The sequence below is a fragment of the Dufourea novaeangliae genome, unplaced genomic scaffold (assembly GCF_001272555.1).
Source record: "Dufourea novaeangliae isolate 0120121106 unplaced genomic scaffold, ASM127255v1 scaffold57, whole genome shotgun sequence".
In the NCBI taxonomy this organism is placed as follows: Eukaryota; Metazoa; Arthropoda; class Insecta; order Hymenoptera; family Halictidae; genus Dufourea; species Dufourea novaeangliae.
In genome coordinates this window covers 1,862,591-1,926,994 of record NW_015373937.1, presented here as the reverse complement: position 1 = coordinate 1,926,994, position 64,404 = coordinate 1,862,591, and the positions used below count along the sequence as shown (strand labels likewise).

The window sequence follows — 64,404 nt, the reverse complement described above, 5'->3', positions numbered from 1 at the left end:
GAGGATCGTCACATAACTGTTCGAGAGATTGCAGAGAGGTTAAATGTATCGCATACAACAATTGAAAATCACTTAAAATGTCTTGGACTCGCTAAGAAGCTCGATATTTGGGTTCTGCATATATTGAAAGAGATTCATTTAACACAACGAATCAATATTTGCGATATGCATCTCAAGCGCAATGAAGCCGATCCTTTCTTGAAACGTATCATCACTGGTAATGAAAAATGGGTCATGTACAGTAACATTATTCGAAAACGATCATGGTCCAAGCGTGATGAACCAGCACAATCCACATCTAAAGCTGAATTGCATCAAAAAAAGGTCATGTTGTCAATTTGGTGGGACTACAAAGGTGTTGTGTATTTTGAGTTGCTTCCAAGAAACCAGACGATCAATTCAGATGTTTACTGTCAACAACTATTGAAATTGGATGAAGCAATAAAAGAAAAACGGCCAGAATTGGCAAATCGCAAAGGAATTGTGTTCCACCATGATAATGCAAGGCCTCACACATCTTTAGTAACTCGTGGGAAATTATTGGAGCTTGGTTGGGAAGTGATGTCGCATCCCCCATACAGCCCTGATATGGCACCATCTGATTACCATTTATTTCGAAGTTTGCAAAACTCTTTGAATGGTAAAACTTTTACAAATGATGATGACCTTAAGTCGCACTTGGTTCAGTTTTTTGCTGATAAGGACCAGAAATTCTATGAGCGCGGAATCATGAAGCTGCAAGAAAGATGGCAAAAGGTCATTGAACAAAATGGGAAATATATGATTGATTAAAGTTTATTCTTTGTATAAAAAAAATGAGTTTTATTTCACATTACAAAACCGAAATTTCTTTCTTACCAACCCAATGACATGATTTCCAAGATTCGATCGTGTTTGACTTCTCTTACGATTTCGTCAAGTTATAGTTTAACAATCCTTGTGTATGTACCTGATTTCCAGGTGGAAATATTGCAATAAGAATTCTTAATATTACATTCGCCCGTAAGGCGTTACATTATTGTCAAATATCGGTCATATTGTACGTGATTGTTCAGACAGGAGTAAAGTCATTGTGATGATGACTATTATTATTAACACGTCGACTGCCACAGTGAAAAAGGCCGTACGTAACCAGGCACATTTTATTTTGGCTTTTAATTCTTTTACATTACGTTTAATTAATAGAGGCTGTTCGTCTTGTTTTAAATTAAAATACATATGATAATAGCGATTGCATTTAAAAATGCTGGATGTCAGAAGACTGGACAACTTAAATTTCAAATCTTTCTGTCAAACAAGCGATTCCAGTCTTACAAGATCTCGTACATACACAGAGTTACTCAAAGATTTTTTCGTACCAAGTTTATCAAACGGAGAAACATCCAAAGAATTACTAGATTATCCGAAGTGAATGCGAGCAAACGTGATTCGCGTTATTCTTCATCAAAATGCGAAAGGAACAATAACCGTGGAACACAGATTAGCATACACGTCGTTGAATTCTTTTCGTTCCTCCTCCGTGGCGGCGTAATTAACCAGTGGCAGGGGGGGAAAGGGAAGAGTTACAGAAAAGAAAATGGTATTCAAGCAGCAAGCGCGTAGGTAGACCGACAGAAACAGGATTAAGTACACGGAATTCGAGAGTCCGGAATCCAAGGTAATTCTCGCTTAATCCCTCGGACACGGTCCTGTTCGTTCGTTCCGTTCGACTGCGAGCTCCCGATTATTTTCATCGTGATATCGCCTGTCCGAAGATAATCCTATACCCGATATTGCTTCCATCTTTAATGCACTCGGAATCCATCCCACTCGAGCGTATGTCTGGTTCCTCCGTTCGACAGAAATAAGATCGCGGAACGTCCCGTAACAGACGGGCTTACATCGAGGAAACTTTTCCTCGAAGAGATTGATCATCCCGTCGCGTCGGTTCTCTGGATCTCCCTCGATTACATTCATCCCGATCGTGTGAAAACAATTTCGTGTGCACCATTTTAACGGATGCAATTAAAATACACCGAGGTCTGACGCGTCCCTGGACTCACAATCTGTCAGGCAGTCGCTGAATTCGGAACGGTACTTGTTGCGAATCGATAACTTTAAACATAATGGCCATGGGTAAAAAATTGTCTTAGCGGTTTAACAATCAATGAACAGTCATTTTACATATGAAGGTAATCGCTTTCAAATGGTATTGATTTTTTTGTTTAGAAAATTTTATTCACCCCATGTAACATTACAAAGTAGAACAGAATTTAAAAAAATTTTCCAAATTTGCCAATAAGCAACGCAGCTGAAATCTTGAAAAGTTAGCTGAAAGTAAAGATTCCACAATTTGAAACGCTTTTTAAACGATACCCACTTGGCCCGATTTAGTCGAGTTCATAGAGGTGATCCCTTAATTTTCTTGCGGAGTTTACGTGTTTCGTAACGAGTCCAAGATGTTCAGGTGGAACAGATTCACGTTGGCATTCTCGTTACAACCGATTACGCTTCTCCCCCAGCGCGATCGTAGATACTCCAGCAATTAAGTTTTCGTTTCACGATCCTCTGACGGGTGTTTTTATTTCCAGGTGGTACGGAAAGAAGCAACACGAGCCCCGTTGATGAGCGAAATCGTCGGCCCATTAGAGCCCACCTTTCTCTCGTAAACCGCCCGGAAGAGTAAAACAAAATACTTGGAGGGGACCATAAAAAGGATAATAGAACACGACCACCGCCATGGGTGAGGCCAGAAGATAATAAAGCAAATAGGGATATCTTGGAGCAATCGTCCTCTACCAAGTGATCGACGACTGATATACGATCAATCAGGAACATTGCTAAAAAAAACCATCATTATCCATCGATCGAAAGTCGAAGAATCTTTCGATTTCATGATCCAAGCGATATGTGTTAACCCATGACACGTTTTTGGAAGAAGGCGTTCTACAGCCAATAATCGTCAGATAGTATCGTGCTGTGTGCTCCTTCCTTGATAATTCGATCCCGAAACGTTTATGTCCGAGTCGAAAAAACCGTCGACGAGGCTGTAAGAAGAGACTTGTGAATATTTAGCCCCTGGAACTACCTCCATTCGGATATCTTCGCTCGCTTTCTTTTTATCTCGGCTCGATTCTCATTTCGGCCGACGAACTTCCCATCCCCTCCACCGTTTCGCATTTTCCCACGTCGTGCGCATAAAAATATAACGACTCGCCGCGCGGCAGCGTCGGTTTATGGAGTACGCGGACAAGGGGAACTGAGCGAGGCGGAAGGGAACGGAGCAGGGCCACCGCGATACCGCAGGATCGGCCGGTATAATCTCATAAAACCCGGTGAAGAGTCCATCTACGCGAGCGGTAAAGCCGCTCGACGACGTTTTTCCTGCGAGACGCTTTCGATGGTTCCTCTTGCCCTTCAACGCTCTTTCCTCAACGGCGACCGAACTGGCTGAGGAATTGCATTTGGAAGAGTTTCACGGAACCACCAAAGGAAAACAGTTTTCACGAAGCTTACTGCGACTGTAGGTTAGGCTCGGTGGCCTAATGATCGATCGAAACGGTGGAAGAGAGAAATTCGTGTGATGGACGGTTGCGAAAAGTTTGTGACAGTGTGACGTCGTTTGCGGGTGGTTTCGACTATAAAAGACTCACCTGGATAATATATCCAGTTTAGTTTCTTATGTCTTCGTGATTCGTTTTGAATTGTTTCGTATGTAACGGTTGAGGATAAGGGAAGATCGCGATGGATCACGTGCATGTGAAGTCGAGATCTGCGTCGAAGAGCAACCCCACGAAGATGGCGTGCGAGAAGGCTACCAGGAAGCTCAGGACCATTCTCGTGAAGGCATCCAGGATTGGTGTACCGACGACGGAGGTTGCCAGGTTGCCCACCGCGAAGAAACTGATTCCGCAGCGGGATCACGGATGGAAACTGGCGGTGTTCCTTTTGCTGATGCTCGGAGGAGGGATGATCGTCGCGCTCGCCTGCACCGCGAGGAAAGGCTGCACGAAGCTGGAGGAGATCGTAAGTAGATATATACTGGGTATTTCACGTAACTCGACCACCTTAAACATATCGCTTATTTTGTATGATAGAAAAAATATCAGGGGAGAAAAATATTCTGTTCGAAGTCGCCAATACGGTGATGGGCCGAATGTTTTTCTCAAGGTCATTTTTTTTTTTTTCGAGATTTCAAGGTCATCGAATTTTTTTTTAATGGGACTACATATTTTCACCACAATACTCTTATAGCATATAAAAAAACAAATCCAACGAGGTGCAATACAGTAAAACCTGTTTTTATGCGGTAGATAGGGACCGCATAAAAGAAACCGCACAAAAAAATATTCGGAAATTTCATAAATACTACATATAATAAACAACTTTGTACGACATACTACAGAAATTTTTTTTTATGCGGCGGAGAGGGACCGCATAAAAAAAGTCGCACTTAGAAAATACGTCAATTATTTACGAAATACATGAGAAAGTGCTTCCAAACAAAATAAATAATTAAATTACACATTATAAAAACATTTAATTTTTCATTGTAAAAAGGAGAAGTTTTCAAAATGCACATTACATAATTCACTGCTAGTCGTCGTAATCCTTAACGCGCATCTTCTTGTGATGAATTGGTTCACCATCTGCTAGTCTATTTAATATTAGATTTTTTGTTTCTAATGGAATTGTCTTTCTTTTCACTTTTTTTTGGCTACAATTATTCATTTTAAGGGAGTACATATGTTTAAAAATAAAATGAAAATCATAAAAACTATATACAAATAGAAACAAAAGTAATTAATTTGTTTACCTTTAATCTCACTATAAAATGAATCCTTAATCACGTGAGTCGTGGATAAAACTCGGAATACAAACCGTATGCTGCTAGCGCGTCGAGCGAAAATAATTGAATGTACATTGTCGAGAAACTGTTTAAACCAACTGAAGAGAGCGTCTTGAAGTGTATATTTATATGTACACTGATAGAAAACATTACAGTAATGCCAACGCCGTTGAAATTCATATACCGCATAAAAAAAAATCGCACAAAAATAAAATCGCACAAAACAAATCGCATAAAAATAAAATCGTATAAAAAAGGACCGCACAAAAACAGGTTTTACTGTATGTTGACCTTCGCGTGACCTTTAGCGAAAAAATCATGAAATGTTTGTCGGTAAGCTCAGTACGCGCTTCGAGGACGGTAAATGAAGGAATTTCAATTTCATTGGAACAGTCTTTAGTTAAATCTTTATTTTAGAAGGTGTTCAAAATGTGCACCATGAATCTGGATACATTTTTCGAGGCGGTAAATAAATTCTTGCTGTACATTTTTAAGTTGCTCTGCAGTAATTGATCTACATTCGGGTAGAACCCTTTGTCGAATGTTTTCTGCCGATGAAAGGAGAATACGAATGTCTGTTTACAAGCACCAGGGACAATTACACGGTACACTGTTCCAATGAAATTGAAATTCCTTCATTTACCGTCCCCGAACGCGTACCGAGCTTACTTACAAACATTTCATGATTTTTTCGCTAAAGCTCACGCGAAGGTCAACATATTGCACCTCGTTGGATTTGTTTTTTTATATGCTATAATTAGCATCACACATGTTTGTCTACTTGAGACTAGACAGACGACATCCCTGGACTGTTGACTGATTCCACGAGGCCCCTCTAGCTGTGGGGATGACGTCTAAATGAAGACTCAGTGTTGAAAAGTTTTCGACCAGTAATCGATAATTTACAATATCCTCCAAGAAGAATTTTCTCAAACATAGTTCCTCCATCGATGGGAAGAATCGTAGATCCAGTAAACATCTTTCAAACGATTATCGAAACCATTATCGCCATCGATAGTTTCCCCACGTTTATCAGAGCATCTTTAACTCATTCTTCACGAACTAAAAGTTCATAAGACAGTTTCTTTACTCTGTTCACGAAGTATATTGACGCAATTTTCTCATGAAATCTCGATGGACCGCGGTACAAAGGATCACTTCCTCGAAAGGACACAATTCGTTAAAAAGATTTCCGGCTCCCTCCAGCCCCGAGGCGGTTCTAAAACTTACGCATACAAAACGAAACTCTCTGGATTACAGATAGAAAAACAAGACTCTCGAGGTGGAGTCGAAGTTAGTAGAAACCGTGCGGAGACGTTGGTAGTTCGTATTCGTCGAGACCCCGCGGCGAGGACCCTGGCAAAACATGTCTGACTCTCCCCATTTCCATCCCCTTGATCCATCTGGGGCAACTGGTGCTCTAACGAGTCTGGCACAATTAAGCGAGTAGCCTTTCGGCGGAACGATTCATTGGTTTTTTCCCAGACGTTGCGTACACTTCTCCCTTCCTATTATTGTTCCGCGTGCATTCTGCAGAAGACAGTACGCGTGTGCGCGAGTTATCGACTAGGCAGTCGTGTGGAACAGATAGAAACGGTAAATTTCACAAAAGAAAGTAAGACGGAGTAGGAGAAATCGTGTAAAGGGGCCAAGGTAGAGGATGAATGATGACAGAGGAGAAGGCGAATAGAGTCAGAGACGAGGAGAGAAGGATGAAAGCGTGTTAACAATGTTTCGCGCGGAGAGTAGGGCGAGCTGGGCGCTGAAATTACAGATCAAGGGGTTTCTAAACAATTACGCTGTCGGCGGGAGGTCAGGCCGAACAGCGTGAGGTTAGAGGTTACGGCTCGCAGGAGCCAACGCTTGCGGCCTGCGGCTGGTTGCGGACGGAGGGTCGAGGCTAACAGGAAGTGCTCTCTCACCGCCGACTCTGCTGATATTCTCCCCCGGGGAAACGGTGTTCCATTGTCCCTTCGGGCGGAGAAAGGGATTGGGATACGTTCGAGGAGAGTTTGATTCGTGGGTGCCCCAAGGATAAGAGTGGGAAGTAAAAGGGGCGATCTGTAGTGTTGCAGCTTACTCCTCTTCATAAGCTATACAGTTACCGGTCGGGGTCGATCGATCGGTCGCAATAACCACAACTTGGAAAGTTTCTTTGCCCTCCTCCCTACATCCTGGCCTACCCTTATCCTACCTTCCTTTCGTCTCCCTTTGATTCGTCGACAGGATTGGTAGCGATTTTCACCGACGTGGCACGAATCCGTGACCATCGGCCAACCGACTGATTGGCGGTCAGAAACATTACCCAGGATGAAACCTCTCGACCGCGTTACCGATCTCTTTCCACCTCTTTGATATTGGTCGTTCGACCCCTTGAACCCACACGGGTTACCATCGTTCGAGCCCGTGGGGCACGTGTGCTCGAGTTCGAAACGGCAACGTCCCCGACTCGACGACGCGCCGTCGCCTCGGTGCAGGAAACACGACGGGTACCTCTTTGATGTCTCTGGGTCGTCGCTTATATACAGCTTGTTAACGCTATCTCTCTGTACGCTTGATGGACGCGCATGCATATTCGGTTAGACGAGCCCCGGGATACAGGGAACACACCGGTGCCGGCACAGAAAATCTAACGTCGCACGATAATGGCAACGGGAGGCTCCGTGACCGACAGATTCGACCTGTTCAGAGACGGGGATGCGAAACGACGATGGCCTTAGAGACGCGAAAGCGTATTATAATAGACTGCTTTCTTAATAGTGATTCAGCGGTTTCTTTTCTTGTTTCGAGATTTTGTAGTTAGGTGTGGAAGTTGGGGAAAATGTGGAATGAGTAGCAGAGATGGTAGGATAAATTTTTAGTGCCTAATTCCTTATGTAGGGTTCAGTGAACAGGCAGTGGAATATCCTTTTGAAGTTTGAAGGACGGAAGTGCTTTTTATAAGAAGAGAAATAAGAAGTACATACTTTTCTTGACAGATGACGAAACGGTTCCATCGGAAACGTCTTCCCAACAATTGAATTTTTCATGGAAAGAGTATAAATAAACGATAACAACCTTTTTTTTTTAGAGACCCTGTCAGGCAAACCAAAAAAAGTTCTCCCGTTTTCGTTTCTCGTTTTGTTCGTTCCGATGAGTGCACACCCATTGAATAAAAACAACGAAATACCATTACCAAATCGATAGATTGCTTACCAATTTACACAATTCGGTCAACGAAATGCAAACTATCGTGGCTACGTTGTTCCAATTGTTTCTCAGTACAGTAATTGTATTTTATAGTATTGTGGGGAATAAGGGTCAGCCATAAGTGAGTGCTATGTAAACGGTAACAAAGTTTATTAAAAATACGTAATGAAGTAGATATACCTACTGTATACTAGCTTTACACGTGTTCGCTGATCTCTAATACGTTCTTTTTCACAATTCCTCGTTCTCTGCCGCCCTTCATTCACGCCGCTTTTTTAAAGACCTCACACCCGCATCATACATTCTTATGTGCCCAAAAACTCTACAAGCATTCTTAGAACCTCGCAAACTATAGCCGAAACTAAACATCCACTCGAGCCAGTTTTGTACTGTTCCAAACACTCTGTCGATCGCAATTTCTCTCCCACAGTTCATTCGACCTTTCATTCGCCGAATCTCATGATATTACAGTATATTCCTCACAAAGGCAAAAATAGTCACGAACATACATTCATCCTAGTTAAAAAACGGAAATTAAACTGTAAAACTGGTATGATACCAGGCATTTTCGAATTCACGAAAAGCAATTAAACAGCCATGTACATTCCTCTATCAAACCTGTTATATCAGCGTATGACTAAAGTGAAATCGCTATTGATCTCCGATGAAAATACTTCGTCCGATGTACTATAAATTTTCGTCTACGCAACGAATGCCCAAAATCCGTAATCGAATAATTATTAACCCAATCGAAAATCCTCGTACAGAGATCACACATTTCCCTATATAATTTACATATCCACGAAATGATAACAGAACATCCACACCAGTCCCAGTAACACCTACAATAATTCGCTGCCTCTGTTTTTTTTCTTCCCTGGTGGCGAAAGATCCGCGAAAATTCGCTTGGTCTCCCAAGCAAAAAGGGGAAGACATTATTTTTCCACGAAAGACACAGGCTCCGGGAATTACATACCGTTGGGAAGCAACGAGAGACAATGGTACTAGGTGAAGGTTCTCTCTCCCCTCCCCCCATTCCTCCCTCGCTCTCTCTACGACCGGGTGCATTTCCGGTGTGGCGATTCAACGCTGAAAATCCACGTCTACACCGTCAAATCCCATCACGGGAAGGACATAAATTTCTCCGAGGCTGGCCCTCCGTTTTCAACCAGAGAGTGAATGCACATGTGTGCACACACCTATACAGATACCTTCCGCGCAGTGTCACGACGCGGTTGCGTGCCCGCAACCGTGTCACCGGGACCCAGAGATCGGACATTTATGATTCCGTTCGTTCCTCATCATGGACGGCAAACGCTCTGTTTCTGACCGACGCACACACACACATACGAAACACACGATCCATCGACGTACTCTGGCTGCTTTGCGAAACGCTGGCCACGCTGGCTCGATGATAGTGTCGACGCTCTGTTTATACCGGGGATATCGTTTCGGAAGAATATTTTCTAGTATCGTGAGGTATATTGAAATATTGGATTGAACGGCGAATTTGTACATTTTCTACTTACTGTCACTGTAACAACGTATTACATAATTAACTGGTAGTTAATCTTTTGTTTTCGCAATCTCATCTGGTATTCTATCGCGTATTTTTTGTGCAGTCGGATTTTGTGATTTTCGGTTGTGAAAAGGATTGACAAAATGTCAGTTAATAATCTGATCGAATAATTAAAGAAAGACTGTCAAAACTGTCCGTTTAATTCAATACTATTTACCTGTGCAACGTAGAATTATCTCTTTTCAGGCAACCCCCGTATAACACAATTAAAGAATTCTGTAGTTTTGTTAGTTTTCGGAATTTAACGCTATTCTTCACATGTATATATATTAAACCATTTGGATCGTTTAAAAAAACGACAAGTAATCCCTTAACAGGAAACTTTTGTATTAAATGTGAAAATATGAAAATCCAAATAGCTTCTAAATTCTCCACTGTGTTGAAACCCATGGATCATATCGGCGCGAAAGTAATAATTTCGATATCGACTGAAATAAAATTCAGTTACCCATGGGACACGAATGTACATGGAGTCACCGAATATATACATATATATTTTTTAATTGGATCTTCTCGAGCGAAAAATTTGCAACGGGAGATCCGCTTCCCTGGCAATTCAGTGAACTCGAAATATTTTTCACTGTCGGCCGGACTTTTCGAATTTGTTAAGGAATTGTCAGTTTGGTCGATCAACGACGGGGAGGAAGGCGCCGTGGTTCGAATGGAGTGTAGATTTGTGCTCAGTCGTTGAACGACACTTGGTCACGAAGGATATTCACCCCGGAGAGAGAGTGCTCGAATTAACCCCTTAAGAGGGAGAGAGCCGTTTTATCCGCGGCGAGCTTTTCACGCTGGAGGGTGTATCCATCATTCATACGTGTTTGCGTTTTTGAGGGACCGGATACTCTTTGATTACGAACCGTTTATATATATATTCGACAAAAAATAACGTTGGGGCGAGGGTACTTGGGGTGAGAGAATCAAGGAAATATTAGTGATACTTCTTGCGCGAATAGAGAATCGTAATTGTGTAACTGGTCTTAGAAAATAGAAAAAGATACATGCATGTGAGAATATAACTGGAAAATACAGAATAATTCAACGTTAACGAACCATGACCAAAAACATTGATAAGATATAGAGGGTTGAAGAAAGTGTCAAAAATCTTGTTTATATTTTTTTTTATTTTAGTAATTTAACGAGTATTAACCCAGTATACATGTATAACAATTAATGACAATAAGATTAGAAACAGTTACATCGATATATTATACAGTATGGAATTAGTCACAAAAGGAAATTTTTAATGAAATATTGACAAGATTAAACAGTTCTTAGTACTCAACGATCCCGATAATTGACCAACGAAAAGTCACATCACGGTTTAAGGGGTTAACGATCAATTATACAGAGGGATTCGTGCTCGTTCTCGCACGTGGACGTGTGCTCGCGACTCGTTACGAAAGACAGGTAGCATCCGCGCTGTCGGTCGTTGCACGGGAATCAACTGGAAATCATCCGATTCGCGGACCGATTCACACAGGCCAGCAGAATTTCGTGGGTTAACCTCGGGACAGCTGTGCGGGATGTCCGTCAGCCGTGTCAGGAATATGATCCCGAGCCGCTCGTCGCGTCGGATTTGTCCCGACCGCCTTCTAATTAATTAATGCATTAATTTAACCCTCCGCCCCTTTCCCTTCCTATGCCCCCTCTCCACCCACACCATCCACCCGTTTGTACCGTTCGACCAGGCCGCTTTGGGGTTAATCAACGGAAATACAAAGAACGGCGAACGAACGAACGAGTCCAATTTCGCTAATGTACTCATTTTGTTAGGATTTCCCTGAGCTTTCGGTTTATTATACGAACGCCTCCCGGTTACCTAGTTTTGTGTGTGTACGTGTGTGCGTTTCTAGGGATGGGAACTGAAAGAACCGCGGCCTCGAAACGGTTCCATTTGGGTGGCTGGATACGAGTCAAGGTTAGACCGCGGAATTTTAAGAACATGATACCATTGAACTTTCTTAGAAAATATTTTCTGCATTTTCACAATTAGAAAAGAAATTCGGTGGGTTTGGGGGGCGGCACAGTTAAATAAGACACCCTGTATACGACACTATAGCGATAGTATTGTAAGCATACGGAGAGAATACTTTAGAATATACACAATACCTTATATTGTAATATACAAAAAGTATTGTGAGTATAGAAAAAGAATACTGTGAACTAGATATATTGGGTCGAATCATTAATAATTTCCGTTGTGAACCGCGAAAATTCACTAAATGATAATTAAATATCGATGATAAATAAGAAAAATTACATTGAATTACATTTATTTGGTTTAATAATGCTCGAGAACATGCGATAGATTAATGTTAAACGAAAAGCATCGTGGACTGCATTTATTTCGAAAACGGAAACGGAAGTTATTTATGACTGAACCTATTATAATATATGAGACTGCAGCGATAACAGTGCCACTATAGGAAAAGAATAACCGTAAACGATTACGGTCACACAAATTCTACACAGATTGTACACCAAAACAGTCCCGGAAATGTTCACCCCGTTCAACCATTGAGCAGCATTTCAGTCAAATCGGTATCGATTGAAGCGTGCCGAGCCATCGAAAGGTAATCACGAAGGTAACTCCTATTCGAGTAGAGGTGAAGAGGGAGGACACGCAATTAAGGCTACCCTGAAATAATCGGGGCCAGAGAGAGATAGATAGATAGAATGAAGTTGAAACTGGGTCGTACAGTTCGAGTAGCGAAAAGAATCACGTTCATCCGTGGTAAAGGAAGAAGAGCCGGATCCAGGCGACCTTGTTTCGTTTCCTGTAGGGTGGCAGATAGTGTTGGTGATGGAATAGGGGCGTCAGGGAAAGAATGAGATGGCCAACGAAACGCCGTTCGACACCGAGGAAGAAACGAATAGAAATGAAGAAGCGGGAGGAACGTTTTCGAACGAGTCCCCGTGTGTGAATCCGATTACCGGCGGGTCGACCCGTGGACGGGTGTCGCCGGCCATTAGCGGGAACTTGAATTTCAAATCCTGTTTCCGTGATTACCGCGTGGGACGGAAACGAGCCGGCGAAAGAGAAGGAAACGGGGTGAAGTCGAACGGGAAAAAGGGTTGAGCACCGGGGTTAAAGCACGGATCATTCGTGGCAGACCCCGACTGAGGATCATCCCTCGAGATACCCAAAGGATGCTTCGAGTCCTTTGAGATCGACCCAGCAGCGACACTAAACGCCACGTGGGCTACGGCTGCGGTACGCGATTATCAATCAGAAAGTTCGCCGCTTTATCAAAATTGCCTGGCGGCAATAACTCCGCGAGATATCAAAGAAGGCCAATTCCGAAGTTGAACGACTACGACGACTGGAAACTATCCTCTGGTCCTGTGAATTTTCATTTCAGAACCTTGGTACCTTGGTATAATGAGGTCGACGTCATGCGTTCCGAAGTATCTTCCTCTATATTCAGAAGCTGATCTACAAGTGAAAACAGAAAACTGTTAAAAATCTGTCTGAATATTCGGGAGTTATATGGGGAGGTGGGGGTTGCGAGAAGTTTTCGGATGGAAATATTTGGAATCTTTATGAAACTGGAGTAAAAGGTCCGCTCCCTTTCGCGACCGGTCGTTTACGGTGAACTTCTGTTAGACAGCTGTCCGTTACACGAAAATATCGTGGCGAGGGAGAGGGGGGAGGGCGGTGGCTAGCCTCCCGGTTAACTTCAAAGACGATTGTAGTCGCTATCGATTCAATCTTTCTGGTTTTCTCGGAGATGATGATCAAAGTTGACATCTTTTCTTCGGGCACTGAATCTATCGGGCCTGGTGTACCTACTCTCGGGACGAGATATTCAAATTGAATGGTAATAAGCGAATAAAACGGATGATAGAAGTCTGTAAGGAAATTAACATATTACTCGAAGTAGATTTGTGTAGTGAAGGTAGTGGTAAATTGAAGTGTGTGTATCTTACAATGTCCCCTTCGCTTTTGAAGCAAACGAAATATTGTTAAAAAGATTTTTAACTAACTTAATTACAGTTCTTATCGTCAATAATAATACCAACGTGATCGACTGTAGATCTAGTACCCTACGAAATTAATTACAAACCATTTCGTATGCAGCAAGCATCGTTTTATTTCCACATAACACACAAGAAACGGATGTAGTAAGGTTTATCGACAGAAGAAATATTTTTTTCAGTGACCAAAATTATTATAGCCCGGCGTAATCACAGTCATATAGTGCCATCACGAATCATTCGATCGAAGGCCCACGCATTGTCGAACCATCAAGTTCACTCTCGAACCACGATCCTTTCCTGAGCTATATTCGCGATATCAATTTCGTGTCGCTGATCTCACAAACATTACTAGGTAGAACACGGGCGGTGAGAGAGTGAGCGTAGAAGGGTGGAAGGGGTTGGATAGGCGGCGGATGGGCGCTAGAGCGTAACCTGATATAGCTGCCAGCAAGCTGCTGTAGACCGGTATCGTATCCTCCCCCGCATCCTCCCTGGTTCTCTCACCGTTCCCCATCCCTTGGATCCTCCAACCCTGCATCTGACTGCACACGCTTCCTAGAGATGCACGGTTACCCAAGAATATTCTCTACGTAAATGCAGCGTCGATGTTTTCTCAGCGTGTCGAGGCCTCTCTCTCTCTGGACTGTTCTGTTTCTTCCCTCCAGGTATTCTCTCCTCCATTCTTTCCACCAAGTTTCTTCTCTCCCCTTCGTCTCTGTTTTCCTTCATCCACCACCTTCGTCCATTTTCGTCCGTACCCCCTATCGACCCACCCTACGGTCGTCTTTTTATTCGCTGATCCAGAATACAGCAGCTGTTACACGGTGGGACGACCCCGATTGGGCAACTGTTCGATATTCCACGAGACAATCGTGGATCCGAGGCCCTAAGCCCTCGCTCCCGCCCGTCACCGTAGGCGTAAGCTGAACGCGCGGACGGAATTGAATATCGTTTTGTAACACGGCCAATTCCGGTGAAATCGCGTTTTATATCCCGGTCAATTTTCCACCCCTTATGAAATTTTGATTTTATTCAAAGAACGAGACACACTCGGGCACTATCCTGGCGTGCTGTTCCGGAAACTTCACGACTATCTAAATTATTTATTTGCTTATTATTATTTTATATTATTTACTTCATAATTTGTTCATTTTTTGGCACAGTTTGAGTATGAGAGATTACAGGTAGAAACGTAAGTTGACAGATTTATGAATCATTGTTCGGGACTTCCTCTCGGAAACCAAGTAAGTTAACACGTTCCGTGCCACAGTGAAAAAGGCCGTACGTAGCCAGACAAGCTTTATATCGTCCTTCAAGTCATAAATTACCGAAAATGTGTGTCTTTTGTTAATAGAGGCTGTCGGTCTTGTTTTAAACTACAGTTCGACATTAAATTTCCCATTCAGGCTGCGTGTACCACCGGTGGTACATGTGGCACGGAACGTGTTAACGATCAACCGTATTTAATATAATTAGGGTGAGCGTTAACATACTTTCCCAATCCGACTATACATCTCAAAATGCCGTGATGATCTCGATATGAAGTTACACTGTGCACCATATATTTACATATATTCGAATACCAATCTGTCACAAAAAAATTGAAAATCAGCTGATATAATCTGGCATTTTCTATCGTATTCGATTCTTACTTTATTCGCCTTGCGGCAGGAAGCCTTTCGGAACGAAACAATTTCCCAACTTTCATCGAGAAGTTACGCCCGCAGGCTCTTAACGCGGGCATCCGGAATCCACAAAAGAACCAGATGAAAGTGGGGAAAGGCGGAGGGGTGGGGGGAGTGAGGGTGGAGAGAGAGAGGGAGAGAACAGGAACGGAAGAGATCGCGAACCCATTCAAGAAGCGGCCGGGCCGAGATTAAAATTGATTACACGGCTTCCTGCGGTGCGAACTCGTGTAATTTGATAATATTACGGGGGAGGCTGCTCGAATAAATAGTAAAATAGTAGGATTGTACGAAGCCATTACTGCAATTCACCGACGCTAGTTATGAAATATTCTTTAGTGGTTGAAGCTGCGCTCGCGACGTTGGAATACGCGCGCATCTCGCGAGAGAGCTGATGAAAGCGCGGCTCCTTTTGTTCCCACGGTTGTTCCGCGAAATTCCCCCGGAATTCAACGTCGACGCGGGGGCCAAGACAAATGCGGCAAATAGAATTACTATACCGTATCACAGAGGCGGAGGGGAATTATTAAACCTGCGTTTCGCGCTTTGGCCCTTGTGTTCATGGGAAGACGCGTCTGGGAAATGAGAACTCACCGCGCATGACGGTTTTATAAATACTGTTTTTATTAAGCGTGTTGTTTGTACAGAGTAACAGATTAAGAGAACACTTCCGACATCTAAACGATTAACGAGACCTTATTCTACGTGTTCCGTTTAAGGAATGATTAATTATTTACTACCAATGTGATGGGAAATTCATGGAAAAAGCAGATTCAGTTGTTGACTTTTCGTACAACTGAACTCCTACGTCTGCCCTTTACAGGTTAATACTACTGATATTACAGTCCATCTTACAGCATACGCGTACCACTAGGTACGCGTGTCTGACTATTACTGGTTAATTCTACTGATATTACCGTCTCTACGGTATCGTTTCTGTTCCATAGCAATTTAATATAAAGCAATAGTCGGACCATATTAAAAAGATACGATACAAGTAGTAACAGCGGATAGTGGTCGGGCTCATTAGCCAGTCGTGTTCAATGTATTAGGTCGTTAACTAACAATAAGTTCCATAATCCGCTCGTAATTGGTGCTAGCTGTAACTGAGTTTATATTTCACATCGATTTTCATTTGTTTCGTAAAATCTACTTGCTATTCTGTAAAAACATTATAAAACATTACTAGGATCATTATAATCTCTAAATACATCTGGTTTTAGTTATCCATCGCCCAACGACAAACACACCATCGAAAATTGCGCAGAAAATCCTACATTCAACAGTCATTCATAAATCGTTTAATTTTCCATCAACGTTCCCCGAGTGCTTGCGTAACGCTTCCGGTAAATTTCGTGTATACACCATTAAAAATTATTTTCAAAACTCTTTCACGATCCAGCAAAAAGGGTTACCGCTTCTTCGTAAACGACAGGTAATTAAAACAGCGGTATTCGTCGCAAGCATCGCGTTTACTCTCGACCGTGACGTTGGTCCTGTCGCTCCCCTCCTCTTACCACGAGGTGGGTTAATTAGTCCAGTAGCCTCGTTCGATACTCGTTATAAACGGTTCTTATCGATACCCTGGTCCCTTTAAAACGACGCCGTTGCGCCCCCCGGAACTTTCCCCCGTTACGGTTTTCCCCCCCCCCCCCCCCACCGTTTACGGGAACTTGAGAACTCCATTATCCTCGCGCGCCTCGCTGCAGGCATTCCCCCGAAAACCCATAGTCGTCGCATCCGTTGACCGAGATATTCCCTTGGAGACCGGAATGCCCCGGGTAAATGGCCTTGAACTCGATTAGATCCTGAAATCCTCAGCATTAGAATCTCTTTTTACACGTCCACTTTCAACGTTCTCCATTAAAACACACATCTTCTACTCCCTTTCGGTCGTCCTAAATGTGACCGACATTAAGGTTTCGCGGCTCGGTAATTAGATCGCCTTTGGTACCCGTTAAGCGTAATCTTGGGGATAATTTTTGCTTATTACAGTGTCTGGGGTCGTAATAGGCCACTCCAGAGGAGGGAATTAGCCGAGGAAATCCGAGCAGAGGGGTGAGGATAATTAATAGTGATCGTATTAAGTCTAGGGATCTCGAATCGACTGTCTTTATCCCGTCATGCGATCCACCTAACGAGATCCCGTTCGTTGTCGGGAAGAAAGTTAACGCGACAGGATTGGACAGCACGTAATAATTCACGATGTTTCATAAGTCGGGTTCACTTTCCAAGTTCCCCATTTTACAGCCACAGGCGTAGGAATGATTTTACTCGAACAAACACAACAGCCTTCGAACACTCATCGATGATTTTCCGTATCGCGAAATCGAAAGTGATTCACGATCGATAAGTTGTTTCTGAATACGACCATCAAACCGTCATCATAACGTAGCTGATACTCCTTGAAGAGCCATCGAGTGCGCGACCGATATTCCTGTAAAACTGTGCGGTCCCGTCTATAGGCGTCGCGATAAAACATCGGGGGACGAGCATGGAACGGACAATTTCGTTCTAACCGTGACGAGAGTACGAAACGAGCCTGGCAACACAGCATCGGTGCCAGGCGTATCGAACCGATCTACGTAGGATCTGGCGGCAGCTGCAACGGCGACGCCCGTGACTGCATCGAGGTCGACCGTATGCAGCGGAAAGGGATGAGAAAGGGTTGCAGGAGGGAGGCGTAGGGGGTAGGAAGGGTTCTTGCATCTGGCGGACCGCTACTGCTGACGTGGAAGCACCGTGCACGTATTGCAAAATAGAGGCAGAGAACGGCTGATGCGGGAGGAGGTGGGGAAGGGCCAGGGCAACGATGGGAAAAGAGAGGAAGTCGGACAGGACGGATACGCCAGGCCGCCAACGAAGCCGCGCGTACCTGCCACGTGGACTGCTGGCCGCTTTAAAGTGGCTCGTTTGAGATTCGCTCGTTTTTTTTCCATCCCCCAACCCACCCACCCCTCCTCGACGAAAATGCTCAGGATACTTGAAACTATCTCCGAAGGGAATTTGTTACTTCGCACTGGCGATTTTTAATCCGGTGCTTTTTTTTTTCAACCCCTAGTCGGAACGGGCTTCGCGTTCGGTACGGTGGGGTTTCTGCGTACGATCCAGGGAGCCGTTTCGAGCTGGGAATTAGATGAATCGAAAAGTGGATCGTGTAAGATTTTTGGTTGATTGTGATTTTGTGTTGGCGGGGAGGGGGTGTTTCGTTGGGATTGTGGTGAATATGCGGATGATTGGTGTCCTAGGTTCTACATTCTCGGTCTCGTTCCTTTATCAAAATCGATATTGCAGGGTATAGCTAGAATTATTTGGTATGATTTGATATGATTTGGTATGATTTGGTATAATTTGGTATAATTTCAATGATTTGGTATGATTTGAGATAATATGGTACCCTGTGAAAACAGACAGACTTGCTTGCGCCATGGTGACAATAGAAAATGGGAACTTTGGAATGCATAATCCTAATTATACGCTACGATTGGGTTTCCGTGTACTGGAACGATGCGGGAAGTTTCTGAGAACCTAGATCAAAATAAACCCAGACACTATGGTCCAAGGGTTAACACGTTCCGTGCCACATGTACCACCGGTGGTACACGCAGCCTGAATGGGAAATTTAACGTGTACCATCGGTGGTACATATGGCACGGATCGTCTTAATGTTGAACTGTTGTTTAAAACAAGACCAACAGCCTCTATTAACAAAAGTTCTACAATTATTTTAATAATTGTATAAATAAGTAAACAATTAACAAATTCTATATAAATATTTCTATTTTGTTTCATTTATATATTTATTTATATTTTGTAACTAAAATGCTGTTTCAAAAATATATTTATATCACCAATATAAGTATATTCCGAATAAAATGTATTACTTTTACATATTAATCCATATAGCGACTAATTAAATCCGTCCCATGGGCATAAAAATCTTCATATAATTTAGTACTCAAAGGGTTAATACGTTCCGTGCCACATGTACCACCGGTGGTACACGCAGCCTGAATTTAACGTGTACCATATGGCACGAAACGTCTTAATGTTGAACTGTAATTTAAAACAAGACCAACAGCCTCTATTAACAAAAGACACACATTTTCGGTAATTTGTGACTCGAAGAACGACATAAAGATTGTCTGGCTACGTACGGCCTTTTTCACTGTGGCACGGAACGTGTTAAAGGAGAAATCCACAAAAAATTTAGAATACTGTATTCTACACTACGATCACAGTACAATTAAAAACTGTCCAGCTGTCGTGCCATGTTCTCCTTGCGTAAACGAGTGGCAGAATGTTTATCCTGTTATTTCAAACAACCACTGGCCAATTCACACCATGGACCGTCTGAAGAATAATCACGCGAGGCATTGTCCATTTACAGGATCGTTTCATCAACACTTTATTTATTCGTTACCAGGGCTACGCAAAATGATCGATCACTTTCAGTGGGAATGTGTTCACGGGACGAGGGAAGGGGGTTTAAATTCTTGATAAAGCAACGGAACGATGTAATAAGAAACTCTCGCGAGAGAAAAAGAACCGGGGCCACTTTTCCGGTGCTTCTTGCATAATTCGCAATTTCGGAGTTTTCGCGGTGCTGGCGGAGGAAGGAGGGCGGGAGAAGCTGAATGGAGGAACGAAAAGGGGGAGCGTTAATTAAGCCGGCAATCTGTTCCCTCGTTACTCGTCTCGAAGCAACACAGCTGACGCCGCGACACCGCTCAACTTTCTGTCTAACATTAAATACATCGTATCTCGCGGACTTAACGGGGATAGAGAAAGAGAGGCCTCTGGTCGGAATGAATTTAAAACGAGCCACGCGGCTCTGAGCCATCCATCGGCAAGCTAAAAGACTGCCAGATCGAATGGATCAACCGTTGCCAAAAATGACACCCTCGAATCAATTGAATTTTGTATATACAATATATTATTCCGAAATTTCTTTTACCGCGCCAGTTCCGAAAATGACGTGTCACGAGACTTCCCGCGAGATTAAATACCGAAAAACTCTCGCGAAAGTCCCGAATCCGACGTTTTTTTTTTTTTTATTTTATTTTTTTTATTCCCCCAGAAATACTTGAATCCCCCGAGGGAGGAGGCAGTGGGTGGAAAAAAAAAGTTTTAATGCACGTTCGAGCGAACCGCGTCGCAATTGGGAACGAATTTCACGCGTATTCGAGCCTCTCGCGACGCGCATCGAGCGGAACCATTGCTCTCCCCGTCTCGCGACGCTAGGCCGATCGACGCGATTGCCGCGCGAAACTAGTTGAACGAACTGTAATTACGCGCGCGACAGTGCGTCCTCTCGTCATTCGATTCGAGTCACGCCGTCCAGTCGACGGGAGGTGTGGCGGTAAGGGTGGAATGAGTTCGTTTCGGCCACGAATTCACGACGCATCATCATCCCCCTTTCCACCCCCAATTCGACACGCGCCGCTGATCCTGGCGGAGAACGCGCTTCGCGTTATGAGCGGGATAATTAATTAACTCTCGTCGCACGGACGAAAGTTGAGGAACGGGGAATCCGCGGGAACAATGGACGGGGGTAGAAGTTTCATTGGGAAGTTTGATTCGAGGCGCGGTGGTAATCATCGGCGAATTCTCAACGGAACTACGAGACGCGCGGAGCAATCGTATAATTACCGCGGAGAACACAGACAGGATTGAACCGAGGCTGATTTATATTCATAATATGTTTCCGGTTCGGTCCGATGAGGATAACGAGATGGGATAAGGAGATCCGGTGAAACGAAGAATGGCGTTTCGATGTCGACGATATTACTGTTGCTTAAGATTCTTTGTGAGATTAATGGTCATTATATAATTGCCATAGTTTGATCGTTTCATAGTGTTGGGGCCACGTTCTTGGGTCTACGGCGCGTCCAAGAAGGGGACAATAGAACGCTTTCTTGGGAAAGTTTTTTAACCCCTTCCCGGGTTTTAACGAGTCTGACTCGTGATGAAGATTTTGGCCCAAACATGAATATGACGAGCCAGGCTCGTGAACATAAACATCGTAATATAGCGGTCGTAATTGAATGTTAGTTCCTATCAGTATGCCACGAGAGTTAGTCATGATTCTCATAATTGCTGTTACAAAGCAGTTTAGTTATTGAAATTTAATAAACCCTTAAAAAATGCAAAATACAAAAGTTTTATTGAAAAGTTTCATATCTATTGAAGTGTTGTTTATTCATGAAATATAATATTAAAACTGTCATCTATTACAAAATATAATATATTTATAATATCTACAAAAGGAAAAAGGATTAGAGTTTACTTCCACAACAGCAGTGTCCCGCAAAACTGACTATATCACAGGCATTTACATTTCGGCTCTTATCGTGACTTTTCTCGAGCATCAGTCTGGCCTGTTTACCACGCGTTGACGCCTAACACTTGGGCCCAAGTTTCGTCGAGCTAAATGGCACGGGAAGGGATTAAGGAGCGTGCATCCGGTCACCCTTAAAGGTTTTGGGGATATGATTGAAAATGCAATCGAGGGCATCTGGAGTGTGTTACGGCGGTACCGTTTTTAACGGCACTCGACGCGCAGTGGGTCCGAGAGAAGGCATATTTATGGGCCTTCGAGGGTGGTTTCCTGGGAAAGCGAGGTTTGCGCATCAGTGTTGTATATATTGGGTTGGCAAGAAACTAATTTCGGTTTTGTAGTGTGAAATAAAACTCATTTTTTTTATACAAAGAATAAACTTTAATCAATCATATATTTTCCATTTTGTTCAATGACCTTTTGCCATCTTTCTTGCAGCTTCGTGATTCCGCGCTCATAGAATTTCTGGTCCTTATCAGCAAAAAACTGAAGCAAGTGCGACTTAAGGTCATCATCATTTGTAAAAGTTTTACCATTCAAAGAGTTTTGCAAACTTCGAAATAAATGGTAATCAGATGGTGCCATATCAGGGCTGTATGGGGGATGCGACATCACTTCCCAACCAAGCTCCAATAATTTCCCACGAGTTACTAAAGATGTGTGAGGCCTTGCATTATCATGGTGGAACACAATTCCTTTGCGATTTGCCAATTCTGGCCGTTTTTCTTTTATTGCTTCATCCAGTTTCAATAGTTGTTGACAGTAAACATCTGAATTGATCGTCTGGTTTCTTGGAAGCAACTCAAAATACACAACACCTTTGTAGTCCCACCAAATTGACAACATGACCTTTTTTTGATGCAATTCAGCTTTAGATGTGGATTGTGCTGGTTCATCACGCTTGGACCATGATCGTTTTCGAATAATGTTACTGTACATGACCCATTTTTCATCACCAGTGATGATACGTTTCAAAAAAGGATCGGCTTCATTGCGCTTGAGATGCATATCGCAAATATTGATTCGTTGTGTTAAGTGAATCTCTTTCAATATATGCGGAACCCAAATATCGAGCTTCTTAGCGAGTCCAAGACATTTTAAGTGATTTTCAATTGTTGTATGCGATACATTTAACCTCTCTGCAATCTCTCGAACAGTTATGTGACGATCCTCTTCAATTATGGCTTTGATTTGGTCATCATCAACTTCAGTAGGTCGACCAGAACGTTGGTCACCTTTGAGTGAAAAATCTCCAGAACGGAATTTTTTAAACCAATTCTGACACGTGCGATCTGTTATGCAATCAACACCATAAACTTCACATATCTCTTTGTGGGCCTCAGCAGCTTTCTTTCCTTTACGAAAATAAAAGAGTAAAATATGCCGAAAATGTTCGTTTTCGCACTCCATGTTAAAATTGACCCTGAACTAACAGCTACAAACAAAAATTTGCACAACTTGCTTCTGAAGTAACCTAAATGTGACTGATATCAAATGTCAAAAGGAAAAAACCATAACGCAGACAGGAGTCCTTCAAAACGCTTACAACGCTATCTATGTGTCACAACCGAAAATACTTTCTTGCCAACCCAATATTTGCATCGTGCGAGTTGCGCTACGATGCGTGGTACGGTAGGAAAACCGCCCTGGATAGTCATTGGCTCTGGCATATTCCCACTCCGTCTCTTGGTATGGAGAAGGGGCAGTTGGAGGGGTCGTTCTGGGCCTCCTCGGCTTTTTAGCTGTTAAGAAACAGTCAGAAACAAATTGAAAGTCAAAGGAAAAGAGTCCGGAAACATTATAGAGCCGTTTTTTTCGCTTATTTAGAACCTATTCGTTTCTTAGTTTTATAATCAGAATAAAGTGTAATAGTTTTGTAACACTAACCACTACTCATGTACATGCCGACGTGAGCGCTACAGGTCGCGGATATGTGCGGAAGGAAACGATTCGGCAGTTGGCGATAGATGGTAATTGAGAGAAAACGTACAGATAGCCATTGTACATCATTAACATATTAATAATTTATTAAATTCATATTATTACATTTACGTGCCGAATCTTCCATTTCAACCACCTAAGATTGTAACAAAAGTATTAATCAGTTTGTCAGCAATAAAATTTGTTATTTATTGCCAAATACAAAAAACCTCAAGACTCTCTTCAGTCTGGCCTCTCTATAATCGTGTCTCTCTATACTCGCATCTCTCTGGACCGACACCATGATCTCGAGAGCAGTGCCTACAATTCTACAATCATTTCACTCACCCTTTCATCATAATACATTCATTGTCGCGTGAACTCGTTATCGAATATACGCCAACAAGATTAAAAGAGAATCATCTCACAACGATTACACAAAAACCATGGAGAACCAGAAATGTATCCAGCCGTTCCCTCGTAACGAGAACACAGAGCCAATGTAACAACTCGTAACAATCCCCCTGAACAGAACCCGAAGCGGGGGGACAATAAAAAAAGAACCAAAAGCAACCCAAGGGATCGTAACCAACATACGCACGCAAATACGCGTTTCTGTCTCCGGACGTATATATACGTATATATCCCGAAGCTCAGAAATCGCAACGTCAGTGGTTCGCCGAGTGGTTGACAACGCGTGACAGAAGGACCTGGTACGAGGAACCAGAGAGAGAAAGGAGGACTGTGCTACAGCAATAAACCGGGGGAGGATATAAAGGGACGACCCAAGAGGAAAGGGATAGAACGCGGTCAGAATGAGGGACGACACGGATGGTAGTAGGAACGGGAATAGGTGGGAGTAGAAATCAGCCGGTGGAAATATTTTAGCGCCGCGGGGTGAATCCCTTGATGACAATTCCAGCACAACCAATCCCGATGGCCCTTTTGCCGGGCGAGGCGCGCTGCAGCCAACGGGTTCTTCTTTTTGTCCCGGTGTCGCGGACGCGTTCCACGCACGCCTTTGGCCGGAAGCGAAATTTCCGTATTACGCTTCGTACCCCGATATCGTTCTCCGTCTCTAGTACCCCCTACCCCCCCCCACCCTCACCCCTGCTTTGATCAGCGTTACCTGCCTGGAAGGGCAGGGAGAGGGGGTGGTATGAGGAAAGGACATCGTGTTGCGGGCCTTTGTGCGGTCCCGAACGTGCTTCGTGTAGGTACGACGCTCGAAAGATTACGGTAACTGTGTTCTCTATCGAGGACACATCGGTTTACAAGACAGACGCGACGACCGGAAGGCAGACGGTTAAATTAATACTTGGAATGTGTAGAGAAGCTGGCTTTCTCTGTGTGTAAGTAGCAGTCGTGGATTTTAAGCGTGTGCGTGTGTGTGCTAACTGCTCAGTAGTTGGTAATGGGATATGAAGGAGACGCGTTTAACGAGAACGGGTTGCTGGTGAAAGTCACGAGATCTGTGGTAGGCTGTTTTACACTACATCTTTTATTATTCTCGTTTTAAAATGTTTCTTTATTTCTCTGCAAACGTATAATACTTATATATTATTTTATGTTATATAAGTGTGGGATCGGGAACTTCACACCCAATAAAGGAGCAAATAATATCTTTGGAAAATAGGAGGGTTCCGTGGAGCAGTGGGTATATTTATATTTGGTCATAATTATTATTCCTTATTAGATAAATATGAATAATGAAAAATACTAATTCAAAATAATACCTCTTTTTTTCATCTGTGTGCCAGCTTTGATCAGATCCGAGTCCACCTTACCAAATACGACCCTAAAAACCACCTTACCATTCGAGGATTAATCTAGATCGCATTAATAACAAAATATATACAGTTTTTCGAAATTTTATTCTTCGTGCATTTGATTTATAACATAATGCAGTCTACTTTAATAGAACCGGTAAGTCAACAATTTTAATGCACGCAACAAAAGACGCTAATTACCCCTGTACCGGAACAATATTGTAACGATTATCGAGACAAGTGGATAATCCAAGGATTAATTTATCCTCGCCCGTACGAAGTGTCGTCGCCGTGCTTTGATCAGTGTTACCCGTGAAAAGGACATCGTGTGTGCGGTCCTTTGTGCGGTCTCGGCGTGGTGTGTACAACCCTTCGATCGCAAGATTACGACCACCGAACCCTCTCTATCGACGACAAAGGAACGGAGGGGAACGGCCGGCGGGCAACCAGTTAAATTAATATTAAAATATGCGCGAAGCTCGCGCGTATTATCGACACAGAATTCATTAACGTGTTTCTTAGCCCGAACTAAGTCTTGCCAACATCCGTAGCGGAAGCAATATTCCCCGTGTTACGTTCTTAGCCTCTCAATAGATTGACCGGTTTCGATCGGCCTTACCTCGATCAAAAGACACGTTGCAAACCTTTGCTCTGCGGTCCCTTTAAGGGTGCAGCATATAAATTGCTCCGTTCTGTTCTACGCCGAATATTACGAGACGTTGAACAGTGTCGTCTCGAACATGGAGAATTACAGGTCGGTTAGTAACATTATTATGGATTCGGATTCAGTGAAAATACGACACTCTAAGGTAAACAATAGATGTAAATTAATCTTTTGTGAGTGATGGGGGTAATGGATAAAGAATATCTCGAAAGTTTTGCATATTCATGGTTTTCTTATGTTTTACATTTTATATCATTCATTTAGGTAAAGGTCATACTGTCGTGACAACTTTTAAAATCACTCATTATCGTCCTATATTATGTCGACGTTGTTCACGCTTATCGGTTCCAATTCACGATCCCAACACACAAGAAAAAAAAAAATCCTCTCAATTCGTATTCATTTCTAGCCCCCGTGCATTTCGTTTACTCGAGAATTTCTGCCGGTGAATCCGGCACGTGGCCAAGACGCAGGCCATCGTTATCGTCGTCGTTCGGGCATATGCCCGAGGAAAGAAGTCGCGTACCCGGAATATCGATATTTTCAGAGCAACTTTTTTTCACCAGCAGCCAATACATTCGTCGCGTCGTGTTCCGCCATCGATCTTCGGAAGCAAAACGGTCCTCGTATCCCAGGAAATTTTGCTTCCATGTTGTTGCGACCTAACGCTGGTAGGCAACGGTCGCAACGATCATTGCCCTTTGGATTGTCGATACGATTGTTGTTGGCACGCTATTCGCGAGATTATTAATTATTAACCCATGGAAGGCTGATGGTCTGGGACGAACGCAGCAGAAGAATCCAGGGTCATTTAGACCCCTAGGAAAATTCCTATAGTATGTAGGTTTCAATAAAGAATTATGTTTAAAATTTCATATACATTTCTAAATTCATATATTACGTTCACATATAACATTTGCATATTATATTTACAGATAAAAAGAATAGGGCAATAGCTACAAATGGGTCAAAATGATCTTGAATTCGATGTACGGGGGTTAATCGACACGATGGATAATTGTACGAAAATTCGTTTCTTAGATAGAAGAACTAATTTTCTCACACATACACACATCTGGTAAAATACATCCGCGTCTAGCGAGCACACTCGTCTTTCAACGGAAAATACAATTCCCAGGGACGAACGGGGGATGAAGAATGTTCCACGGAGTTAAAGGGTGTGTTCAGCAAAGTTTCCGTGACGCGCGGCCGCGTAACGAAGTTACAAAACAGACCTGGAGGGAATGACGAAGGGAGGGGAAGTTGGATAAAAATTGATTATCGAACTCTCGTCGGGTCTCATCCGCGCGGAACACCTTCGCCGGTCTTTTCTTTCTTTTTTTTTTTTTACGCGCCACGGCTGGAACGGAAACGGGACGATCCCCCCCGTTGTCGTATCGATCGGAAAGCGGACCGGAGGAGTTACTTTCAAACTTGAAATTGCATATTATTGGATTCTATCGGCATCCCCGTATATTTCACGTCCGACTGCAATGACTGCCCACGTCCAAATGTATCAATTTCTGTTGTTACGCGGCCACCCCCTTTTCATGGAATTTTATTTCCTCGTTGTTTGAAATATACAGGGAGTCTCCGAAAGTTACGCACAAATGGGCATGAGGTAATTCCTGATCAAAAATATGAAAAGAAATTTTTCATTTGTGGCTTGATTATCGAGGACATCAAATTTGAAAATCTGCTGGATAGGCGTGCAATTGAATAGAACTTCGCTAACGAGTCTATCGATTACATCCCTTGTCTACTACCATGACAAATAAACGCGTTTAAAATTAATGTTAAATATTTTCGACTTCTTTGTCGCATTAGAATCACTTCATTCTCCCTTGCACATAACTTTCAGAGGCATTTGAAACACGCCACTATACATATATTACTAGATACTATTTTTTTTTTCGTTCTGTTCCAGAGATATTCCATTTCTTTTTTTTTTTCTATTTTGTTGGTTTAGAGGGTGATCGTTGAGTGTGGTTCCGAAGCTCTGCAGTTGTATCGTTTCGTGTGCGTGGGTAAAACCAACCGAGCGACAGTTTGTTTTTAATTATTGCGCACGCGGCGACCGTAGTCCCTGTGACTGTAATTGTGCAATCGTTAGTCAGTCACGGCGAGGAATTGCGGGCGAGCACGCAATCGTTGAATCGGCTTCCGTTTCGAGCCGCGTATACTCAGACGATCGGTCTGGACGTTGATGGATGCGGAATCAGACCTTCAAGAATCCCGAAAGAAAATTGCTCATTCCGTTCGCTGCACGGAATAATGTTGCAATCAGCGAACCGTGATTGCCTTCTTAACCGACTCTTTAATCGCTCTATATTGGGATGGGGTATGGGAGGTCACCTAGGTCGAAGGAAATGGATTATCTAAATCGAAAATTTATTCGGTAAAACCGTGAATGTGTGATCCTTCAGAAATGAAAAATTATTAATGAATTAAGCAATTTAGACGTATCGGTGCGTTAGTACGAAGAGGAATGAGAGGAAAGTTTCGCGGTGAACAAAGGGAGATCTCTAATATGATTTATTAGAGTTTCAAATAGTCCGCAGATTTTATTTCACGTGTTGCACATGCAAATTGTGTAATGCCCGGTGAAACGGAAGACTTTAACAAAGATTGATAGCGTTTTATTTGTAACTTCTTACAGGGTGAAGCTCGTAATTGGCGGAATATGCTATTTCCCTTCCGTCTTCCTTTCTCAATTCATCTAACGTAAGGTGAAATAATTGCAGCGTTCTACCCCGTACAATGAGTGTTATTACCGTCAACAGATTCGTGCGTATTTTTTGGACATTTTGGAACACTGAAAATGAAACGCGAATCACTTCTCTAATTAATAATATATTTTTGACAATTACCAACAATTTCTTGCAATCTTAATGGCACTTTTTTTAATTCCATTTCTGTGGAAGGTTCTGTAAATTGTGCGAACACGTTTCCACGTATGACAGTCTGGAAAATCATCTTCAAATTCTCCTGTTATTCATTTCATTTTAAACTCTTTCGGCCCACTCTTCCCACATAATCAGCCAGCGCGTGGAAAAACAGACACGTCGCCGTAACCCAGACGTCCCCATGGGCGGCTCGGGGACGTTCTCGAATACCCAGACTCTGGCCGTTCGCGCGACGATATTTGCGGACGCGGGTCGAGGTTTCATTTGCTCCTGGGTTGTCTACGACGGCATGCAGGATATGAGATTGTACTAGCAACTGTGCTCACCTCTAACAAGGTTCCTCGAGGCTCGTAGATACCGCGGGTGGCTGTCGCGACTGCGTGTTTCCCCTCCGACCCTTGTCGTTTCGACGACCTGCTACGAGGGGTAGGAACTGTCGCAGAGCAGGGCGAAGGGGGATCGTTCTGGTAACAGATATAATCGCGTGGATAACGCGTTCACCCACAATAAACGGGCTGCGTGTAATTGACGAAATTTACAGTGGGTGTAAAAAGTATTCGTACACACTTTAAAACGGAACTCTTTTATAATTGGTCCAAATGACTTGAGGTTTTTTGTGAAGTTAGAGACATTAATTTACTAAATGATGTGAAAAAAAAAATTTGAAATAGTTGCAATTGGTCCGAATCGCGAAGAAAATATTAAAGGTCGTGTTTTACAACTTTTTAATCTGGGGCTATAATGAAAATTTAATAAATAGACATCAAAAGATATGAGAATTGTTAGATTTAGTACAGTTCTAGATCGAAAGTCGGGAAAAACTGCGATTTTCAACATTTTTAATCGTTTGTATCTCGTAGCAACGTGAACCGATTTTGATGAAATTTTCAACGTGTATAGCCTCAGATTAAAAAGTTGTAAAACACGACCTTTTTTTTCAAATTTATGTTCCACATCATTTAGTAAATTAATGTCTCTAACTTCACAACCAAAAAAACTCCAGTCATTAGGACCAATTTTAAAAGAGTTCCGTTTTAAAGGGTGTACGAATACTTTTTCCACTCACTGTATATCGCAAACATATACCGTGCCTTCTTGATCTTCAATACAAGGTACCCTCTAAGTGTTCTTACGATAATATTCGTTGAATGCTCGCGTTGCCCTCGTGTACGAATATTGTTTCTTGGATTTACTGTATCGAGTCAGAGTCCGAACGGATTCGATGGAAGGAAAACTCGCAGGAACGCGGTCGCGGAATGCGGCGTAATCGCGCGGAATACTGAAAGTTTGTTTATTCTGTGGCCCCCTGGATAGGAGGGGGCTCGACCGCAGGCGTGTTCCGTAACTTTGGTCGGAAAAAAGAATAATTGCCAGCCGGAACAAAGAACCGACGCGTGTCAGAATGGTTCCTGGTTAATTTCGCGGATAATCGTCCAGGCAATTTGGCCGAGCGGTTTTCCCCCGTTCCTCACGCGGAAAGTAACCCCGGAGACTCGGCAGGAATTCCGCGTGAATCGTGGGAAAGAAGACGAAGCAGAGGTTGAGGGAGGAGGGAATGGAGGTGGATGGAAGTTGTTTAAATCGCGTCCAACGGAACCCCCGCAATTACCGACTAACCAAACCCCTGAAGTTTAAGCCTCCTCTAACGAATCCGAACGAAATTTTAACTAGGTGTCCGGCAGAAGAGAGTTAGCGGGGGGGGGGGGATGAGATCGGAATCGGAATGGAAACTGTTTTTCATTCGAGGGGACACTTTACTTGCCGGCGCGACGCCACTTTCGGGAAAGACGAACTTTCGAGAATAGAATGTCGCGGGCGAGAAAAGTGCTTAAAAAGAGATAAGATTAAAATAGATTCCGGTCTAAGCGGGGTTTTTTGACGAACTTTTAGGAAATGTGTGACAGGGAGGGAGCAGTTTTTCCTGGGATCAGGATAATGCAAGTTTGTTGTATTCTCTGGTACGGTATACCTAATGGCAGAGATGAGTAAATTCATTATTTAGACGAAAATATAAGTCACTCATTTATGTTTGAATGAATATGAATATTTTCACTTTAAGAATTCAGTTATTGTACCAAGAAGTATCTATTATTTCCTTTACATGTCCTTTTGAATTAGTACACGGATATGCGAAGGATACTTATCTACTCTCGCCTACTCTCTTCTATTACCCTCTACTGTGATCTACTCTGGTCTACTCTTACATGAATGAAATTGTGGTTAACTGTGATTGTTGCCCATTCAAGACCTAAAATAGCAATGTAACAACTGGCCCCGTGCGATACGACGGAACATGTTTGTAAAAACCTCGGCATGAAGATGACGAATCGACGGGTATAAATTACAGAAAAGTGGCTGGAAGCTGTACACGTTTCGAGAATAGAATTTCGCGAGCGAGAAAAGTGCTTAAAAAGAGATAAGATTAAAATAGATTCCGGTCTAAGCGGGGTTTTTTGACGAACTTTTAGGAAATGTGTGACAGGGAGGGAGCAGTTTTTCCTGGGATCAGGATAATGCAAGTTTGTTGTATTCTCTGGTACGGTATACCTAATGGCAGAGATGAGTAAATTCATTATTTAGACGAAAATATAAGTCACTCATTTATGTTTGAATGAATATGAATATTTTCACTTTAAGAATTCAGTTATTGTACCAAGAAGTATCTATTATTTCCTTTACATGTCCTTTTGAATTAGTACACGGATATGCGAAGGATACTTATCTACTCTGGCCTACTCTCTTCTATTACCCTCTACTGTGATCTATTTTGGTCTATTGGAAATTATGGTTAACTGTGATTGTTGCCCATTCAAGACCTAAAATATCAATGTAACAACTGGCCCCGTGCGATACAACGGAACGACGTGATCCAACAAACAACATGTTTGTAAAAACCTCGGCATGAAGATGACGAATCGACGGGTATCAGTTACAGAAAAGTGGCTGGAAGCTGTACACGCTACCGTCCAGACGCAATTTCGTTAAGCTTCAGACTTTTTGAACTGCGATTCCGGTATAATTCGCCCCGACTCCGTAGAAGTACACGAATCATCCTGCAAGATTTACCGTATACCATTTTTATTCGTCCGATGGGAGGAGGGAGTCGTGGAAAACACGCGAGACCCCGGGCTTCGAGAGACAAAAGAAGCTCGCTTCTCCGTGGCTAAAATGATTGCGGCACGGTGATTCATAGCCGAACGCGGGGCAGAAACCTGTGTCAAATTTAACGCCGCAATATCTTAGAGTGGCCGATGTATTTTAATGGAATCCTCGAAACTCGAAAACCACCGTATGTATCGCTCCGAGAGCGATTTCATCATTTTTTCAGGTGACCCCGCGGACTCTGAGCGACGCGTACGTACCATTTTCTCGACGCCAATCCAATGAAATCGATGACAGACCGAAAGAATTTGCCGAGAGGCAATCTGTAAGATTGTGATTTGCTTCTGTTCCGACATACAAGAAACGAACAGATCACAAGGATTCTCTGATCGTCGTGGATATACGATGCCTCAGATTACATTGTTACTAAAGAAAAAGCTGTTCCAATTTACCCCCCGAGTGCCCCATTTCCGGGTCGGAGGACATTTTTGGGACACCCTGTATACACGTTGATGAAGAGTGCAATTAATTCGGAACAGGATTAAAAGAAAAAAACTTGAAACGAAGTTTCACCGCGAGGCAAATAGGTGAAAATTAGGAACGAAAAGGGGTTGATAGCGAAGAACGTGAAAAGGGGTGCGTATAATCGCGCCGCCTGTCGTTTCTCTGTAATAACCGCACGCTATTAAGGGGGTGGTCGGTTCACAGGACGACGACACAAGGGGGTTGGGGATGGGGACGACGGGGGTGCTCGGGAGCTTGGAGCAAGTCGGCCGCAATTAGTTTTACAGGCCTCTCCTTTCCATCCGGAGAACCGGCAGACGATGATCAGCCCTATCGCTCTCTCGCCTCGAGGGTGCACTCTCATCCATCAGCTCGAAAAAGGGTTGATCTTTGAGATTTTTTTCCCGGGGAACAGTACATGTTATTTCAACAGGATAATTTATATTCTTACCGATGTCTTTTTTCTAAAGAAAGTAGAGGATTTTTCTTGTATTGGATGGGTTATAATTTATGGTAGAATCAAAGACACAAATTACAAATATGTAATAGAATGAATCTTGATTTAATCGTACGTAGTTGTGAAAATGCTTATAAATATCGATAACGCCGTGGTATTATTCATTATTAGACTACGGATTTTATGCATTCCACGCCTTCTAAAAAACACTTAGACTTCATGAAACAGTAAAATTATTCATGAACAATCTACTTCCACACCTATTGAAATCAATTTAAATAAAATTAGTCGACATTCTGTAGGAAATCCTAAGAAGAAAAAGGTTCACAGGAGACACTACACACGCAATACTGCGACTAACTTAAACGAACCGCCTTTCACGTAATTACCGCGCGTAGCAAGACTTTTCTCGTGAAACTGGAACGATTTAAAATAATAAACGGAGCAGAATACCTAGGGCGTGCCGTTCCCGGTTTCCAGTTGAAATTCAAACACGCGTAACGAAGGTGAACGTCGTGTCTGCACGGAAAAGGCTTATTCTACTTCGCCCTCCTGCTGCCCCGGAATCTGTTTGAACGTGGGGCGGGCGGCGGCCCTCGTTACGAATTCATGAGCGGAATATGTGTTTCGTCAAGAGGGAGTGGGATGTCTGAAATTTTTACCAACGCCGCGGGGGATCTTTAAACGATTTCGGAGCCTGGCGACGTCCCGATATATCGGTTGCTCTCCCAAGGGGGAAGAAAAAACTAGGTTCACCTCTCTCCAATTTCATTTTGATTAGCGGCCTCATAAAACATTTATCCGCCGAAAAGGAAAAAGAAAACCTGTTGGAAAGAGAGAGAAAGGGTGGATATTTCGCGACGGTAAATATTTATGCCGATTAGGTATTCCAAGCCGGGGGCCCTTTGGTCGTCGACGGTCAAAGGAATTTCTTTAATTCCTCGCCTCTGATCTCTCATGAAATTACACCAGCCCCTGGACGAGTAGGGGAAGAGGGAAACTTCCCCCTGAACGCGGAGGGAACGTAAAGGATCGAGATGAAGGGCAGGCGGTTGACGAAGTGGGAAATTTTGAAAGCTGCCACACTCGCTCGCTGATGGTGAAAAGGTTCAGGAAGGGTTGAATAATTTTTGTCAGGCCCTATTCCTTCAGATCAACTCATATTAAGATCGAATATTCATATATCATTAGTGAAAATAGACATACAAAATTTATGCACAAGATAGAATCAAGTTGCGGATACATTCCTACGATATTAATGAAAATTCATCGAGAATTGACTTGTATCATTAATACTTTCAAGGGTTATATCATGTAATGTTCTATCAATATATTATATTTTCATTTTTACCATCTAAATGAATAGATTTCTTTAATTTTCGCCAATAACAATCAATGCTAAAATGATTTTCAAAAATTACTTTGTTTCAAAAAGTAGGATCGTATGTCGAATGATACAAGGTGAAAAAATATATAAATTCCTAACTAAACGATCTGTTTAGTATTACTGGGTTATATCATGTAACGTTCTATCAATATATTATATTTTTCATTTTTACCATCTAAATGAATAGATTTCTTTAATTTTCCCCAATAACAATCAATACTAAAATGATTTTCAAAAATTAGTTTGTTCCAAAAAGATCGTATGTCGAATGATACAAGGTGAAAAAATATATAAATTCCTAACTAAACGATCTGTTTAGTATTACTGGGTTATATCATGTAACGTTCTATCAATATATTATATTTTCATTTTTGCCATGTAAATGACTAGATTTCTTTACTTATTGCCAATAACAATGAATACTAAAATGATTTTCAAAAATTAGTTTGTTCCAAAAAGATCGTATGTCGAATGATATAAGGTGAAAAAACATATATAAATCCCTAACTAAACGATCTGTTTAGAATTACTTTGTTATATCATGTAACTTTCTATCAATATATAACAGTTTGCATTTTTACCATCTAAATGAATAGATTTCTTTAATTTTTGCCAATAACAATGCTAAAATGATTTTCAAAAATTATTTTGTTCCAAAAAGTAGGATCGTATGTCGAATGATACAAGGTGAAAAAATATATAAATTCCTAACTAAACGATCTGTTTAGTATTACTGGGTTATATCATGTAACGTTCTATCAATATATTATATTTTTCATTTTTACCATCTAAATGAATAGATTTCTTTACTTTTTGCCAATAACAATCAATGCTAAAATGATTTTCAAAAATTACTTTGTTCCAAAAAGTAGGATCGTATGTCGAATGATACAAGGTGAAAAAATATATAAATTCCTAACTAAACGATCTGTTTAGTATTACTGGGTTATATCATGTAACGTTCTATCAATATATTATATTTTCATTTTTGCCATGTAAATGAGTAGATTTCTTTACTTATTCCCAATAACAATCAATACTAAAATGATTTTCAAAAATTAGTTTGTTCCAAAAAGATCGTATGTCGAATGATATAAGGTGAAAAAATATATATAAATTCCTAACTAAACGATATTTATTACAAATCTGTAGATATCCCTGGTCTTCAATGACCCAGCGTCTGTGGGCCAAGGGTTAATGGGAGGTTGCATCCGTTATAACCAAGATTATACGAACAGAGGTGGATCGAAATGAACTCAGTCGAGCGAGTTATTAAATATTCGAGCCGACCCCCTCTCTCTCTGGTATCAATGGGCTAGGTTCTATGTCGGAGCAGCTCGTTCGTGGCTGGTCGTCGGTCCATTGCGGCGGACAGGTACGACCCGTATGCGTGTACAGTTTCAGCATTTATGGGAGCATTTATAGCGTGGGGGGAAAGGGGTGGAGGGCCACGGGTTATTCGGCGGTCGGTGGGATAGTTAGAGGCACCGATGGCTATCGGCCGGAGGTGGCTCCAATCATTTCCCAATTAGCAGCTGATTGCGTACAGTCCACGGTAGAACTTTGACCCACCGCAGATCGGTTTGCTACGGTTAATTCGGGAACACCGTAGAGACGGACCCGATACACCGTGTGCAAACGGGAAGGGTGGACGTCGAACCGTGAGCTAGGAGGTGGGACGATATTGGGTAGGAGAAAAGAGGGAGGGGAAACGGTGGAGGTCGGCTCCAGCGGCGTTAATATCTCACGACGCGAATCGAGCCGGCAGCAATATCGGAGATCGCGCAAATTGCGATCGGCTAACGGAGATCTTCGTATCCGGACGCACGCGACCATGCAGGATTTATAGGATGTCCGTTTTTCATTTGCACCACACCGGCGCCGCTGTAAAATTAGTCGACGGGCCAGACGTATCCCTTCGTTGGATCGGCTTTTCGCCGACAGGGAATTTTTATCCATTCCCGCTGCGTTTACTTCGATGATCGCAATGCGAGGAAGAGAACCGGAGAATTTTCGGGATGGTTGAAGGAGAAGTTTGTTTAATTTCAAGCTTTTAAACGGTACACAGCAAATTTATTTATACTTAGCTACTCAATTGTTACATGTCTGTATCCAAAATTGTGAGTCTGCAAGAAACTTCTGCAGTCCAATAAGAATGATTTTTCCATTGAGAATCTTTATTAACATTGAATAATTGTGTTACAACAGCCGTTACTAGAAATTATTTCACCTCTTGCATAAATATTAGGTCGAATCATTAATAACTTCCGTTCTCGTTTTTTAAAATGTCGATTTGTGGTATTTTAATAATAAATGTCAATTTATGTAACATCCCCCATTACCTCTAAACATAATTATTGATGGTCAGTTTGACTCTAATCCTATGACCGTTACTTAATAATTGTATAATATTTACTAATTGTTTCAGTGTTCATGACGGAAGGTACTTGTGAATCGACCTAATATATTCCTTGGCGTAGCGATATTGATCTCGATTATAGGATTCAAACGATACTTATTTTTTTCACTTTAACTTTAGCGAAAACAAGTCGTTAATAATTTAAAAAATATCCCGAACTTCGATTCATTGTTCAGCTCCCATCGTATCATCAGCATCCAGCATATAAACTTTAAAATTTAAGCACACGATCGTGTATGTGTTTCGATTAGCGTGCAAACAACAACGATTACAGCCGCTTTGCATTCCGCTGTGTCTGGTGTTTGATGGATTCAACGTTATATATTTTTCGAAGGCAAATATTAGCGTTTACATCGTGTTTAACGCATCGTCTGTGACTGACTGTTTCGTACGAAGTACAGTATAATTTTCTGTATATCATTGCAGATTTATACGATCATACCACCTCTCTTCAAGCTCAACATATTTTTTCATGCTTTTCGTCTGCCTTCGTAGGACAAACAGGCTTAGACTCTTATATTTGTTTCTCCATACTAACACTGACGATGGTAAGGAGAGTTTAGAGCTCACGGCTATAAAGAGTAAATAAGTCCACACTAACGCAATCTTTAATGGGAGGGGTGAAAAGAGACCTTGAGTGGTCAATAATAGTCCGTAACAATTATTTCCCCTCTGCTTCCATCAGCACCGCGTCGAGAATTTCGCGCAATCAAGTTCACAAGCTCTCGCACGTTTAATCCCCGGATGTCCCCTTTTTGTACCCTCGTTACTCAACGGTACTCGTGTCCCCGTTCCGTCAATCCCGATGGCCACCTTTCGCAGAAGCGACGCGCCCAGCAGTTCCCCTGCCAATGAATTTCCACTCAGCAACGGGACGGAAAATTAGTGAGTTCGCAGGGTGGAAAGAGTCGTTCGAGGGGTGAGCGAGTGAAAGAGGAATGATGTTTCGTCGATCGAAATTCTTCGTCTCTCGTTAACGGACATTGTCGCGCGGAATTAGAGGCCGATCCCTCTTTGTTCATCCCCCCCCCCTACCCGCTGGACGTCCCTTTAATTCCCGAACAATGCGTGGAAGCTGACTAGTGACGAGAAAAAAAACACACACACATATACATACATACAGTGGACAACAAAGAGCCAAATAAAAACCAACAGACAGACATATGGGGGGGGGGGGGACTGTGAATTCGCGTGTTCACACACTAGGCGTTTTAACCGTTTTAACGAGACCGGGACCGCGCCCGCCGCCAGCCCAGGCATCGTTCATCATTGCGTGTCATTGTGTGTTGCAGAACCTGGCGACCTAGCCGTCGCGACCCATTGTTCCACGCTGGCCGCCAACGAGCAACGCAACAGAGACAGCAGCAACGCCGTGGCACCGACGACGGCAGCACGAATGCCAATGGCAGCGACGCGAGCAAAAGCTATTCGCCTGAGCACCGTATCCGGCGCGTGTCTAACCACGACCGGAGGCATCTGCCTGCGAGACGATCTTCCCGCCGGGAATTATCCGGATACCGTGGAAGCGTCTTCGCGGCCGCGGAATGTGTCGATCAGAAAATCGTGGATTCTCTGCCGAAGGCCGTACGTCCTTCTGTTCCTGTCAACCTAGAACTGGGATCGCTGGCTGGCCAACGGACCGTATACAGACGATTCACGAGGGAATGGGTGCCTCGATCAGATGACAGCTCGAGGAACGCCACGAGATGAGATTGGTCGTAACGTTTCTTTTTTACTTTGTTTTACGGGATCTGTTTGACTTTGGGGGACGCCTAGTTCAGCATCGAGGTGTTCGTTACGAGAGATGGGAATGGTAGGGATCCAGATCACAGGAAGAGGATGATCAATGGTGATGCGAAGTAAAGTCGAGCTGAACGTATCATTGCCTCGCTATCGAGATATACCTACATGAACCAGGGAATGAACCATGGACAATTGTTGGTCAACGGGGGGTCAGAAATGAAGTTCGTACCGCGATAATTCGCTTCTGTTTACTGCGATTGCACACCTGATTGAAGAGATGTAAGATATTGTGGGATCGGGAAGTCCGTACCCAACAAAGGAGCAAATAACATCTTGGGAAAATAGGAGGGTTCCGTGGAGCAGTGGGTAGAGTCTCTGCTTTCGGCGCCGGGGGTCGTGAGTTCGAATCCCGCTTGGGCCCTCTCATTTTTACAACGCTCCTACAATATTACTAGCTTACTAAGAAGCCAGATGACGATGAACTCTCGATATGGAAGATGACAGGTCCAGGTACACATAGGATGTGAAAAAACTATCTACAACTCATCAGCCTACATCGTGATAACTTAATCAGAAGACAGTCCAATATCGGCTTTTCCCTTCTAAGTACACATATCCACCGAAACCGCGCATCTATCAAGGATCTGGGTTAGGTACTTAACCCAGACATCGAAAGAATTCCAGTTTCGCCATCGATGTCTATACCCGAGCAAATACCAGATTCGTTTAGCTTTCCTTCGCTAATGGTACACATCTATCCAGCTAACACAGAAGACATCCAGTGATCGTAAATGATCTCCCCGTCAAACTGCACACCTAGAACGGTAGCCACGGAACGAGTTTGATCGGACGGATAGACCAAGGGCTAAAGGAAGAATCGGGAATCGTGTGCCCACTCGATCCTCCCTCGTTTCCCTCGAGCACGCAAGAAAGACCGTTTCCGTTCCTGGCGCGGTTTTCGCCTCTCTTTGGCCGGATAGAGAAGGCGGAAGAGCCAAGCCTGAGATTTTTCTTTCGCGGAAGCTTCCACGAGGCGAGGCGAAGTCATGGAGCGGGTTGTTACTGGAAGATAAATTAAGGAAGAATAGGGAAAGGAAACAAACAGTGAAGCTAGGGGGGTGAAGCGGAGAGGAAAGTTCATGAATGCCGCGTTGTCGGCCACGCACGCGTCCTCGCGTGTTCCCCGCGAATTAGAACTGGTCTCGTGTATTTGTATCTGTCCTTTCTGACAGGGCTGGCTCCCCCCCATGGACTTGCCACGGTAAATCATCGGAATTAGCGCAATTTCGACGTCAAGTGGCCTGGAAGAGTTTCTGTCTCTGCATTTCTTCGCGGCCGGAGGATTAATGGACAGGCCACGACAGAGAAGAGAAATCCACGTCCAAGAAAATCGAGGCGAAATGTGTGTGTGTGTCAAGATTCTTTGTATTTTTTCCCGATGTCTTCTGGGTTGGAGGAGTTTGATGGAACCGTGAAAGTTGAGGGAAATCCTGGAAAACGCAAGAGTTTTTGCAAGATCGTGGAACGGGAAGCGATGAACTTTTTCGGGCCACGAAAGGTGCAGAGGACGTATCGTAAAAAAAACATGGGGGAGACACGAAACCCTATTGTTGAATTCTTCTCGTACCAGCACGCGTAGTCGCGTGATACAGTGAAATTACCGAATCCTGAACAAGATTTTTTTTGGTTTCCTTTTTTTTTTTTTTTTTTTTTTTGTTTCCGTGCGATACGCATTTTGTAAGAACCTGCCGAGAACCTGTTTAAACCTTTTGCGGCGATTTATAACTTCTCGAAAAAGGTTTCTCGGTTAAAGGAAGAAAAGTTGCCTTCTTCTTTCGTTATCAGATTATAGTCTTCTTCTTTCGTTATCAGATGTTCTTCTTTGTACTTTTAACACGTTCACTGTATTTTCCACAGTTGGGTTGGGATAACGTACTAACTTTTGTGGATCCACTGACTCGTGCATACATACACGTGACCGCAGACCACGTATTTCGAAAGGATATAGATCTCAAGAATTTGTTCCGATCTGTTAGAATACACGAATTGCTGTGTTTTTCGACGAAATCAAGGATCTATATTCATAATACTTTGCCAACATCCTACAGGATTTTCACTCAGTAAAAAATTGAGAAGATTCAATTTCAAATGTATCAACTCATAATTGAAGGAAATTCCTGCTTTCACTCTTGCTCCTATGAATTACTTAACACATTTACTGCCACAGTGAAAATGGTCGTACGTAGTCAGACACAACTTATCTCGTTTTTTAAGTCATAAATCGTCGAAAATATATGCGTATAGTTAATAGAGGCTGTTGGTCGTGTTTCAAACTATACTGCTATCTTAATTTTACGCACAAATTTTATAACAATATTTAAATAATCCAGATTATTGGCAATGTACGTGTCACCCATATGTGGGTGACGTGGCAGTCAAAGTGTTAAAGATCCATAAATTAAAAATTTATCTGTCACTTGTGATTTCTTAAAAGGATCTCGATACGTGATCCTGATAAATATAACGAATTATTTTCTGAATCTCGATAGCATCGAAACATTCCAAAGGAAAAATACTTCTTCGCATGAATCGTTCGAGTGAGGAATATGTTACAGAATCGGGGACCAGTGAACGTGTTAATTACACCTGGCGCCATTTCGTCGGGCCTTTCCCAAAGAAAATGGGAACACTTTACCGTGACGAGGGCGGGTCGCTGGTTATTATTTTTAATCTGTATGGAACCGACGGACCCTTCTCTATTCGCAGTCTCACACACACATACACACGGCCGTTTCAACCCCTCTATTTGGCTCTGCGAAGGGGTAGGAGGGTAAACGAGACTAACGCGCTAACGATGCCAACGTTAATTACCGGCCCGGATAGACCGCCTAATCGTCGGGCGAGGGAACGCGCTAATTACATGGGCTGTCTGCTGATCGAGCGAATCGCACGGTTTAGCCTCAGGATGGAGAGAAATCGCGTAGCATGGCCCGGAAAATCGTCCCACAGTTTCTTGCGTTTTTCGTTTTGCTACGACTCGAAGAACATCGGCGATCGAAAAGTTCGAACGGATCGAGAGAATATTTCGCGATGTTCCAAACGACGACGATGGAAAAGTCGAAAAATAAACGAGACATACGAATGGAAATGGAAGCAGAAAATTTCTCCGTTTATCTCGTGGGCGATGTTCGACCGTTCGGTTGTATGAACGTAGCGGATGTGTTCGAGTGGAGGACTGGAGAGTGGTTCAAGTAGAATGGGTCAGTCTGACTCAGACCAACGGGGGAGAGCTTAAAGTTGAAAGCTCTTGAAAATTTATCTGCCGTATTGCTTTAATACCCGATGAATGGGAAAGTCTTTTCGGGATGTTTTGAGGCACTATTTTTGGAAGTGTGTTGGTTAAGGACTCTCGAAAATCTGGCTCATCTACTTGTCGATTCATTCGAATCATTTCTGTGACAGCTTTACCGGGGTTTCAAGCAGAATATTTGGCTATGTAACACAAATGTTGAAATATAAAATTTGGTCCTTTTGACAGGATCCCTAATAGAAATGATACATTTAATCTGCTTATGAACTAAAATCAGTCTTCATTTTTAAGAAAACCAAACATTTGTACGATTTTTAACCGCTTAAAGATTGCATTTTTTACAGGATTCTGGTAAAATTAATCACACAAATATTCATGTTTTCGAATAAACCGAACTGGTGTAGCAAGTCTGAGTTAACTCGGAATAAAGGAAATTCCACATTACGTAAAAACCTAGTTAACTATGTCCTTAAGCGGTTAACTTCATCAATATTTAGTATAATTAGTTTCCAATGTTACAATACGGTCGTGTAAACAAAAGGAGTAGTGAATCACATACTAACATTCATAATAATCCAATGAAATTTACATTTCTTTAAAAAATAATTGTGTCGCTGTTAATCAAAAGTCAATGATCAGATAATATTATCGGTCTGGATTAGATTTTATAAGGTGCGTACCTTATCAAATCAGTCGAGGACCGAACATTCGAGAAGCGTTTTCAACGTCAGACTTCGAGAACAATTTCTTCGCGACGAGGGTGTGTGTGCGTGTGGGTGTGTGATCGCGGTGCGTATCGTAGCAAGACACGCGGCTAATCGGAGAGTCCCGAAAATCTAAAAGAAAACGATTCCTGCCAATTTTGTACGAAAGATTCTCCACGGTGATATCCCGTTCTGTTTTTCGAAGGGCCGACAGCGTCGAAACGGGAAACGGTGCCAGACGAATCAAACGTTGCCAAACAATATAAAAAAAAATAAAAAAAAACCCACAACAGCGGTGGAGCTGCCGGCGAACATGCGTAGCCCGCTCGAAGGGCGCTCATCCTACCGCGTAAATTTAGATTTATTAAAAAAGAGGGAAAGGGTCGAAAATAAACGAAAGGTGAGGGGAGAAAAATACATTTGAATTGTAACGTTTAGAAGGTTTCTTACAATAGCGTACGAAGTCTAATCGCTTAAGGACACACCGACAGAGACATTCAATCAAAAACATACATACATACACATACTCATGCATAAATACACACGTGATACTCATTTGCAGCGATATTCGATATATATATATATATAAATATATATGTAATTTTGTAAATACACTGGTATAAATGCCGAAAGACAATGCGTTATGATTGGGGAACGATCTATGTATGGCCACATAACGAAGACGATGCTCCTCTTCTATACCCAATCTCCAATGCCCCTGAGAAAGATCAAATACAAGTAGTTCAACGAATAGAAAAACACGAATGAACGCAATTGTTGCTTTTTCTAACGAAGGATAGAGAAGATTCGCTTATCGAAGCGTGATCTTTTTATCGAATGATCAAGTGTGTGTATGCGTGACTTATAGAGTGACTGTACTTGTATCGTCAGGGTATAAAGTGACACGTTGACTCATGATTGGCAGTGTTAATTAATTTTCACTTTGCTGAAAAAAAGGGTACTTTACAAATGCCTCGAAATAAACTAATCCCAGGAAAGTAGTATAAAGAAATCACGATCCCAGTAGAATACCACCGTCATTGGTCAGACATATATTTCCCAGACATACAGAGAACTATTTCATCTTTCCCAAATTGTAGGTAAGAAGATCTTTTGTAAGTCTCTCAAGAAGCTCAACTAAAATTACGAACCCATATCCAGACATTTAAAATAACGTGGTGAAAATTTTCACCGTTGAAAATCGAGAAGTTTCGGCGAGTCTCGGGAATCTCTTGGTCGGTTTCGTTTCGATTCAACCGTTCGGGGTGTGATTAATGGGTCTTTTCGCTGTCCCCCTCCCCCGAAAGAAAATGGATCGACACGATTCCTTCGTTCAGAGGTTCACGAGGAGATTCCATTAGGCCAGGATCCGAAAGCGATGCAACGTTTGTGTGTGACTGCTAATCGTATCGTGTCTATTGATACGCATTCGAGGGATGAAAGGGAATCTTCTTGAGGGATGGAACCATACTTGGACCACGAAATTCTGTGACTAAAAAAAAAACTAGAATTTGTGGTCGGGAGTGAAGTATCCGCCGTATAAACGCGTGTATACAAATGTTCGACGCCGCAGTGTGGTATTTTCCCAATTCAGCTAAATTTAACGGAAGAAAAAGTCGATATATTGCTACAACTTTCTCTGAAACTTATCAGTTAGTGCTCCATGAATTTAGTTTCGCTAGATTTGTAAGATACCACACTGTGCGTAGACGAGAAGAGGAACAAAGTCGTCGAGGAAAATGATCGCGTGTGAACACAGGGTAGACAATAGGGACCATCGAGAGAGTGACTGCAGGTCTGGGTTAGGCGAGAAATGGCGCGGAGTGATCGCGACCAGAGTGTTTTGTTTCGTGAATATTTCAGCGTCCGACGTTAACATCGAACGACGTGGACAATTATGCTTTCCCCTCGTGGAAAAACGCTCGCACCTATTCTCGTCCCGCGCAGGCCACAGCCAGCCGCGAAATACTAATTGGACTAGAAGCGACCAAGGCGTTTCGATTCTCCCACCTCCTCTTGCCCCTGTTCTCCGTAAAACTTTGAAATTTAACAGGATAACCCTGTGATATCCCCAGAAGGATGAAGAAAATTTCCTTTTTGTTTAAATTAATTTTCTATACCTGCACAAAAAATTGTACAAACAAATCCGTGTTCCAACTATGTCTGAAACTAAATCAGGGTCACGACGTAACATCTTCAATCCCATTTATCGATGGAACACACGGGGGAACAGCGAGGGGTAGCAACAATGTCATCGGCCGATGAATTTCCCGTCTCGCGAATCGTGCAATTTCTATTCCATGCTGCGCGCGCGAACGCGGATGCCCGGTCGAAGCTTTATTGCGAGACGGAATCGGTAGGACGAGCGGTTACGACGCGGGCCACGGCCTCGATCGAGCGTGAACGGAGAATTCCTCTGGAGAGAAGATTTTAAGAGCGTGGATGGGGGCGTGGGGGAGGATCAGAGCGTTCCCATCTTCGCTGGGGAGGGGGAGGGAGCGTCAATAATGACGGTGCGGCGCGAAATCGCACGTCGTCGAGCCCGAAGGGGGGCGAGTGGGGGATGGATGGGGCGAGAGGGGAATGTGCCACCTGTTACATCCTCGGTATACCAGACTCTTCACCCTCCCAGGTCGCAAACGGCCGGTGCGAACGAGCATAAAGTCGAAAGTTCGGGTTCCTACGGCGCTCGTAGACCTTGACACGATGGCAGTCGGAGATCAGGAGATGTGTTTCTTTTTTTTTTTTTTTTTTTTTTTTTTTTTTATTGGATATTTCTTATGCAAATTGAGCCTCGGTTCTTCTTATCGATAGGGGATGGAGATAAGCTGTGTTCGGGGGATTGGTTTCTTTTAAATACGGGCGGTCGATTCGATATTTATCGATTTCGTGTCGGAAGATACGGGCTTGGTCGTCCCCGTGGGAAATCTGGCCCGTTGGATATTCAATCTAATGCTCGTGCCTATCCGCTCGAACGGAAAAACAACGGTCCCTTTACGATAGGAATATTTTTCTCGGTCGGTTTGTATATCGAAGTGTACGTCACAGAGCACTCCTGAACTCCGAGCAATCCAAACGCGTGGAATGTTTCTCTGTGAGTAACTTGTGCCCGAGAAACTTCCGGTCCAGGCGTGTCGTGGCACATAACGTGTGCGAGAGATGGTCAACACAGAATAAGCTTCGAATTATGTACTTAACTGGAGACTACACGGTCGAATAAAAATTGTCACGTGATCCAAGCCCGAGTTACAGTTCATTTACATATGTAATGCTTCTTCTTGAGAGAGATTGCTCGTGATCGTATTCAGTTACACAGGAAATTGTAAGTTTTTTCATCCGAGAAAATTTAATTCGAAGTTATCGAACTTGCGATTTTCAGGCAACTTTTTGATTTACGAGTGTCTATTGCGATCGTCGAAATATCGTTCAGAATGACGTTACTGGAACAAGGTAAGTGTTCTTACACTTGTTTATATCTTCTGCTTGATTTGATAAATTCAGACGCCGGCAACGATGTCAAAAATGGTACTTGAAATTAAGGAAGATGGGTACTTAGAGAGAAATGATTAAACTGTTATTACTAGACTGCGAATGTTTATGCATTTATAGCACTTCTTAACTCGGATATGAGATAAAATAAAGTTTAATACTATTTATGCGTTCTTGCTAACGCATAATTACCATTTTTATTCACGATATACAGCGTGTCTAATTTTTCCTACTGAACATTCCGGTACACGAACGACCCGGTAAAAGCTACGGCAGCTTTCAGGGAACCGACGCGTATCGGTTTTACCTTTTAATGCATCGCGCTTTCGAATGTTTCGCGGCTTTTATCCAACGCCAATGCGTTTTCCACGCTCGATCGACGTTTGACCACTCTCCCTCGGTGACCATTCGAACTCCCCATCCACGGGTTTGGTATAACCGTATAACCTGAAACCACGTTAGCCGGATCGACCAACACACAGTCTTCCGATGAAAACGAAGGAAAGTATGTTATCGGCTCGATGTCGGTCCCGATATTTCACGTCGGGCATTTTAACCCGGAAAACTTTGCATGAACGAGCAGTTTCATTGGACAAATGGTTTTAACCTTTTCGCGGGCTAGTTTGAATTTTTGTATATAATTTTCCTACAGTATGCAAAAGTACATAACATATTGATAAAGTATTTCAGGAAAAGGAACGAAAGAGAGTTTAAAAGGGTACAGAAATTAATAACTGAATTTAAAGAGTAACAGGAAATAGAAGTAAAGTTTTCATCGTGAAAGATTTTATTATACGTATTACGAAAATAGAACAAGGATGTTGTCAAACGGTCTGAAAGTTTGGAATTTTTCTCTACTACGTGTATTCAGTTATGATATAAATTCGTAGTTCAATTATGAGGGTCTGATTTTATTTATACAAAAGTGACATGTATTGTTGTAGGTGTGAAAAATTTTATTCTTTACTATACGAATATTATACATTTTTAACGAGCCCTTTTTATGCCTATATTAAAATTTTCTTTACTACTCTTTCCTGTTTCTGCTCCTTCATTGTTCTAATGTAATTTATATTTTCATTTAATTTTCTCCCACTTGTTTTACATCAAGCTTCTTTTAACCCTTTCGGCGAGACAACACTTTTAATAAATGAATCACATGTGCCCGGAATGTATTACTGTTTATTTGCTTTCAAAAATATTGATCAATAAAAATATAGAATATCAAAACCTGTAGAATATCGTGACAGAATGGTTGCGCCTGCAAATCGTGCCCGATTTCAATGGAAGGGCACCAGCGAAGGCAACAAGAAAGCCCCTCTATCTCTTTACCTTATTTAAATCATATTTGGTTTTGCTTTATCGCTGCTCGGAGTCGCAGAATCGTGGGAAACGTTACGATATTCGATATTTCCCGTCAGGAAACTTTCCTATCGAGTGCGCGTTGGTCGCTTGGCCGCGCTCTGGAAACCGTTCGAACGAGCAGTCCTTTGATGTGCGGAAATATTTTTCGCGCTATTCTCGGTAAAGTAAACGCCCGTCGAGGCAGTCGTGCACGCGTCCCGCCTCCGTTTTCCACGAATAAATCGCATCTACATTCGTAAAAAGAAACACAAAGATATTTCCGCGTGAACCACTGTGAACCAGACGGAGTCGCTCCACAATCGATCCACACCTCTATCTAATACTCAATATAATTCGTAATACATACACAGGGTATTTCATGTAACTTGACCACCTTAAATATATCGCTTATTTTGTATGTTAGATAAAATATCAGGGGAGAAAAATATTCTGTCCGAAGGCGCCAAAACGGTGATGGGCCGAATTTTTTTCTCAAGGTCGTTTTTTTTTTTTTCGAGATTTCAAGGTCATCGAATTTTGTTTTAATGGAACTACATATTTTCACTACAATACTCTTATAGCATATAAAAAAACAAATCCACCGAGGTGCAATATGTTGACCTTCACGTTCCTTTTTAAATGAAGGAATTTCAATTTCATTGGAACAGTCGTTAGTTAAATCTTTATTTTAGAAGGTGTTCAGAATGTGCACCATGAACCTGGATACATTTTTGGAGGCGGTAAATAAATTCTTGCTGTACATTTTTAAGTTGCTCTGCAGTAATTGATCTACATTCATGTAGAACCCTTTGTCGCATGTTTTCTGCCGATGATAGGAGAATACGAATGTGTGTTTACAAGCACCAGGGACAATTACACTCTACACTGTTCCAATGAAATTGAAATTCCTTCATTTACCGTCCCGGAACGCGTACTGAGCTTACTGACAAACATTTCATGATTTTTTCGCTAAAGGTCACGCGAAGGTCAACATATTGCACCTCGTTGGATTTGTTTTTTTATATGCTATAAGAGTATTGTAGTGAAAATATGTAGTGCCATTAAAAAAAAATTCGATGACCTTGAAATCTCGAAAAAAATGACCTTGAGAAAAAAATTCGGCCCATCACCGTATTGGCGCCTTCGAACAGAATATTTTTCTCCCCTGATATTTTTTCTATCATACAAAATAAGCGATATTGTATTTAAGGTGGTCAAGTTACGTGAAATACCCTGTATAAAATGTTTCGTATGAAAATATCGTTTCCTATATTTTAAATTCGATATTCGATGGTATCCACAGTATATCATGAAACTAAAAACATTGCATCGATGGTTATCGACACGGTTTACAAATTTCGAAGCAACCAAGGATACTCCAATGAACCAATGAAACGGATAAAAACACAACGAAATATTCTACTGGTCGCCGTTAGGATCGTCCAACGAAACCGTGAAAACAGCGGGTTTACGGATTGCTCCGGTGGAAAGGTTACGACACGGACAAACTCGCGACGGCTAATAAACCATAAAACGCAGGGGAGTCAACGCAGCGAGTACATGCTCTGTGGCTTCCATGGCTCTGGCATTCGTTGCACGCGCGATCACCGACACGCGTTATTTCTCGAGGAAAATAAAGAGGGGCCATGTTACATTGCGCAATTTTTTTTTTTTTCAATTCTACCAGCGAGATGGGTTTTTCTTTCGCAGCTGTGAGCCAGCTAGACGACTGGCGTTATTGCGAAGAATTTCATTATCCGGATTGTAGTTCTAGATTGAACGCCGAATCTCAAATTCTTTTTCTTCTCGCGGTCATTAATTACAATTCTTGCGGTAACTACGCTGTAAAATTGTTGCTAATCATGCGAGGTTGAGGCAAGTTTGACATGTTAGCTCGCGATTTATGTAACCTGGGACATTGTAGGAGGTAGGAGTAAGCCGGATTCCGCGCAAATAATTGCAACGGGAAAGAACTTTTATCTTGATTAGCCTGTAATCTTGTGCAGCAATTGTACACTTATCTTCAGTATTCTGTAATTATTTATAATTGCAGTACGTATGTAAGCGTATCTTCGCGTATGCGGACTAATTTTCAGTTTCAACGAAAATCGACAATAACGACGGCGTTTCACAATAAACAATCTACCTTTGTTCGCCCGCGGTACTTGGACAAGAGTTCCACACGGGTACTTCGTGAACAGGTTTAGGACCTTGACAGCTCGGAGTAGCAATTACTTCGCGGAGTTACTGAATGTGGGTTGAGTGAGCATTTAACCGGCGGGAAGGGAAGGAAACTCCAAGCCGAAAACAATTCCCGGGTGGTCTTGAGGGAGGCGTTCCGCGACCGAGTTATCCTCAAAAAAAAAATCCACCTCGAAAGAGGCCTCTCATTCTCTCGCTTTCTCCTTCCAAGTATTACCACGCTCGCGACGGAGGGTGGCCAATTAAATCATTTGTCCTCTCGACGGCCTCGTTAAAACCATCGTCCGTCTAATTCTGTAGATTATCGAGTCGACGAACATTCTGTACAAATTTCTCTGGCCTCTGTTCATCTCCTCCTCTCCCTGGAACTAGTTTTTCATCCTAAAATCTGGAGCACCACGGGAGAAATATTCAAATTCACGGTGTCGTTCCGGAATATTTCTGTGACGCACACGGAATATAAACTTTTTAAAATTCAATCCCGGGAGTCTATGTGTCTGTATTTCCCCTGGAGAATGAAACAGTTCACAGGAAAAATTTGTGTACGCTGTGTGTTTTTTCCTTAAAAGTTCCGTGACGATTTTTTTCTTCAGTTATTCCCCGTCGCGTCGTGGCGAGCTCGCTACGTCTACTGTCTACTTTGGACTCCTTGAACAAGTATGCTACTAGTAGGTATCACAGCTAACAAGAGGATCGTTAAGTAGACTGTGCACCGCCGAAATCATCAGTGTTAGTGCATGAAGAACGCTCGAACACGATCGTGTCGGTTCTAACGTTTCATGGAGGTGGGGGCAGATCGTACGTTGAACGATCGTCATTAAAAAGCCATAAACCTCGTTCTAGCTCGCCTCGCGTCGTATCATTCATGGCGCCATCCTCCACGCGTATGGGTGTCGCTTGTAAATGGAGTCTTTCCCATTGGATGCATGGTTAGATAGGCGTATACTTTATGAAGCACAGTAATCATCTATGAACGGGTGCTAAGGATTTCTTCAGCGAATCTGAAGTGTACAGAAGAGAGTTCACACTCTATATAATTATCTACAGTTGTTTAAGTTTATTTATCTCCAATAGATATCGTAATTTCGTTCTATTCGTGGAGTTATTCCAAGTCTCTCTTCTCCAGACGAAAGTTTCTCCGACACAAAATTATATTTAACATTTACACGAGAATTATCGATGAATATTTTAGATTGATTTATCGTACAGGGAGGCCCGGTCACCCCGCAAACGCTTTCGTCGGTGTTCGTTTCGGAGAGCCGGTACCAGAGCGCGACGTCGAATAATTAATCATGCAAATTCACCGGTCGCAATTGGTCGCCGATGAAAACGCGTGGCGAATATAAAAATTGATAAAATACATTCCCGGTACCAAGTAGTACGACGACGGCGACGGTTTCACGATCGATCGGGTTCAAGCTGCCTTCTATGTATACAGGGTTGAAGCACTCACGCGACGCGAAACGGCCCCATCCAACCCCCTGGTCTCATACCCGTGTGGTGTATGCGTCTCTGTCACGGGGTGTCTCCGCTATTTCCATGCGCCACTTCAATTTCGTCGGTTCCGTGCACTGTGTGGGTTGCTTAAATTTCAGAACACTAGCCGTGTGCGCCGCCACGGGCACGTTACATTACCTCCCCCCTCCCCCCTTCGCGGCAGAGACTGCCTTTTTTTGCGCTGGACTGACGATGGCTGTGGATAGGTAGTACTCGATCGTGGCGTGTCTTGTATCTTTAACACTTTGACTGCCACGTCACCCAAATATGGGTAACACGTGTTGGATTTTTACTACATAATTATAATGTGTCAGCTAGTAAGCAAAAATGAATAGTGTTATGTATGAGAAACACTGGTTTAGTGAAAATGATACAATAGACCGGATGTCATCGTAACGGGAGGCCTGTAACGTTTTGATCTGAGGGCTGGGTAATAAACTGTATGCAGTCCGGGTCTATTTTCTTTCTTAAGTGGACGACTGACTCTCGGTCGTGCTCTTACGGATTTTTCCTCATTTCGAGTACGATTTCCAAAGTATTAAGACGTCCTTCCAAGCCGAGAAATAAAAGTAGTAGAAAAAGAATTTATAGTATTTACTACAATATTTATTTTAACCCATTTCCAATGACACGTACATTGCAAATAATCTGGATTATTTAAATATTGTTATAAAATTTGTGCGTTAAATTACGATCGCAGTATAGTTTAAAACATGACCAACAGCCTCTATTAACTATACGCATATATTTTCGACGATTTATGACTTAAAAAACGAGATAAGTTGTGTCTGACTACGTACGGCCATTTTCACTGTGGCAGTCAATGTGGTAAAAACGGTGAACATTGATTTTAACACAGTTTCTCTGTTAACTCTGTTACCTGACATATCTATGTGTTTTTGTTTAATTGGTGTTCGTGGTTTCGATGGGAGCATCGGAGAGCGATCCCACATTTTGGTCCGAGAAAGTAAATGGGAATATTACTACTGATTTTTCGACTAATATAGCTTTATTGTAAACGGGGAAATCGTTTCGGGTGATAATTTTAGATGCATTTATCTACTACAGTAAACGCCAACTTTATCATTTCAGAATCATTTGACCTACTCAAAGAGAAACATCGGAAAGAGCCCCTGATAGGAGATCCAAATCAGTCGAACCACGAAACCTCCCGAATTCACCTATCCTCTTTGGCCCTCCTCCTCACGCATCCTTCGCGTCAGTCCCTGGTTACCAACGAAACTTACGACCCTGAACTTGAGAGTTACGCCGTTGCTCCTCGTCCTTGTGTCAAATAAAAAAAGACAACGCCGAGAGTGTCTCCGCCGTGTGGAGCCTCGGGGAGCGATAAAAAGAGGGGCGAACTGCTCGAAAAATTTACCGAGTCTACAGGGTGGACCACGAAATGTGATCAGCTTAGATGATTATACTGCTAACTATTTAATAGAAAATTTTTGTTAGTTAGTACAACATAATACAAGGACAGTTTTAAGATAATCACATCCTATATTCCCCACCCTCTCAAGGTTCTACACACGTATCCAAGACTCTCCATCCCCCTTATCCTGTACGATATATATGTAGGAAATTAATTAGAGATTTCCAATATATATATGTATTGTTTATTAAAATAAAATAATAGTATAGTCAAAATATTCAAAATACACACAACACGCTAGACAGCTCTCCAAGTGCAATGTCACCACACGACCATTCTCCAACGACTGCCCTGAAATCACGCACTCTGCCCTCTCAAGCATCCACACCTACAACACACACACAAGCTTTGCATCCCTCGCTCTCAAACTACGTAATCATTCCTAGAAATTCCAATCACCCAATCTAAACAGTCACACGAAATTCTTCCATACGCAGCTAAACAAATCTTATTCTAAACATTCGATTAGTTCCAAACATTCATCGTTCATACATCGAGTTTACAAACACGCACAAAATTCTCTCCTACATATATGTGTGGCGGCTTTAGGACTGCCACCACGCCCTTGTTTCTGTGCGTTTAGTTTTTAGCGTTTGTCACGGTCTCGTGCGAGTCTGGTTATTGTCATGAACATTTGGTAACCAGGTTCGGGCGAGACCCGGGGTCTTACAGCTACGACCACTTTTATCGAGGGTCTGGGTTTTCCTATAGGTCCTTCTTTGTTAAGGGGACTTTCCCATTCAAAATTGAAAAAAAAAGACACTTTTTTAATATTTCTTTATGAAAAAACTATTATATTTAGAAACATAATTCCTTTTGGACGCTATTATATATATTATTAAGAACATAAAGAAATGTTTTTCTAGCACTTTTAATTCACCACGACCGCTGTAGAGGGCGTCTTCCAAAAAGCCACGTTTTAATCGGTGAGACACATTGCAGACGTCCTGTAAAAAATTAAGTAAAAATTCAAACGGGATTCTATTCGTGAGAAATAAAACTTCAAACTAGAGAATAAACCTCTAAAATATTTTATTTTTTGTATTTTTTATCGTTTTATACATATTTTTCCAAAAAATTCGAAAAATCACTCTTTTTTGAGGCTCCAAAAAGCCACGTTTTAATCGGTGAGACACATTGCAGACGTCCTGTAAAAAATTAAGTAAAAATTCAAACGGGATTCTATTCGTGAGAAATAAAACTTCAAACTAGAGAATAAACCTCTAAAATATTTTATTTTTTGTATTTTTTATCGTTTTATACATATTTTTCCAAAAAATTCGAAAAATCACTCTTTTTTGAGGCCAATTCACCCCTGTATAAAAAAGGGGGGGGGTAGTTTTATGAACTTTTAGAGGTTTATTGTCTAGTTTTAAGTCTCACGAATAGAATCCCGTTTGAATTTTTACTTAATTTGTTACAGGACGTCTGCAAAGTATCTGACCGATTAAAACGTGGCTTTTTGGAAGACGCCCTCTACAGCGGTCGTGGTGAACTAAAAGTGCTAGAAAAAAATTTCTTTATGTTCTTAATAATATATATAATAGCGTCCAAAAGGAATTATGTTTCCAAATATAATAGTTTCTTTACAAAGAAATATTAAAAAAGTGTCTTTTTTTTTTCAATTTTGAATGGGAAAGTCCCCTTAAGCTTTTCACTGTTTCAATTTTAACTTCCTGTTTAGGGCGCCGTGAAGGTCGAGTGCCCGTACACACTTGCCGACCAGCTTGTGCGGTCCTTGTTGTACCCTGATTTCTCCTTTTCACCATCTCTTGCACTTTCTCCGAGTTTCCCGGCATTTTCGTTTTCCTCCCCTACGTCGTCTGTCTTTCTCTTTACTCTGTCTATCCTTTTTCTTTTCGTCGTTTTTAAGTGAGCGCGTAAGGACAGGCGCGGTCAGTCTGGCTGTGCCGAGATTCTGAACAGAACTTTGTCGCGCGCGCAAGGAACTTGTATAGAAATAAATTGAGTATCATTGTAACGTGCTGATTACTGCTCAACTCCCCGTAATCCCACATATGAATTTCGGACCCAACCGATCGAGGGTATGGTCTCTCGATCGCTCTTCGCGAAGGACACTCGCGCGTTCTGTCTGCCGGGAAAATGGCCAACCCGCGGTGTTTAATGTTCGCCGTGTGGTGGCCGTATTAGGGTCGTATTTTCGTTAGCCATTACGTTTTACGGGCCGTTATGTCGTGGCACGCAGGCATTTCGTTGCGCGCCACAGCCAGGAAAACGTAGGAGCGAGGAGGTTCGTCGTTGAGCCAAGAGGGGTGGTTGCAGCACACACATAGAAGAAGGGGATGGGGGTGTTGGTAGTTGCTCTAGTCTCGGTTAATGCGTCCCTCTGCGCGGAGAGCTTTCTTGTCCAGGAAATTACTAAAGGCCGCCGTAGCTACACCAACATCTCTCCCCTCCCCCTTGATCCTAAAAACCACCCCTTTTGTCCGTTTTCGTCGCCTCACTGTAATTGTTTTCCTCGTACCATAAGGAGTCGCGACGAGAATTTTTCGTGACCTACCCCCTACGTGATCCGGTTTTATCTGATGAAACGTGCCCCGACCGCGTAAACATTGTTCCGAATTAAACGGTCGATGAATGGCCCGCGGGACAAACGACGGGCGGCCGTGCGAGAGCTGGTCGCAATTAACCAGCGAAGGACCAGTCAGCAGGGGGATGAAAAGAGGGTTCGCCAACCGGATCGAGCCGATCCCCAATCGATTCAACTCCCGCCCACGTAATAAAGATCTCCGTGGCGCTACCATTTCAACGGTCTCTCCACCAGCAACCCTTTCCTCCATCCCCTACTCAAAACCCCGGACTCTTATTATTATACGGTGCCAGACCGAATTTGCATTATTGAATTTCTCGACCGGTGAATTTCTAACGGGTATCGATTATTCTTTAAAACCCTCGACGACGGGCAGCTGTATGTGTTTCCTTAGTAACCAGTAATTTTCGTGGATGGTGGCCGTTTATCGGGCGAATTAGAGATTTTATCCAGAGGGGCTAGGAGGAGGGTTCTGTAATTATTTTTCGATACGCGAACGATTTTCTCGATGCTTGAACAAAGGTCTGTTCGTTGCCTAGTTACATTGTCCTCTGGATAAATTTTCCTTGAATATTTACGAGGATTCTACTTCACTAGCGTTCGAGGATGTTGGAGGATACTTTTTAACAGCGGGGGGGGGGGGATTTTAATGGTCGGGGGAAATGGAAATACAGGAATCGGAGATAACCCGGGAACGTTTCAATATTCCGTATTTTGATCCTGATGTTACGGGACGTTCATAAATTATTCTACCCGTGGTGTACGGTAGTTATTTTTAGAAAACTCGTTTCCGGAAGCACCGTCTACCATTCTTTACGGGGAAAGTGGTGTGTTCGAGTCGCGCTGTCATAACTTCTGCTCGGGTATGGGTCATTCCAAGCGAAATCGGACACTTTTTGGAGCACCATTTCGGATTTTGTTCAAATTTGGATATATTGTAGTCTTTAGCGATATATAAACGTATCTCGAAGGATTTTTGAAAATTTAAAAAATTGCTGATCTTACAGCTGTTTGAAGTTTAGGGTCAACCTTTTTTCAATAAATCGTAACTATTGAACCAACAAACTGATCGAAATGAGCTTTGCGTGTACTTATAGTAGTGACATGAGAGTATGAAATAAAAATTATTTCAGTTGAAAAAAGATATGTTTTAACCATTCATTTTGCAATTGTTTTAAACAAACGCCCTGTTTTTGCACTAAGGAAATATTTAAAAATTTGAATAAAAATGAGGTTATAGCCCTATTTGTGCTCTTTAAGGACGTATCTTCAAAAATATGGACACTTTAAAATTGGCCAAATGAAAATTAATTGAAGTGAACGCTGCGTCCAAGCGCACTGGCTCGACCGGTTAAATAATGAATTATCTGTTGAACTAATAAACTTATCAAAATAATTTTTGTGGGTGCCTGCAGTGGAGACATAACAGTATCTAATCAAAAGTATTTCATATACATATAAGAATACTCTAATAGAGCGATTTGATTCATAGAACAATAAATCAAAAACGCACGACAACGAAATACATCCCCATCAAAGACCCATAAAAAGCTAATAATTCCCACAGAAACAATCTTGCAAAACCCCAAAATAACCCTGCAACATCCAAAACAACCGTCACTTGGAAAACGGATCCATTCACCGTCAAAATTACAAGACTCTTCAACCTCAACCCTACCATCGCGGTGTATCTATTCATATTTAAAGAGCGTTTGTGACACACCGTCCACCATTTACGGACTAGAGCGTACCAGCGTGCAAAGGTGCTAATCGGGTCCTTTGATCTCCGGCAGAATGGGAACTTCGAGGTGTAACGTGACTCGTCATGTACGACGGCAATCCACCCCTGTATTCCCGTCCCCTAAAATCCTATCTCATGGTCACGTAACAGCGGATCCGGAGTTTCGTCCAACAGAGACAGTTAATTTCACGCTGATTAGGAAACCAGCTCGGTCCGTGGAATGAAGTGGGGAGGGGGCCAAGACAGAGGGTGGGAGTTTTGAGGGTAACTGTACGGGAAACGGATACGTGTTCGTCCGTGAAATGACCATTAGGTCCAGCTGGCCGATAGATCCACGCAGAATTCCGTAACAGCAGGGACCGGATAGACAGCAAGCTAAGCATGTAACATATGTGCGAAGCAAGTGCCCATCCCCCTAAGTCTCGTCTGCACACGAATTTCGGGGGAAGGTGTTGGAGAGAGAGAGAGACAGTTCAGGATCACGATTAAATTGCTATCGCCTTAACGCTGGAAAACTGGCCGACATTTCTGTGCAGGTCTGGCGAACCCCCGGATAAAAATAGAATCTGGGACACGGAGGACGTTGAACAGAACGATTTCGGTTCCCAGGCGAGCGTCGTACGTGGAGCTGGTCCGCGCAGCCACATGAATTACTAGTACGCGTCGGCCCGACAGCGCAGGCGGGCGAGCATGTCGTGTTCATTCAGAAAATATGAAGGGTCTGGTCAGAGCACGCGAACATGTTGCCAGGAAAGCAGGGTTTCAAAAGGAAAAACGGCGATGGTCCGACCGCTGACCGGGCCTGGAAATACCCGAACGGGATAATCAACCAACATGCTGCGGATGGAATTCTTTTTCTCTTTAGATTTGATAAAGAAGGCTAGAAGATTTTTTGTAGTATTACAGAGGATCGTGGCATAGTTTGAGGATGATGGAACGATTAAATGGGGAATGATTGTTCGTGAAAGAATAGCTAAGTGGAACGTCTAGAATAGAGTACAGGAAAATATCGATAAAAGTCCCTAGGTGTAATTCGCTACGTTGTGTAAGTCAGCTGACGCTATAAATGCGTAAACGTCCATATTCATCTATTGAATACAAGGTTTTGTTTTTGAGATTAAGGTGATTTCAAGGATTTTCTTAGGCAGTACATACATATACAGGGTGTTTCGTTTAACTGGAAACGGTGGAATATCTCACGAAGGATTAAAGTTATACAAAAGTTGTTTGGTACAAAGGGGGACATTACGTGGTATAAATAATTTTTCTGTAACTGTAGTAGTGAGGGAGATATCAAAGTCAAATTAATTTTTTTAAATGGAACCCTGCGTTTTTTTATTTATATTATGATAGTGTTTGTTGAGACGAATACAATGAATTGGCACATGATATCATTCCCTGCAGTAGGAAGTGATAAATTAGTAAGATTTTAAGATGATTTACGAAACAGGATTATAGTCGCATGCGAAAGAATAACCGACAAGATGTTGAAAAGTGTCGAAAGATAATTTGTAAACAGAATAGAAACGTGTATTTGGAACGATGGTGGGCATGTTGAAGAATAAATGACGTAAAACATTATTAATTAATTCTTGATGCTACAAGTTAGGTAGTGGTAAGTGAAATTTAAAATCATATTTGCTACAATATTAGTGTTGTTTCCATACCAGGAATATTTTATTAAAAACGGAACAATCGGTTCCGCTGACAACAGAGTTCAGCTGACCTACGACACACGATCCGTATTGATCTGACGACTTTGTATTTAATTTAAGATATTTTACAACTCGGAATGATATCATGTGGCAGTTCGTTGTATTCGTCTCAACAAATACTATCATAATATGAATAAAAAAGTACAGGGTTCCATTTAAAAAAATTAACTTGACTTTGATATCTCCCCCACTACTACAGTCATAGAAAAATTATTTATACCACGTAATGTCCGCCTTTGTACCAAACAACTTTCGTATAAAAATTTTTTTAATAACATTAATCCTTCGTGAGATATTCCTGCGTTTCCAGTTAAACGAAACACCCTGTACATATACGTCACACAATGAATTAATTACTTGAAGAATTCATTCGGAAATTGGGCCACGTCGTTCCATAAACAGCCCGTTTCGCATCCAAAACGAGAGATATCGCGAGGCAACGTCCTGACGAAGCTGAAGTTTTATTGATCGAAAATAGTCAGAGGATCGATTGACCAGCGACGGAATAAGTGACAAAGTGCAGTCACTGTTTCCGTCTGCGTTCCAGGTGGCACGTGACGTGTCCCGGTTTCAGCGAGATCGCCGAAAAATAAGTTATTCCGACGGCGTTCTCTTTAATCTTTATTGCCGCGATCTTGAATTCCGAATCGGTGATCAGGGTTTATCCGGAGCCCACGGGACAATCAGTAGATGGCAAGGTTTTACGACGTACTTTTCTAAGTTCGTTAGACGTTCCCGTTTCACGTTGCACCGTGGCCACCCTCCCACCACGACGACTCGTTTCACCTTTCGACCCGGCTGTACCGGGGGAACGCCAGACAAGAGACGTTCTTGCCCCTCTCTCGCTAGATATACCCAGGGGCCGTGCTTAAATCCGACGACACTTTCAATGCTGATTCCTTTCATCCCCTTAAAAGGCAAGGTTACGATCTGGCTGCCGTCATTCCGGATCGGCTTCGACGCGTCCCGGTTCGATTTTGTCGCTTTCGTCGACGTCTCGTCAAATTCACCAGCCGATAGAATCGTCTGAGTAAGTCTTCCTCGTTCGATAACGAGTCCTTGCATCTCGAAAATGAAAAGTTAAGACGCATAGGGTGGATCGACAATTAAGTGGATACCTCTTTATAACGAAATTACTGTGGGATTTTTAAAATAAGTGTGACCGTGTTTAAAACTAAGAATTGAAGTTTATTAATAATAAAATACGAGAGATATATATGACATAAAATATAAAGAAAATAAATGTTCACCGATACAACAAGCAATTCTCACACTCGAACACAAACTCCACGATTCTCTCCACGCAATGTCCCAATCAACTCTGGCTTCTCGCGCCCCTGACCCGAAGGTCCCAATCCCTTTTCCACGCAGATATTCTGGAAAAACCCCCCACGCCAAACATTCTCAGAAACGAAACCATGCGCCCATCCGTACTTATCGCCCCGCCGACTCGGAGGTCCTCAAGGGCCTGGGCCTAGACAATTTTATAAACACTACGGCGCCAGACTTCCTATCTCCTCCGCTTCGACATAAACAGTCCAACAATACCACATTACTGAAAGCTAATCAGATCGTAATATACAGGGTATTTCACGTAACTTGACCACCTTAAATATATCGCCTATTTTGTATGATAGAAAAAACATCAGGGGAGAAAAATATTCGAGGAATTTTTTTCTCAAGGTCATTTTTTTCGAGATTTGAAGGTCATCGAATTTTTTTTTAATGGGACTACACATTTTCACTACAACACTCTTATAGCATATAAAAAAATAAATCCAACGAGGTGCAATATGTTGACCTTCACGTGACCTTTAGCGAAAAAATCATGAAATGTTTGTCAGTAAGCTCAGTACGCGTTCGGGGACGGTAAATGAAGGAATTTCAATTTCATTGCAACAGTTTTTAGTTAAATCTTTATTTTAGAAGGTGTTCAAAATGTGCACCATGAACCTGGATACATTTTTGGAGGCGGTAAATAAATTCTTGCTGTACATTTTTAAGTTGCTCTGCAATAATTGATCTACATTCATGTAGAACCCTTTGTCGCATGTTCTCTGCTGTTGTGGGAACATCATTGTAAACTTTACTTTTTAGGTGTCCCCACAGAAAGAAATCAAATGGCTTACCTTAACCCTAAGATTTACTTTGATAATAATGCTTGTAAACATACTTCAGCCGATGAAAGGAGAATACGAATGTCTGTTTACAAGCACAAGGGACAATTACACGGTACACTGTTCCAATGAAATTGAAATTCCTTCATTTACCGTCCCCGAACGCGTACCGAGCTTACTGACAAACATTTCATGATTTTTTCGCTAAAGGTCACGCGAAGGTCAACATATTGCACCTCGTTGGATTTGTTTTTTTATATGCTACAAGAGTGTTGTAGTGAAAATGTGTAGTCCCATTAAAAAAAAATTCGATGACCTTGAAATCTCGAAAAAAAAAAAATGACCTTGAGAAAAAAATTCGGCCCATCACCGTATTGGCGCCTTCGAACAGAATATTTTTCTCCCCAGATATTTTTTCTATCGTACAAAATAAGCGATATATTTAAGGTGGTCAAGTTACGTGAAATACCCTGTATTGTATGATTGTCGGTAAAAATGTTGTGGACCATCAGCAAGAAGACCTAGCTAGAGGGCAGCGAGCTAGGGATCTGGATCGTGTTACCATCGAGGGATTAAACCACCGAAGTTGGATTGCCGGGGATCCGAGGGTGGATACCGGAGGGGGTAGATGGGAAGGTGGAGACGCGGAGAATACGAATGAAAAGGACACTGGATGCCGGAACGGAAAGAGGAAGAAGGGAAGGGCAATCCACCAAGGGGGGTTGCCGGTTGCCTATTCGACCTGATGAACGAAGCGACGCGCAAACTTAAATGGCAGTTGAGAAATATAATTTCCTCAGCTGTCAAACGTGTAAGCCGGAACTGTGCCAGGGGATCCGCACGTTTCATCCCGGCACGGTGTACAACAACCGTCGCCGGCTTCAACGTGACGCCTCCCCTTCCCATCACCCCTCGGCCTTCCGTCGCGTCTCGTTTCCGTCTTCATCCCATCTCGACCGTTCCCCTTCAACAGCCACCACCCTCGACCAAACGTTTACGCCTGATGGATGAACCACGATTCTACTTTGCGAACTCTATTTTGACAGCAGTCGGGGATGCTAATCGTTTCCATACGTTATTTTCGAGAATTTTAATGGACCTTTGATTCTGTTACCGTTGGGACGTTTGTATGCAAGACCATTTTAGTTTCACTGTAGGCACAGATCACTGTCGTTTGAGTGATTTTATATAGAGTGTCTGGAAAGGTCAGGATTATATTTAACCAACGTATTAAATCTCGGCCAGGTGATACTGGGTCACCTTTGAACCGTCTTTGTATTTTAAATGCAGCGATAGTGCGCGTACGTTATAAAATCTATGACGTGTACGGAGCCTGACTATGAGATGCATGCACTACATGCAACTAATTTTTTTTTATATACACAAAGATTATATCCTATAAATACATGGCCTACTTTTATACACAGGTAATCGTAGATTCGAAAATACTGTATCAAATGTTTGCAACTGTTCAAACCTTTTTGTTACCATTCAAAGTAACTTCAATTCCACCTGGAAAAAGGAACCTAGAAAAGAAAAGAAATCTGAAAAAAAATCCATAAAAGAGATCGTGGGTAAAAGTACGATAATGGTATCAAACAATTTCGAAATCCCTCGGAATCATTGGTTCTATTAACCCTTTGAGTACTGAATTATTTGAAGATTTTTATGCCCATGGGACGGATTTAATTTGTCGCTATATGGATTAATATGTAAAAGTAATACATTTTATTTGGAATATACTTATATTGGTGATATAAATATATTTTTGAAACAGCATTTTAGTTACAAAATATAAATAAATATATAAATGAAACAAAATAGAAATATTTATATAGAACAAGAAGAACGCCTGCTTCTTAAATTCAGATGACGAGTCTCACTCGTCAAATGTACCCAAAAGGTTAACGAAATACTAAGTACGCTTAACGAATATTTCCACCGATGATATTTAAGTTATCGAAGTCTCCCTGATGGAAAGCTCTGTGTATGGTTTAATTTAAATAACCCAACAGAAAACTCCAAATGCCCCGATTCTCTCGACACTTTTTGCGCATCGAATCTCCAGCGTTACAAAATATTTCATTCCAGCATCGTACAGCTAAAAATTCCACGGTTCCTCGTCTTTCAGTTTCGTTAATTTCCCAGCTGGAAAGCCTCTTAAACAAAAATTGAAAAGTTTCCCCAAAGTAGCCCCACTCCCTCGACCACCGCCACGTTATTACTCGGAGGACGTCCGCTAGCTCGGGGAACAGGCGGCCAACATCAGCCGCGCTGATTCAAATTTAAATTGCATAATTAGATCGTCGCGGTTAGCGTCTCACGTGGAGCTTAAAACCTGCTCGTTCCGTACGTGCTGGGATTCGTTAACCAGGCAACCGGATCGCCGCCAGAAGCTGGCTAATTGTCGCGCCACTCGTTCCCTGGCCCCTCGTCGCAGTTATGAATGATACATGCGTGGTGGTGGCCCTCGCTAATGACTGTTTCCCGAGGATTCTACCTTTTGTTTTTATTGAAATTTTCTACCGACTCGCCGCTCGATAAAAATTACATCAACCGAAAGATAATTCCGATGTGGATGAGGTAATAATTTCGGTGAAGATTCCGTAAAATCAGCGAATCGGTGAAAAAACAGTATCGTCAGAACGGACTATTATTCGGAGATCATTGCACTCGAGACCACGCGACGAGATATCGGTAGAACCAGCGAGAACATTTGCCAAAAACCGACGCTGTTCCGAGGGAACGGAAAGCAACCACGTAAGATGTGACAAATCAATTTAATAACCCAATAAAAGCGCCGCCAGGAATTACGTAAGAGATAGAAGACTAAGTGGCTGTCGTTTGTATTCGAGAAAATCCCCATCGTCGTCGAAATCGATAATCTCGAGCCACGCCAGAGCCATAGCCGAATCTGGCACGCGAACCGATTCCTACGACGATGATCTCCACGGAGGGAAGCGGCCAGACCGCAAACCTCAAGTCCCGAGAAAAAAAAAAAGAAAACAATGCACAGTTTCTATTCATCGTTGTTGCTTTCTGGTCCGTCTGTTTAAAAGGCCCCCGCACGAAACAACCGAGCGAGACCGGGATTTCATGAATGTCGCCGCACTTCGTCGATTTTACGAGCGCGTCTCTTCGTTTTTATGATCTCCACTCCTCTGGGCTAAGCTATGGCCGCCATTCGTTTCCACGAGAGCGCGATACTTGGTACGCGGTGGTAAAACGCGCGGGAACGATAACTGTTGCTCTCGAGTTTCTGTGAACCGTTGCGCCACGAGCGGTGTGTTTTAATATTCGTGACCGGAAACCACGGATGCAAAGATCGGTTGCGGAGGGCAGCCACGACAGGCGAAAGTGCGGGGCGAGACCGAAACAATGCCGTCTATTGTGCATTGTTCGAAAGAAATTTCTGGAGAGTAATATCTGGCTGTTAACGTCGGAGAACTGTGTGGCGATTGCGTTGGGCCGCGAATATTTATGCAAATTTCGGTTCATAGACAGGGATATAAGGAAAAACGAGGATTTCGAAAGAAATTTTATTCTAGTATTTGCGAGTTACTGGTGCACACAGAATCACATTCTGTCGGATAATACATCCTGTATACGAAGATCCACAGTCTACCTAGAGTTCTTTAACCTTTTTAGGATCAAGGTAACGATCCACTGTTACTGTTGCGAAGTGTTCGCGAAAAATGTTGAAATTGGAGTATTTCACGTGTAATGTACGAGAATAAAATGAACTATCGGCTTTTTAAAATATAGTATATATATTGTGGCGGCACTACCTCCTACATTCGCCATCAGAGGTCTACCGAGT

The 64,404-nt window shown here is 42.5% G+C and overlaps 1 protein-coding gene across 1 annotated transcript; it reads left to right on the top strand.

Annotated features, from left to right (window-relative positions):
* The first annotated feature begins 3,723 nt into the window (after positions 1 to 3,723).
* Positions 3,724 to 38,098, top strand: LOC107185430. The gene is made up of 2 exons (XM_015573102.1): positions 3,724 to 4,005; positions 38,026 to 38,098. The coding sequence occupies exons 1-2, from the start codon at positions 3,724 to 3,726 to the stop codon at positions 38,038 to 38,040; spliced, it is 297 nt and encodes a 98-aa protein (XP_015428588.1). The 3' UTR covers positions 38,041 to 38,098.
* The last annotated feature ends 26,306 nt before the right edge of the window (positions 38,099 to 64,404 follow it).

Excerpts from the sequence above, each read along its gene's own strand:
- LOC107185430 (XM_015573102.1), top strand. The coding sequence starts at position 3,724 with ATGGATCACGTGCATGTGAAGTCGAGATCTGCGTCGAAGAGCAACCCC.